This window comes from Pholcus phalangioides, unplaced genomic scaffold (assembly GCF_987345545.1).
Source record: "Pholcus phalangioides strain wild (caught in Gottingen) unplaced genomic scaffold, Ppha-v1.0 ptg000039l_1, whole genome shotgun sequence".
NCBI lineage: Eukaryota > Metazoa > Arthropoda > Arachnida > Araneae > Pholcidae > Pholcus > Pholcus phalangioides.
The window spans coordinates 1,327,623-1,399,711 of record NW_028301625.1 but is presented as its reverse complement, the minus strand read 5'-3'; positions in this window follow the sequence as shown (position 1 = coordinate 1,399,711).

Here is a 72,089-nt window from a genome sequence, read left to right as displayed (position 1 = left end):
TGACCCATATTTTCCCGTAATTAGTAGACTTTTTTTAAAAATAAAAATGTCCCGCTTTTTTCGAAGAAATTACTTTAATTCACAATCTTATCTAAACTCAGGGATAGAGATAATTTTCATAATTTATAAATTATATTGAATGGAATATCACCAGAAATGTTTTGGTAAGTTTGATTAATTTTCCTAAATTGGTCACTTTTATCGGTGATTATGCATAGTAACCAAACGTCGTTGGTAAATTTGATAAATTTCCCTAAATTAATTACTTTTTACCGGTGATTATGCACAATGAACAAGCTTCGCGTCGTTGGTTAACATGATACACTGAAGAGCCAAAAAAACTGGTACACCTGCCTAATATCGTGTAGGGCCCCCCGCGAGTACGCAGAAGTGCCGCAACACGACGTGGTATGGACTCGACTAATGTCTGAAGTAGTGCTGGAGGTAATTGACATCATGAATCCTGCAGGGCTGTCCATAAATCCGTAGGAGTAAGAGGGGGTGGAGATCTCTTCTGAACAGCACGTTGCAAGGCATCCCAGATATGTTCAATAATGTTCATGTCTGGGGATTTTGGTGGCCAGCGGAAGTGTCTAAAGTCAGAAGAGTGTTTCTGGAGCCACTTTGTAGCAATTCTGGACGTGTGGGGTGTCGCATTGTCCTGCTGAAATTGTCCAAGTCCGTCGGAATGCACAATGGACATGAATGGGTACAGGTGATCAGACAGGATGCTTACGCGCCTGTCACCTGTCAGAGTCGTATCTAGACGTATCAGGGGTCCCATATCACGCCAACTGTACACGCCCCGTACCATCACAGAGCCTCCACCAGCTTGAACAGTCCCCTGTTGACATGTAGGGTCCATGGATTCATGAGGTTGTCTCCATACCCGTACACGTCCATCAGCTCGAAGCAATTGGAACCGAGACTCGTCAGACCATGCAACGTGTTTCCAGTCCTCAACAGTACTATGTCGGTGTTGTCGGGCCCAGGCGAAGCGTAAAGCTTTGTGTCGTGCAGTCATCAAGGGTACACGAGTGTACCTTCGGCTCCGAAAGCCCATATCGATGATGTTTCGTTGAATGGTTCGCACGATGACACTTGTTGATGGCCCAGCATTGAAATCTGCAGCAATTTGCGGAAGGGTTGCACGTCTGTCACGTTTAATGATTCTCGTCAGTCCCGTTCTTGCATGATCTTTTTCCGGCCGCAGCGATGTCGTAGATTTAATTTTTTACCGGATTCCCGATATTCGCGGTACACTCGTGAAATGGTCGTACGTGAAAATCCAAATTTCATCGCTACCTCGGAGATTCTATGTCCCATCTCTCGTGCGCCGACTATAACACCACGTTCTAACTCACTTAAATCTCGATAACCTGCCATTGTAGCAGCAGTAACCGATCTAACAACTATGCCAGACACTTGTTGTGTTATATAGGCGTTGCCGACCGCAGCGCCGTACTCTGATTGGTTCCATATCTCTTTATTTCCATACGCATACCTGTACCAGTTTTTTGGCTCTTCAGTTTAAATCCTACTATATAATATACTATTCGTAATAATTCATACATTCATCGTACCGTTATATCGGGGGTTGCGATCGTAAAATTTGTTATCATTATATCGGGGTTCGACTATATTCATCACACATTCTAGACTCATTTGGAATTTTGATCATGTATATAAAATTCACCAATTACACTTGGATATTATGCATAATTACAGATAAAGGCGATAAATTCCAAGTACTTATCAAATGTACCAACGACACTTGGTTATTATGCATATTCGCCGGTGAAAGTGATAAATTTACCAAACTTACCAAAACGACAGATAAGTATGCATAATAACCGATTTATCACATTTTTAGCGTAATGCGGTACATATATTTAGTCATGTCCTGGTACAATAAATTCCATGCAATTCAATCGAGATGATTGCAAGTGTTGGGTTCAGGAATCTGGGTATTATCTGTGATTCATTTCTTCTCCCGATCGCTCAGACTGTTCCGGGATGACCTTAAATCATTTCTTGACGTAATCAATCTTTTTGACGGATATTTCTTGAGCTTCCCGGATTCGATGGATTCTTCGAAACGATACCAACTAATGCGCTCGAGATACAAAGAATTAGACGTGAGGAAAAGTCCGAAGCATAGACTTTTTTTTTCCAACAGTAGTGCAGATGCGGATTTATAGTTTTGTCACCCTTTTCCCACATCTTATATATAGTCTAATTTTCTTGATCACTAATTCCTCGAATTTGCCACCCTGTGCTATAACTCGCTAGGTCCTCCTCCCCAGTAAGTACGCCTCTGTCTCTAAATCACTATTTTGGTCACTCGCTGAGCTGGTCTCTCATTTTCTACGTCACTATTTTGGTCCCTGACTGATCTGGTCCCTTGCTCTATAGGTCATTCATATGCTTACACACGTTTAGGTCACTCTTTTAGTCGCTCATTGACCTGGTTTCTAGTTTTCTAGGTCACGCTTTTGGTAATTCACATGCTTGAGAGTCTTCTGTCGCTGTGGGTCACTCACTGACCTAGTCTCTTACTCGCATTGATCTTGTCCCTCGATCTTTAGGACATCCACATTCGTGCACGCGTTTAGGTCGTTCTTTTGTTCGCTCTCTGCCCTGGTTCCTCGTTCTCTAGGTCACTCCTTTAGTAATTCCCATGCTTGCACTCTGTTTTGGTCATTCACATACTTGCGAACGATTTATCTCACTCTTTGGGTCGCTCACTAACCTAGTCTCTTAGGCTACGGTCATAGTGGAGCGAAGAGGTACTAGGTACAAGAATTGCGACTAGGAAGAAAAAATGCATAGGATTGGAGGAAGATATGTCCGCAGATAGTAAAAGAGTAGGAGGGTAAAAAAATGACCGGAGGGGTTCTGAAATGTAAGGGTGTGATGATGATGATGAACCCTCCGCAGAAGAGGGAAAGAAAAAAAGGGAAGAACGGACCAATCAACAGTTCGAGATGAAAACAAACAGGCTTGTTAAAGTCACTCAACTCGTTGAGTGACCTCTTTCTCTCCTCCGCCTCGATTCGCGAATATATGCGGTGTAAAACAAAACAATGCAATTGTTTTCATCGCTAGTCTCTGTTATACACTCTCGTACCTCTTAGTCGCAAAACTATGTACGCGGCCTAACTCTCTAGGTCACTCTTTTGGCCATTCACTGATCTAGTCCTTCGCTCTCTACGTCATTCACATGCTTGCACACGTTCAGTCACTCTTTTGCTCATTCGCTGACCTAATCCCTCGCTCTTTGGGGAAAGGGGGATTCATGGTTTTATAACTTGTGGGGCTATACAAATTTTGTCGCCCCTTTTCTGGATTACTCATTCCTCTAATTTGCCACCCTAGGAAGGCCCTTGAAAGCCCCCCCCCCCTGCAAAAATACGCCTCTGCAGTAGTGACAATTATTTATTTCTGGAATATAAATTTTACCCCTTGTCAGTATTTCAGTATAAATGCTCATATCAACTTCATGGAAACTTATTGAAATAATTATTTTAAGGCGTGCAATGTTAAGACACATTTTCTTATTGTAGATCTGAATATAAATCAAGATTTGGAAATAAGTTACTTTTAGGAGTGCTTATAAACGTTTTTGTTCGTAAAAGAATGTATTGATCACTCACACGTGTTACCTATGCGGTAATTTGAACAATAGAGACAAGGAAGAAAAAACCGTCTACTTAACTTTTGGAGGAATTTTCGTTCAGGGGGAAAAAAAACTTGCATGTCCCGAAAAGTGAGACTTTTTCCCGTTAAGAGCAGAGATGTTGACAATGCTAATGCGATCTTAATGATCCTAATGGTTCTAATTAGCAAAAATATTTGCCGAGTTTCTCGAATGCTTACTCAAAAAAAAAGAGAAAATGACCTCCTCAGTATTATTTTTATAACATTGTTCCCAGAAAAAGTTTTTGAATTGTATAAAAGTTGTTTTATTATCTAGAAAAACGGTGGTTGATACTAATGTTAAATTTAAGTGCCTCAATGTAATGTTAATTTCAAAAAAAAATTACGACACCCGAGAAATTTACGAGATCAGTTCATGAAATGCTCAAGCTGGAAATTCCAAATTAAGAATACGTTTGTAAATTGCGTTTTCATCTTCCGAGAGGTTCTTTTTGCGCATATCGGCGGCAAAAAATTTGCATAAAATAGATAGAAGTAGTGCTGTAATGCCAAATTACTTTTTTATTTTTGTTTCAAAAAACCAGAACATCACGAAAGTTGTTTCAAAAGATTAGAACGTCCGACCAAATACGTATTATTAGATGAATGTCTTCTTGCAAGTTCAAATCAACTTGATCGTGTTGCACTTGATAAGTGTTACTATACATGCTGTTTATAGGTATTTAAACCTAGAGTAGTTCAATCTTCACATTACGTGTAGAAAAACGGGACATTTTGGCTGTAAATGCAAAATTACGCGTGTATTTTCTTGGGCAGTATGAGAAAACATATGCTGATATCACGAATATATTGCAATATGACCATCTTTGACTTCGACTATGGATTTTATGCCTCAAGATATTGAATTGATAAGTCTCCAGCACAGATCTGGATTGCACCTAAACCATGAATCCCATCGTCAGTATTGTATAGCAGCTTCTTTACAATTGATCAGCTTTTTTTTTTCAGCATGACCCTACAATCTCTCAATTGGATCAGCATCAGATACAATCATCAGATATCACGAAACCACTGAAGTATCAAGGACATTTTATGGACATCTACGAATTCTTGATCCAATTTGCGTTTTCCATCTTCAAACAAATTCTTCAACTGCTGAAACCAATGGATAAGCAGAAACCAATTTACTAGAATACTTCTTTAGATGGAGGTGTACATTAGACTCTCTACCTTTTGATTCCAGAAGTACGAAGATGGAAATTTCATTTGTCATGAAGATTTTGTCCATGTCCAAGAAGTTATATATCGATGCTGTAGCAACTTGACATAAAATATATGAATATATGATAACAAATGAAATTTACACCTATATACAAGTCTTAAAATTCTAGAATCAAAAGGCAGAGAGTCTGATATACTGCACATGAAAAGAAATACGAATATGAATATTTGAAGTCACAAATATAGTAAAATTCCTCTTAACGAAAACCCCTCAAATGTGAACACTCTTCTTTTATGGGCAAATAATAATTCTCCTGCGTAAAAGTATGCTTTTCAAACCCCTGATTAACGGTCACCCGTCTTTTACGGACGCGTATTTTTGTCCCACTGGTGTCCGAAAAAAGAGAGGTTTTACTGTATTTTAAAATAATGCATAAAATTCGAACCTATGGTTATGATTATGTATATCATACATGCTCGATCCATGGCCCGCTAGCCAAATGTGGCCCTCGAAGTTTCTGATGTATCCCGCGAAGTATAACCAAATCTCTCAAGTCGCCGACGAAAGGTTATCGAATCACTTGTGTGGCTCGCGGCGCATTTCCAAATCATACTGCCAACGACGCATATTCAGATCACTTAAACGACCACAAGCATATTTCCAAATCACTTCAGCGACCCGCGGCACACCTCTAGTTCCCTTAGGTAGCAAGTGGTACATTTGAAGATTACTTAAATGGCTGGCCGGCACATTTCAAGACTGGAGTGGCCAGCGGCACGCTTCAAAAAACATTGAGTGACTCTCATCACATTTACAGTTCACTTAAGCGGCCTGCTGAATTTTTAGAATCAGTGAAGTGGTTCTGGACGTATTTCCAGATCATTCAAGCTGCCCGCGGGACACTTAAAAATACTTGAGTGTCTCACGGTACTTTTCCAGATGACTCGAGTTTGCCGCGACACACTTGTAAATGTCCTGAGAGACTCGTGGCACATTTCCAGACGACTCAAGTGACACATTTCCAAAGCAGTGAAGTCACCCGCACTCCCTGGAAGGTTGAGCACCCTTTTTGTATTATAATGCTTCATCGGAGGACTACAGAGAGATGTTTCAGCCTAAAGGCTTTCCTGCAGAATGTCGGGGAAATGAGTTTCGTATGTAAATACTGTTTTGTCGAAATATTCTAACCTTTTCCTATATTTTCTAGAGTGAATCTTCAACATTGCCGAATATCATTTCATGAGTAATGTCGATCTTTGCAGGAAATTTTAATGCTTATAACTTTAACAACAATTGATCACGATCATTAACGTATAATCCATTTTTTTCCCCACGAAAAACGTTCACTTTTATTCTCCTCCATGATTCCCATAAGCCTTTCATCAGAATATTCTTCATGGGTATTTGTTCGATTTAATTCATCGTATGATGTTCGTCTTCGGGGCTTCGCCAGCTTCTGGATCCTTCTAAAAGTGGCATTTAGATTCCCATTATGTCGAAATCTGTTAGCAACTATCAAGCGTAACCCGTTTCAGAAAGCTTTTGTCTGATAGCATCTTGTAGCGCAAAACGAAGATTGATTCTAAGTGATTTTCATAACGGCTTCTGAAGTAATTATTTTCATACGATTTTTAACTATACAAAGTACTTTAAGCTTGATTTTTTTCTATGAGATCTTCCTTCATTGAAATTCAACTGCTAAAACTCATTATTTCAAAATATAATTAGACAACGAGAATAGTGATATACAGCATTAATTCACAAACTTTTGTCACTCGCGGCTCCCTTGCCCTATGCATGGTTCATCTGCTTCGGCTCCCCAGAATAGTTTAGATATTCTGTGCATTTATAAAAGAACCACTTCAAAGCATAAATAAGCACACACACACACATCAATATTTTCTTTTCGTCACGACGCCCCTAGGAGAAGCGATGCATACTTTGAGAAACATTGATATACAGGGTAATTATAATTAGAATTGCGATTTCAAAACGCTGTAAAGTAAGAACTGGTCAGAGTGACTTGAAAATTTGCATGAATATGTACTCCTACCATGGAATTTTGTTTGACGTATGGAAAAAACTTAAAAATTCACAGATAGGTGGCGCTGTACTCGTAAAACGCGCGAAGTTCTCTCGCAGAATGGAAACAATGGCTAGCCAGGGCAAAACGACAATTTAATTAACATCGAAAAATTTCAGATAAATTAAAAAAAACAAACAGCATAAAAATGAAGTCATTAAACAAACACCTACGATTTAGGTAAATGTTCAATATATTTCCCACCGTGTTCTGTTACAAATTTGAGGCTGAAAACTGCATGTTCTGGAACAGATCGGGTGGTAATGCTGCGGAGATACCTCAAGAATGTTGTGGTATCACTGGTCAGATTGCGCTCTTAAGCCGGATTTTCCTAGGAGTAAAATTTCTTCGCCGTGTGCAGCGTGAAAATGCCGATTGGTCAAAAACCTGAAATTCAGGTTTCTTTGACCAATCATCGTTTTCACGCTGCAAATGTTGTAGAAACCTGCTCCTAGGAAAACTCGGCTTTAGTTGATTTGAAGGCCCGCGTTACACACCACACACCGGCGCACTCCGCTCTGTTTTCGAACATGCAGTTTTATAGTTCCAGCTTGTGTAGCAGAACACGGTGGACAACATACCCAACATTTCTTGCTCAAGTCAAGATGTTTGTTTTGTGACTTCATTTTCGTGCTGTTCCTAAGACCTATGAAATTTTGCGATGTTAATTGAATTGCCATTTCTCTCTGGCAAACGATTGTTTTCCTTCTATGAGCAAATTTCCCTGCAATTCACGAGTACAGCCCCACCGTTAAATTTTTTAGTTTTTTCTTTCGCCAAATAAAATTCCATTGCATCAGGAGTATTCATGAAAATTTTCAAGTTATTTTTGACCAGTGGACTTACTTTACAGTGTTTTAAAATCGCAACTGTAATCCACGTAACGTGCGAACGGAAATAATTTTTCATGCGGTTATCATCAGTTAATAAAATATCATAATTTGCCGATAAATTCTGATAAATTTACTTATCCACCGTCAATTGATGAATGGCGACCAAAACATGTTTTATGTATTTGGAACATTCACATACTGTATATTTCCAACCGCATAATATTCCCGTACGACTATTCATTTCGGTTTGTCGGATAAAGCTTGTCATGTCAATTTACCCTGAGTGACATCGTTCATGATGAATAAATGACATGAGCCTCTCGTGACAATATAGTCGCTCCGATAAGAAATGATTCATGAAAATATGACAAAAACAGGATGCTGATATCCGTTTCTTCTCATAAATATATTTCAAGTTTAATCTTGAACCTTTCCAAGGACTGTCAAATGATGAATCAAACGACGAAAACAACATTTTCAGGTTTTTTGGTAATATTTTCAGTATCTTTTAAATTGCACTTCCAAAAAGAAAAAAATATCCTGAAGAAAAAAAAAAGAAGTTTCTCTCTCTCCACGTTAATACTTCATATTAGAATATAATATAGCCAATTTTCACCAAAAAAGTTGCCAAACAATGAAAAATTGCCAATTATAGTTGAAATTGCTGAAGGTATCGCCAATGGGAGGGAAATGAAGTGCTACTGCCGTGATTTAAAATGTATTTCACGAAAAAAAAAAAAACGTTGAAAACATGACAAATATATGTGAGACGAGCATATGTATTTAATAGTTATAATTATCGTACTGTAGTTTATATTTGATGAAAATTATGTCTATCTGCGATTTCAGTTAGATTACAAATTCAAGTTAGCTTCTGTGAAAATAAGGTGATAAAACGAGGCATTTTTTATAAAAAAAAGTCGAGGAGGTCCAAATTTCGGGAAAATACAGAAATTTCCCATAAATGTAAGGCAAATGGTCACTCCATTAAAAGACAGCTTTGGTCTCGTCTTTCTGTTTGTATCGTGCACAATTTTAGTCCATCCCCATAGCGATTAACGGCTGCTTTGCCCCAGAAAGCAATAGTTGGGCCACAAACATTTTTTCTTACAAATTTTTCTGACGTGAATACATCTTTTAAATCACCTGACGATACTGGGAGCATTCGCTAAAAGATACGTAAAGAAATGTTTTAAACGCTCATATCTCAGGAAGTACTCAACGCAAACCAAAAGTAATGACATAGTCAGATGCACATTGCAAAGACAAAAATCTAATCATATCATTACGGTTGTAATATTTCTTTCCGCCCGCTGTCCCGATTCGTAACAAACTGTTTTCTCGCTATATTTCGATCAGTTCACAACGACATTGGTAGCATTTGTTAGCTATTTCAAAGACAAAGCTCTGACGGTAATTGACATAATTTCATTATGTCAGTACCTAACAAGCGATTCAAGGCACAAAAAATGTAGTCACGTTGAAACTTGCGGCCGTGTCTATGACACAGTCTACTCCAATTTTATTTTACAACATGAGCTCTTTCTTTGTAAGAGTTGAAACAACTGTATGAACTTTTCATGAGAGGTAACTTAGTAAATGGGTTACAATTGTGAACGAGGAACAATTCATAGGAGAACGGTGAGTTTACATTTACTACGAACGCACATGACAAATATGTTAACCTGCATTTATATTAGTGTTGCACTATTTATTGCAACGAAAAAAAAATCAGCATCACTATTCCGGTGAAAGAATTAAGTTTGCCAGAGCTGGTTTGAATCCTCAAAACTGCTATCCAGTATATTTTGCATTTTTCATACACACGATGTGAGTAACACGCGTTGAATTTTTATATACAGTGCGATGCCTTAATTTCCCTTGCCGTATTACTGACGTTTATCCTAGAGAAATACTCCCAATTAGAAAAAGTATCCAAATAACGTGTAGAAAAACTCATTAATGAAACTAAAGTACGTACTGCAAAATAAATTCAACAAAAAAACTAGCGTCCGTAAAATTCACCGACATGAGAGAATGAACGAGTGGGCAAGTGAACAATTGAGTGAATGAATGAGCGTGTAAGAAAGATGGCACTCATTGTGGATGGTGTATATTCTGACTCTGTAATTGAAGAAACGATAGGTAATTTAAGATCGTTTAATTTTAGAAAACTATTTTCTATGGTTAACAAGATTAGTTTCACATAATGAAAAAGGAGAAACTATATCACTTGCGCGAGAGCAACACATTGAGCAAGAAGTAGGTCACGCAAGGGAAACAGTTCGACTTGTGCCCATTTTTCGCCTCTGCCACCCACGCGTCAGGAAGTGCGCGTAAGGGGGCGGGAGATGACGCCACAAGCGAAACCGGCCCTATCACTAGCTTACTCTAACTCACTCACTCACCAAGTCACTCAGTCAATCATTAGGTAGCTCATTTTATCACTCACTGGGTAGCTCCCTCTGTCACTCACTCACTAGGTTGTCCATTATATTACTCACTCATTAAGTTGCTCATTAATCATTCACTCACTAGGTCACTCACTTACTCCTTGGGTCACTCACTTACTCCTTGGGTCACTCACTTACTCCTTGGGTCACTCACTTTCTCACCAGGTCACTCACAGTGTCGCTCACCATGCCATTCAATCACTTTCGCAGTAGGCAGGTCACTCACTTGATCTCTAGTCCATTCATTTACTCCCTAGGTCGCTCACTTTGTCGTGCCCTCGCTAGGTTACTCATTCTATCATCGACTCACTAGGTTGCTTATTCTGTTATACACTCAATCACCTGGTCGCTTACTGTGTCACTCGCTCATTCTAACACCAACTCACCAGGTCGCTGTCTGTTACACACTCAATCACCACGTCCTGTTCTTACTCACTAGATCACTCAGTCTACCATTGGCTCACTCACTCACTCGGTCATCCACACCATCTCCAGGTCACTCACTCTGTCACTTGGCCACTCACTAGTTTGCTCACTCATTAACCATCATTAACCACTAACCACTCTTTCACTTACTTGCTAACTAGTGTATCATTGACTCACTCACTCACTCTGTCATTCCTCGCTCACTTACAGGTTCACTAACTCGTGTCGAACTGTTGAATTTTCCGTCGATAAATTGTCGGTGAATTTCATGGCTGTGAATTGTTGTCAGTAAATTTTCTGGCGGTGAGTTGTTACCAGTGAATTTTCTGTATACCCAAAAAAAAAAAAAAGCCGCAGCAATTCAAACTCAAACTTCAGACAGGCGGCAGTCTTTTCCCTGCCGACGAAAGATTTGCGCGAAAAAGAGCGAATATCCACAGCATCTCTTCACCTCAAAAACGCAAACGACATCATAGATATGTATTATTATCAAGTTTAATCTATAAAATAGAACGCTTTTTATGCAAAAATCCGAATGAGAAAAGGGAACAACACTTCAAACAAGATTGATGATCCAAAACTTCTTTTTGCAAAAAAAAAAGTTTTCCGAGGTTATGTATATTCATGGATTTTTTTCTTCCCTGTATACATATGATTGCCCTCGCATTTCAAACGCACCATCATTCTATCTATCTATCTATATATACATATAACTTGTAAACACGATTTCATTTTCAATATTTCATACTGCCCCAAACAAAGCAGAGAAGTATCGGAATAATTCATAGGTAAGACGTATTGAAATTATTCAGAGAAAACTCTCTCCATCCGACGAAAGGTATCAGGTAATTTCTTCAGACAAGGAATTATTATTATTTTTTTTCACTCGATGGTGATTCAGGTGGAAGAGAATATGTAAATGAATGTATTTCTTTCGATCGCACCGAGAGAAAACATTTTTTTATTTAACTTTTCTTTGGTTTTACTTAATTTTCTTTTGGTTTGTTTCCAACTGAAGTGTCATTTCGAGACGTTCCCTTTCCTATTCCTTTTTTACCGAAAGAGGAATAGGAAAAAAGATCTTGTTTTGAGTAGTCTTAAGGAGCAAGGAAGCTTGTGTTATATATACAGGGTGCATTGGTAACAGGGCGTATGACATTTTACTGGTGAACCGTTGATCCTATGGAGGCATATTTCCAATTAGAATAAAGTTTCTAAATAATGTTTAGTACTCGGATATGTCAGTAATGTTGGAAATGGTTTTATAGTTATCAAAATAAAGAAAAAATAAATTTTTATACAATCCCCGTATGATCAAAAACGCAATTGGAATGTTGTTGCCCTGTCTTTCCTGATGCCAATCAAAAGAAAAAAGAGAAATATTTACCGAGCTATTCGAATTCAAAAAACTGGCGAAAGTTGTGAAGAAACAGCTATTAAATATGGGTGAACCGTTTTACCCGCAGTTAATGTTGTTCTTTCCCAAATTTCCTCAGTGTTTCGAATTAAAATATCTCAGTGAATATTGCACTTAGAAACATAATTTTTTTTTGTTGGCATCAAGGACGAAAGGGCAACAACTTTGTAACTGGGTTCTTGAGCATAGGGTGTCCGTATAAAAGGTTAACATTTTTATTTTATTAACTATACAACCGCTTGCAACATGAGTAAAGTATCTGAGTACTACACGTTATTTGAATACCTTTTATAACTGGAAGTATGCCTCTAGGATCAACGGTTCCCCAGTAAAATGCCATTCACCCTGTTACTTATGCACCCTATATATATGTTACGGTAAATGTGATAAATCGGCTATTATGCATACTTACCAATCGTCTTGATAAGTTTGATAAAATTATCACTTTTACTGGCGAATATGTATTTAAAACTCACCAACGACCCAAGCTTTGTTGGTGAATTTGATAAATACTAAAAAAATTATCACTTTCACCGGAGATTATGCATAATACCCAACTGTCGTTGGTAAATTTGACATTTATTGTTTTCAATTCAAAGCAATTTATTTCTCATTGAATACAAGTCACCCCATGAATAAATCAAAAAGATATCAGGGAGACTTATTTAGCGAAGTTATATACTCACACGTTATTTTCATACGTTTCGAGAAAGTATCCATTAACTTTCTTTGGACGAAAATATCTCAGATGCATTGATGTGAGTTGATGAAAAAAATTTCTTACTATACCATTTGGGCTTTTCTATCCACAAGAATGTGGATGAAATAATAAAACGCAGGAATTTATGTAATGCAGAGTTGTTGGAACTGAGGATAAAAACGTATAAAGGACTGGGGATGTATTTTATCTCCAGAAGTATCAATGGAGAGAGTAGTTGGTGTATGTTATAGGATTCATATACTATTTCTCACGGATCTTTATGAAAGTAGAGTCTTTATGGTGTCGTTCCACAACAACATCATCCATAAACCTCTTACGATCAAGAGAACAATTTACTTGCTCCTGTAAGATATGGATTCGTTCGGGACTTTTGTGTGAAGTCAAGTAAAAGTCCGCGGACATACGTTTCATACGTAGGTATGAATGGATAAGGATTTTCTGTGCATGAATAATCCCAAAAAGTGACTAAAACTAAAGTAAAATTCTCTCTGAAACAAATAATACTACAAGGTGTCCCATAAACTTGTAAATACAGGTAGTTTAAAAATTGATCGAAATTGAAGGAATTTGTATATTTTAATGGGTTTGAGAAAAAAAAATTCGAATGATTTTTTTTTCGGTGCAGCAAAAAAAAATCAGTCAAAATTTTTGTCGACAGAGGGCGCTGCACGAAAGTCTAACATGACTGATTGGACCCGAACCTTTCTTCAATCTCCTCTATGTCCGAAACGTTCGTAAGGCCTCGGCCTGACAAATTCAGAAATGATCAACAATGATAAGTTCAGAACTAGAAGTGTTTTTAATATTGAGTATCAAAAAGATAATAATGCAATTGACATAAAATACATATAGCGCATAAAAGATGAATATGGTTAGGGAGGGCGATGAGTCACTGAAAGAAATAGTTCATATTATACTGTTCATGGAATCTGAAAGTTTACTGAGGAGGAGGAGGAGCGACGGAGGAAGGTGATAGGGCAATCGATGTCACTCATGTGACAAATTTGAATAATGGCGCAAGGACTCTGGTCTGTCTGAGGAAGGTGATGCCAAGTGATGATGAGATCTCGTAGGATTCGACGATGGACTTATTGGAGGTCAGAGATTAAGCATCCTAGCAGAGAGAACCGTGTACATTGACATAGTTACTCATGAACCGACGGTGACACAGGCTATCCAGATATTCGAAGAACTGTGATTCAATCCATCGTTCTACGTGAAGCGTCGATGTGTAGTCAATCTGTAGCCATCGTGAAGGATTAACGTCGTGTTTTTCCAGCCTCTTTTGGGATTGCATCTTGGAGAGGAACAGCCGAGTTTGCGGTGATTGTTTCAGATTGTGGACTTATTAATTGGAGAACAGGTTTCCACTTACGTGTGGTCGCCTAAAGGCTGTTTTGGCGCGAGTTTGTTGGCAGGAATGGCGACTTCTTCATAACAAAACTTCACCAATGGTACTGTATCCAGCAATACTAACATCGTAACGAAAACCTTATGTAAGCGCCAGTACTAGAAAAATTCAGAAATGAGCTGTTGCTTGTACATCCTGCATTTTATAGGACTCTGATTGGCATATTTCCAGTAATTTTATTTCGGTCAGTGCCCTCTATTGACATGAAAGGAATTTATTTTTTTATACTAAAAAATCCTCCTTCGTGAGAATAATGTTTTTGTAGACCGCATTCAAATATACCGATTCCTTCAATTCTTATAAATTTTTAAACTATCAACGAATTTATGGGACACCTTGTATATTCAACTCTCTTTGTAAATGTGGATATAACATACGTAAGTATAAATTTTGAATTTTTGAATTCAGTTTTTTAAATCAGATTGGCACATATTTAATAATAAAAGAACGAGCCAAGTGATTTAGGATTAGTATTCATAGCTTCGTAAAAACTTTTCCTTCAAATATGAAATATTTGAAAATTGAAGCAGATTTTACTGACGGACATGAATGCAGTTTCGAAATTTTCTATTATTCGTTGGCCTGTGGGTATAGCTAGTAAAAGATTCATTGAATATTGTGAATATAGTATTTATTTAAACGAACTAAAACTAAATTTCGGGAGAACAAAAATAAATTCCTTTTACAAATCTAGAATGTACTTTTTACCGCTATATATAGTATGATTTAAATTTTTCCTTTAGTGAAATAAAGTTATCACGATCTCAATGGCTGTCTGCAAAAGCCACCTTCAATTTGGATGCTACACTTAGTATTTCTTTTTTTATAGAATTTATATAGCTATCGGAAACTCATTTTAAGTCTTTCATTCCTTTTCAAAAATTTAAAATAGATCGTTTCGTAGCGAATTCTTAGATTGCTGAAGTTCTGGTCGATTCTCGAAGGATCTATTACTCCATACGTTACCTTATATGACAGTGTAGAAGGAAAGTAGTCTAGTCGTCAATATCAATAGCAGTAAAGCTTTTTCTTTACTTCGACGGTGAATGAAACGGTTATTTCATTCAATTTTTACTGGTTTTGTAATTTTTTCATCGCAGGAATAACGCCACGTTGTTATTTGAGCTCCGTGGTTAACATTTTCATGTCGAGATTTTGGAAAAATACGGCAATTCAACCCTTGAATGTATCGCGTAGCTGATAAACTACAATTAATTAACCTAATTGATTAACATATTAAGAAATTCAATAACTTTCTTTGTATGTACAAATACAAATACAAAATACAAAGGCCACAACAGGCAGATTTCCCCACGAGGTGGCCGAAAAGAGATATGGATGTCAAATACAACTGAACTACAGCAACCCAAATTAAAAGCATATATCAATATATATATTCCAATATGTTTATTGATGTCCATAGAAACTGATGGTAAATTTCAGATAAAGTGTGGTGCAAAAAGATTGTGAACATTACGCTAAGAAAATTAAACACGATAAATTTTAAATTATTAAAAATTTTTTCATATGCCAAAGAAATAGGAGTAGACAATGTAAACGAAAACTTGGCATCTGAAGTTACTATTTAGCAATGTTGGCGAGTCATTTTGCCACCTCAAACTCGCAGAGATTAGATATTTAACATTGGTCTTATGCAAGGGTTCTCAAACTTCTGCCACTGTTGACCCCCTTGCCAAGACAACGTTTATCTGCAGCACCTCAGGATAGATAAAAAAAAAACCACTTCAAAACATTGAATAGGCAATCATCAATGTCGTCAGCTCACCTCGACGCCCCTTGGAGACACACTATGAGAAACGCTGGCCTCATGGAATGTTGCATTGCAGTGAATGAAACTTTACAGGATTGCACCTACCGTTGGTTTTATGCGAAAACAAAGCCCTGCCATATTATAGTACTTGAACTTTCTAAGTGAAATAAAAGTGAAAACTCACGATGTGCTGAAATGGATGAGATGATTAACACTGTTACTCCCTCTTCACTGCATCAACACTGATTGTGAGGGAAAAACAACACTAAAGATTGAATCATTGCGAGAGTATGTAACCTTATATACAGGGTAGTAAGGGAAGTCCCCCCCCCTCCCTTGGCAGCATTTTACTGGTTAACCGTTGATCCTAGAGGCATACTTCTAATAAGAAAAAGTATCCAAATAACGTGTGAAATTCAGATACTTCATTTATGTTGCAAGAGGTTGTATAGTCATTAAAAAATAAAAAAATAACTTTCTATACGGACATCCTGCGCCCAAAACCAAGTTAAAAAGTTGTTGCCCTGTCTTTCATGCGTCCAAAAAAAATTCCATGCTTCTAAGTGCAATATTCTCTGAGATATATTTGAATTCAAAAATATATACGAGAAAAGTTGGGAAAGAAAACAGCATAAAACTAACAGAAAAAAATGGTTTCCCTTATTTTTGCTGTCTTTTCTCAACTTTTTTCTGAATTTTGAACTGAAATATCTTAGCGAATACTGCACTTAGATACGTGGAAATTTTTTTGATGGCCTCACGAGAGACATGACAACAACTTTTCAATTAGGTTTTTGAGGACAGGGTGTCCGTGTGTGAAAGGTTTTTATTTTTATTTTTATAACTATTCAAATCCTTGCAATATGAATAACGTATCTAAGATCTACACGTTAATTGGATATTTTTTTCTTATAGGAAGTATGCCTCTAGGACCAATGGTTCATCATGTCAAAAATTTTGTGATTCCACAATCTAAGTGGAGAATTATTAAAGCTGGGAATTGATTTTTTTTTTGCAACAGTTTAGCACTTCTAGATTGCATTTCTGCCCTTGTTTGTTTATTGTTGAAAACGTGACTTACATTACATTTTACAGGACTAAACACGACTGTAACTTTAACCCGTCCATATAGTATCTTATTTCACACGTACTATTATCCAAGAAATATTCATAATTTCAGAATAAGACTTTTTATCTAATCGATCTAATTACCCCTCGTCTGAATTAAATGTTCAACAAAAATGATCGAAATTCAGTCGTTTTTAATCAATAAAAGTATCCAATTCTTATATCAAAAACTCAAGTAAAAAACCCACCATATGAGGCTCGATAAAACAAAACTCTTTCCAGGAAAAGGAAACTTATGTTTATTATCTATCAACTTTTAAAAGATGGTAACAAATAAATATAAGACACATTTATTTTAGCCAAGAAACAAGAATTTCGTATTTGCTCCACCACTTTGGCCTTTATTTTTAACCTATGCCGCTTTTTAAATAATATCTTTAGTACCAGTGACTTATTTCTTGGGATTTCTTTCTTTATTCGCCATAATTCTGGTCTTTTCTTACGAGAAAAAGACACGGAAACGGGAAGGAAAAAGACCGCAAAGAAATAAGACGTAACGAAGTGAAAAATATTTCGAACCAATTTTTTTGCTCTGGTACATGGTTCTATACATGTTTGGTGGATCTCGAGTGGAATATATTCCCGACTATTGTCTGTCTTCAGCAGCTGAAAACGCTAACAATGCATGAAGTTTCTCTATTTTTTTTGTTATTCCTCTTGTTTTTTTTTCTTACAAGTCACTAGATATTGTTGAGTGAAACATTTTCGCGGGGAAGTTTTTCTTTTGGTGAAAAAAATAAGCTTTTCTAAACGAAGTGTTCTGAATTGAAACTATATATGTCCAATGAGAGACACGTTCTTCACGTCTTCAAAGGAAAATTGAAATGACATTCCCATGGGATCTTCCAAGTATGAATGCTTGGCTACGCATTTAAAACCTGATCCGAATTTTCACAACAAGTTTTCTAGGAGTTAAAAAAAAAGAGAAGAAAAAATCGTATGTGTGTTTCATGATTTTTTTTTCCGTACACTGAAATATGCATTGTGAAAGCTTTTGAAAGTCGTGAACTCGTACAAGACGATCGAAAATAAGTACATACATAATGAGTGCTATAGATGTCGTCTTGGTTCACTTGAAGAGTTGTTACTACAGCAAAACAGATAATATTATTGTCGTTATACAGGTTATAACGACATTAAAGAGGCCCATGAAACTTAGTTGTTTTAATCGATGTTGACGTTTTCGAAACCTCTTGAGTGTGAACATTTTTATCACAGATGCAATTAAATACAGTATATGAAGTTGTTATTTCAGTTATATTAAGGTGACCATTTAGTAATATACGACATCCATATTTGTTATGGGCATGTTTTTTTCATCCACCTCGTTGGGCATTTTGCCTGTTATGGCATTGTATTTGTGGAGGAAATTAGGATCACACATAAAAACGAGACATTGACAGTTCTCACCAAAAATATAGCCAATCGTCACCAAAATGTAGCCAGTTGTCAGCAAACTGCTGTGAACTAAAATGTGTTTCACCAAAAAAATGTTCAACATGACGAATATGTGAGAGATATTTTTAGCAATATATTCATTGTAATATAAATTATACACATCATCTCCATCCTCGATTCTAGCAGAAAAAAGATTGCGCATTAAAGTAAATTTTATTAAACGAGAAATTAAAAAAACCCTTTTTTTGGGCAAACTGCGGAAAAATACGGGTCATACCAATAAGCAAATCATAACGTCAAGCATGTAATAAATATTCTTGTTTTATTATCTTTAAGTATCAGTACAAGAACTGACGTGCGTTCCCTTAAAGTGATGAGCTTTAGGAATTCCTTGAGAAAACCCAATAAAAATTGAAGCCAATGTATTGAAAAAATATCATTATATCAGAATTATTTGCGTTTGATCAACGTTATAAACAAAGCTCATTAACATTATTCTTTAAAGAAATAAGTTGGAACCAGCAATTTCTGATATTGTAACAGAGTTTGACTGCATTATACTGATAAAGATTTAACTTCCGCTTGACTTACGATTTTCGAGTATGACACCATTTTCAGTTTTACTCATTCCACTGGTTTTGAGAAGCGCAAAATTTTGCATAAAGCAACGTGATCTATCGAGCTCTTCTGCTCCAGAACTGGCATTAACAATCCAATAACCTCCGGAAATGAGGTTGAATTTGAATTCCAAACCACACACAACGATTCTATATGAAATCTTTAACGTTCTCCAAGTCACGCACTTACGGCTTTGTTCCGAAATGCGCATGAATGCATATTACGCACCCTTTGGTTTGAGATCACGTTTTCTACCCGAATTCTCTCATATACGTGGTGACGATGTTCGGAAAGAACTTGTCCCGTATGCTGATAAACGATCGAAGGCCTGGTATTCAAATTGCTCGAACTAATCTGAATGTTAATAACAATATGGAGTCTTATTACTAGAGTCAAGGTTGATAATCGATTAAATTTCACCGATATCTAACCACGTTGCATCTAAATCTATAAACAGGTCGATGATGGACTATACTGTCTTAATCGAAAACGCGACATATTACCCTCTGGCCTTAAAGTCACGAATGAGAAATTCAGACTCTCACTCTAATGGATTACATACACCTTGTAGTGATACTTATAGTCAATTCAACGTTAAAATACAGGGCTATTCATAAAAAAAGTATTCATTTTCCAGGTGCTGTGAAACCGTGCCAGTAGAAAACATAGACTGCGATCCGTTTGGTAGAAGTGCGCATAAAGTTTGTGTCCCGATACTGATGGAAGTGGGGTTAGGCAGCAGAGCGTGTGTTACGTGAGTAGTCAGTAAAAATGACTGAGTCTGTATTAAAAAAAGCGTTTTGCGTTGCGGAATTGAGAAAAATTAAATTTGTGACTGATATGCAATGCAATTTTTTTCAACCTAATTGGAGAATTAAGTTACAACTGTTATTCTGCAACTATGGTATCGTCCAAAGACTTGACGTATTCAGAAAAGTCCTGTTATAGTTTTCTCGAGAAACTCGATAGACTTGCTCTGGTGACTCACTAGTTCCATGACACGCGTATTATCGCCTATGCCACTTCTTTGAGTAACGGGCCAAAAAATTTACGAGTACATCTATCGAACGTATCCCAGTTGTGATCCGTGTCTTCAACTCATAGTTGTGGTTCTTTTCTTCAACTGTGATGCAATTGTGGTTTTTGTCTTCAACTGTGATGCAGTTGTGGTCCGTGTCTTCAACTGCACACTAGTTTTGGTTTTGGTCCTTGTCTTTAACTTATCACAGTTGAGGTCCTTGTCCTTGTCTTCAACCGTATCACAGTTGTGATCTGTGTCTTCAGTTGCATTATACTTGTGGTCCGTGTCTTCAACTGTATATACCAGTTTTGGTCAATGTTTTCAGCTGTTTCTGTTTTAAAACATTTAGAAATTATACCTTTTGTGAATTGGTTATGGTCCTTGTCTTAACCTTGATCACAGTTAAGGTCATTGTCCTTGTCTTCAACCGTATCGCAGTTGTGGTCCGTGTCTTCAACTGCATCCCCATTGTGTTTCGTGCTTTCCGTGTCTTCAATTGTTACTGTCTTACAGCATCTGGAAATTACATTTCTATATGAATCGTCCTGTTATATGATGCAATTCAGTGATAGAATGTATATTATGCTCATTTTACCAAGCGATAGCCATTTTTTTTACCATCTAAGGTCAGATTATAAGGATAAAACTTGATTTTCCACAATTCAGCCGCACCTAATATAGCTGTAAAGTTATTTTTTAGCTCTTGCGGCAAATTCAACGCCGCAACCTACCGAATGTCTTTTTTTCTGAAATTCTGACTTCGGGAGATTTTATTGAATTTGTTTTACAGTTTTATTTATTTATTTTTAAACTAAAAACATTATATTAATTTTTTACTTTAAGACAATGCCTAATGATATGACAAAATTCAGTGATGTTATGAAATTCTGAAAGAAAACTAAAGAGGGAAATTAAATATACAAAATTTAGTTTTATTCGAATTGGAGTTTTTAAGTTCTCGAATGAAAATTACGTGTGGCTTATACAAAGCCGCGGCGCTTCTATAAAACTTTTCTTTAGACTTTTAGAAGAGACGCACGACTCTAAAATTACGACACCTCTTCCATTTAAAACAATATACTGTTTAACTGAATTTTAACTATAAGAAATTGATTTTTAACATATCTACATTTTGATATGGCCGATAGCGCAACACAAGCACGAATGATATGAGAAAAATATATCAAGTAACAGATTCTCTCTTTGAAATGGAGCTCGGCTCTTCTCGGAATCTGCAGTTGGTGACGATATCACTGTTCATATTTACGAGCAAAGGAGGCTAAAATGAAAAAAAGAAATGAGAGAGAAACAAAAGAGTGTGCATGGGAGAAAGAGTAGACCCCCAACAGACTGGTATTTTTATAAAAGTTACTTACGTATCGGAAATTACGCAAATATACGTAAAATCTAGGTAAACTGAAAATAGAGTTAGACGTGCTTTAATAATTCCAAAGTTTGGAGTGCGTTTGACTTTATTTTCTCCCATTCACGTAAAACTCGATTCTTACACGAGGGAAAAACTCAATTTCATTCCGATGCGATAAGATTCTCCCGTTTGATGCATAATAAAACACACGTGGAATAATAACTTCGAAACCATCGTAATACATAAAAAAGTAAAATTGTAACTTAGCATACTCTTGGGAAATATTCTCGAAGGTGAAACTTCATACTTCACGTATACCCCCTCAGTATACCCTGTATATTCACATTGAAAGCATGTTTTTATAGTTGTGCAGTACCAAATCTTGCACTTACTGGCGTATATTTTATTCGGTATCATACAAAGTCGAATCGCGTTGTGGTGACCACCTGCTATTTTTGACATTAACTGCGCGTAACTAAAGAAATAAAGCAAAGGTCGCGAGATGCCTTTTCACAAACATGGAATGAGACCGTTACCAGCACGGGTTAAACAAGCATCAGATTTTAAAGAAAGAGACGTCTGTTGGCGTTTCAGCAAAACATCACATTATGCTTGAAACTATCAGTTTGATAAATTTTTGCGTTCAAGTGTACCGTAGCTACACAAATAACACCACTGCTATTACATGAAGTACAGAGAGCTGAACATTCAGTGCCGTTGATGTGAGGGGCGAATGTTGGCTGAGAAGACGCGTGTGGTAGCCGATTGACATCCTACAGTTGAGCAATCCGCTATTTAGATGAACCTGGGAGCTACCAGATTTCAGTTTTAAATATCAGCATATCGAATCCTGTTGAGCATGGCACTCTAAAGATCATGAAATTCACTGTTTTCATTTTAACGATACAAATGACTTCAAGCGTTATCAAAAATCGGACATCTTCTTATTGCCAAAGAGTTGCCTCTTTGGATGAGTCACATTCTCTTCTTCATGAAATGTAAGGCTGCTACCGTAACCGGGTAAAATCTCGACAGAGAAGACCGCATAACAATTGCTGTCAGTGTATGAACTGGCGATGGCATTATTATTGTCTGAGAAATATTATCGTGGCATTGTCTAGGTTCAACCGATATTTCTAGAAGGCACTTCAACCGTTATTATTTTGAATTCATCGTTACAGATTATGTTAATGTTTCCCAGGGTGCACGAGGTTTTAAAGAGCCGTAATATGGCACACCATGAAGGGGTGCTAGTGGCGCAGTGGTAAGATGCTTGACTACCACCATGAAGGCGACCGTATAGCCCGCAAGTTACAGTAAGGAAAATATCTTTTTTTATCGGACCTGAGGCAACCACCGATGGATGGTGCCTCAGTATGTCCTTTCCGAAAGTCCCTTCCATATAAAACGAGACGAGGACAGATATACAACATGACTGTCTAGAGAAAGACAGATTTCCAACGCGAGATTTCCGACCTATTTCAATCAGTAATAAATTGTCGTATGATGGTATGACCGAGCTGGTTAGCGGTGGAAAGAAAGCATACCATGTAATCCTGAAATATCTGGAAATTTTATGAAGAGTCCGACTGATGCTTCCAAGTCTGTGGTACCCCGATTCTCCAGACTTGAACCCAGTAGAGCAAAACATTTAGAGATTCCAACTCGATCATCATCGTTTTTTTCTATACTTCTTCAACCATACACTTTCCAGCAGCCATTGAATAAACTACAGCGTGCTAGAATATAAATGTAGCAACCTTCCAGAATCTTATTATGTCAATTCCAGACTATCTTGCTGTAGCTCGGACTGCTCAAAACCGTTCTTGTGGATGTAAACTGATAATCACATTAATGTGGCGCAGTTGTGTATATTTCCTAGAATGATGCTAGGTCAGTCACACACATCACTAAGTTTCAAAATAATTTAATTTTCACTCACTTCCTCACACAAAAAAGTTTTACCTCGCAGTCAGTGGTAAATTAACAATTTTGCTATCGGGCTCTCAGAAATAAACCAACCACCATAGCCGAGATGTTTTATTGATTTGATATGACATCAATCGGTCTACTGCACAATTAGATGGACAAAATGTTTGCCAGTTAAATTCTTCCAGATAACCACAGGTGATCCTTCATTCTTCTATCGAATGCACAGCTTGTTGCATTAATTCGTAACGTTTCATTCCCTAGAAAATCCGGGAGTAACTAAAAGTGAAGATATTCGCTTGCATTACTATAATTCACAAAGTTATTTCCCACAAAATAAAACCCACATATCGCTAAAAAGTTATTTATAGTTTTATTCATAAGCATGAGATGAAACAATTCGTAAGAAATAAAGCGCTACGAAATGAATCGAAAGAGATACGTATGCATGTTAAGCATAAACACTGAGTACAGTCATGAGGGAATTCGTAGCGAGATTACTTCAATTCGATATCATGCCACTATTTAAGAACTTGGAATGTTCAAAAAAAAGCTCCATGCATATATTAACGTGTAAAATATTCTTTTTTATGGATCTCAAGAGATATTTCTATCTCTAAATGCAGAACTTTATGGAAGAATATTTTTGAAAAAATACATTTCTTAATGTAAATAAAGCAAAAAAATTATATGCTGGTAACATACAATAAACGTGTATCAGAAACGAATTTACTATAATTAAAGATTCTGAAAATTTAATCTAAAACGCATAAGAAACATGTAAATATATCTTTCGATAACACTCTATGAAAATATTAATATTCATTGTAGTGAAAAAATATATGTTCGTAAGTACACAGGCTGTTCTGAAATGAATTGTTGGTTTTTAAAAAGATTTATAAGGAAACTTCTGAGCGTTAGAAAAGTAATTTCTGGTAGCATATTAACCCTTTAATTGGCAAGCATAAAAATACCCAGGGGAGAAAAATGTTGAATTTGAGGGGGTTATATTAAGCAAATGAGGTACCTGAATGTCATTTCAGGACAAAAAAATGTTAGTGTCAATATTTAAAAAAATATGGAGTGCTGCATTTTTTCAGCAACAAACTATTTATATGATTTACATACAAAAATGCCATTTATTGCTTGCCACCTTACTTTTCTATCATTGTTGAAGAATTCAGAGCATGGCATTCCACTCCAAAATGCAAAGATCAAAAATCGTTGTTTCTTGGCTTGTCAAGAAATAGAAGACACATGTGCACTTTTGACTCATTCTGCTGGTGATTATAGGAATTCCATAAACAACTCACAAGTTAAAATCGAATAGTTGAGAGTTGCTTAGAAGCATCAATACCGACACGAGGTCAAAATAAAAAATGCCTTTACTTGAAAAACATAAGAAACTAATGTTGTGCTCGAGAGCAATATTGTAAAATAGAGTCACAGGCACAGATAGAGAGAGAGATAAAGGTCACAAATCATTCAAAGCTATCCTACAAAATCTTACCTAAAGATGGTACGGATGGCCATCCGTGATGCCTCGGACGTATCACCCGAAGACCCCTGATTAATGAAAATCCTGATCATTTGGTATAAGGTCACATCTATGCTCTATAGAAAATGTTGGTTAACTTCGTTTTAAAACCTGATTGCGGATGACGTTAGAATTTCGAGAATATTATGATAGAATTTTCATTAATTTTTTAATGATAGTTGGTAGTGCCACAGTGCCGCCCTTTCGGTAAAATTCTTTATTAACAGCACACTTTTCCAAAGAAATGCTTTGATCTGTCGTACAAATATGTTACAAGAATCAGTTTCCCTGATATTGCTTTCTGAAAAATTCCATGTTAGGACATCTTGGATCTAGATTATAATCACTCTGGTACAGTGTGTTCACAGCCCATCGTTCAGTTAAATTGTAGAATAGACGCCTATTTTTTAACGAGAATTCAACCTTTTATTTACACACGCTCCAAAATAAACATTTCATAGGCGTAATCATAGGCGGAGATAGACTTGAAAGTTGGGGGCGAGGCACGATGATGTTGATGATGTCAATTCATATATACACATATACATTAGATCAGTCGACTCTGTTTTTGACGCTGGGGGGGGGGGGGCATTGCCCCCATGTCCCCCGTATCTCCGCCCATGGGCGTAATAACGATCTGCAGCAGGAACAGTGGTTCCAGTAGTCTTTTATCAACGCCACACCGAATGCTACTCGTGGTATTGTGAACAGCCTTCGTGGACTTGACTTGATGAACTGCCTTGTTTCCGGACTTGGCACATATTGATCACATTTGGGACATCATTGGCCAGCTACTGCAAGCTGCGTAGCTTCGAGATTTACGTACCCAAGAGCTTGCAGAAATTAATTAGACTGATATATACGCTGTCGAGAAGGACTCTGATTATTGTTCTCATGTACATAAAATGATAAAATTATGGAATACGGCAAAAAATACGCGTGGGGATACAGAAATTCATGGCTTTACACATCGTATGCGGAAGACACTGATAACTCAGTCCAATCTCGTCAGACTGGAATTCAACCCCTAGGCTGAGAGAATAGCCGAAAAAAAAACTGCACTCTGTGCTGCCGAGTAAGACCCTCTTTTTTTCAGTTGACTTTTGCAAAAGATAGATGGAAATCAAATTCTGACAACGAAAGGGTCCCAAGGTATCTTTCCCAAAAAATTGAAAAAAAAAATTCAAATTAATTCATTTCACTCAGAAACACATAAAAACCGAAAAAATTAGCAGCGGAATGCAATTATTAAACCAGTAAAAATTAATAAAAATGACAACAGTTGGGTACTCATCGCCTCTCGTGCTGCTTGACGATATCTATAAAAAGTTATTTTCATACTTATCACACATTCTAGCTCTCCCTTTTTTTTTGCTCTTTTCTTCTTCTCCATTTCATTTTACTCCTTCAGCTTTTTTTCTTCTAGAAACTAGTTATTTTAATTTTTTCCTCTCTTTCTTTGTACTGTACCTAATCGCATGTTGTTTGAATGACGTCACTCCAATCACCAGGGTTGTGGGATTTTCAAATTCCTTCCTGGCCTGATTTTCAAAATATTAATAATTAAAACAAATTTCAGTAACCTATAATAACTCCGCCGGATTTAAAAAAAAAAAATTTATGCATATTTAAAACGAGTAGAATCAGTGGCAACTTTTTTAAAACTTTTAGAAGACGTCACTTTGGGACCCTTCCTTGCAATCTGAATATAAATCCGAAAAAAAAGATATGGTTCAAACAGAGAATCTGGATTCGAACCCACAATCACCGACAAAACAGTGACTGGGGTGGGCAAGGACTCTACCGCTAATCAATAAGTTCGATAGAGCATAAGCAAATCTATCAGAAATAGAGAAATAATAATAATAATAAACTATTATGTATATGCGCCGCACCATCTATACTTCATTTGAAGAATTTTATCTTAAAAGAAAAAGTTGTAATCATCCCTAGAATGATGGATACTACGCTGATTATCCCTGCATGATGGGAGCACGCTCAGGGTTAAAAGTCGTAAAGTCGTTCTTCTGCTGCAGAAAGTTGCCGGGTGTGGAATCCTTTGTTTGACACATTTATAATACGGTGTGTGCAAGAAATAGTTTTCAAATTAGTTCTTTTTTCTTCCATCTCTTTCTCTCAAAGCACTTTCACCATTACAGCTAGAAATCGCCAGCACGACAAGTGTTAATTATTCAGAAAATTATAGTTGTATTTTCTGGTTCCACTATGAAACAATGTAAAATAACAATGGAAAAATGTATTTCCTACCAATTCATTTTTTTGACTGACATGAATGGAATTTTAATAGTCATGCTTTCATCATCGGAAATACTTAAGCGGTACATACACTGATGATTGGTGCTGTAAATATCACTTCTGAAAAGCAATTTATACAATGAAGTTTCCGTAAAGTGTAGTTACAATGAATAACATAGCAGCGTGTCTATCAAAAGCAGCAGCAAAAAAACAAAACAAAAAACATTAAAGAAGACAGTTTCGTGAATGAATGAACCTCATCAATCGAAGTCACGAATCAGCTTTTTTTCTGGGAAAAAAAACAAAAAAACACGGGAAAATGATTTTTGGATGACTTGAAAACAATCGGCGAATGGACAAAAAGAGTAACTACGTTATGAATAAAAGAAAAGGTTTGCGTGATGAATCATTTCTCCATCGCAGCAATGAATAAAGTAGAATTCTTTGAAAATTCTTTCAGAACATCACAGCAATATCGCACAAATTGTGATATTATACAAACTTTTTCTATGGTTTTAAGCTAAATATAGAAAAATATATTAAATTCTAAATATAATATTTTAGTTTTTTTTTTAATAATGTGATCATCACATATTCCCAAGAGATCTTTACGATCTGTCTAGGGAATTTGTTAGGGTTAGTAGACATCCATGCCCGAACTGGGATTCGAACCCAGACCTGACTGTGAGAAGCTAGTTCCCTAATCACTCGACTGTCAGGCGGTGATCATTGCTATTTATGTATAAGAATCCAGATTGGTATCCCAGAGTGAATAGCAAAGAAGCACTGATTACAATATATCATACCATCACCAAAACGAAACCCGATTTTCAAAAAATCATTGTATTTTCTTACTCCGAGAATATGTAGAGAATTTGATGTTATTATTAAGCAGCAGCAATCATTTTATACGTTTAAGAAGGCTATAAAAGATCGCATACTAGAAGTAACAGATGTTGAGCAGTTCCGTTTTTCATTCGATGGTCAATAATCTTGCATATTTTAAGGAGGAAAAATATGTATAAAATATGTATAAATTTGGTGTAGGAAAATATATTTGTAATGTATCATATGTAACACATCAGCGTCTAGCACAACACATGAAAGCAATATATTTCGTGTGAGTTGCCTGCAGCTTTGGCTGTAGAATATACCATTGTATGTTGCCAACAGATTCTATTCTTTCTTTTTTAATTTAATTTACTCAAATACAAAATATGTACATATACACATCTATATACAATATACAGACATAAACAAACATATGATACATACACTTTTGACATCAAAAGACATGAAAGTCCTTCCAGCAGATCTATAAGGGTTACTCTATGATATTATTTCAGCAATAGCCTATTTGAGGTTTGTGCAGGTTGATAATTGTTTCATACAAACAAAAATACAAATACAGATAAAACGCCACAATAGGCAAAATGCCCAACGAGGTGACTGAGAAAAGATGTCCATAACAAATATGGATATATTTCAAAAATACACAGCAACCCAATTAAAAATGCAAGTACAAAAACTAGAAACAATATACACGGCGTCCATAAGTAAAAGACCCTATTTTAGTGATGGACTTGCATCGCGAGGATCCGGGTTCAAACCCCAACGTCGCCGAAGTGGTGGTCGACTGAAGTTGGTTTTCTGCTGATCCCAACTTCGAGGCGTGAATGCGAGCTGATCTCCTCGTTAAAAAGTCTTGCCGCAGAGAGCAACAGGTCTACAACGTTACAATTATTCATTCATTACACTATGAGTTGAGAAAAACTCATAGTGAGTTTATGTTAAAATATTTTAAAAACATTTTTAGTACAGGTAGAACAAAAACTTTAACGCAGTCGGACGCAAGAAAATGCATAATATTTGAGAATTAAAAAAAAATTCGAAAATGTGTTTTTTGGAAAATTTGCATGCACCAACCCCCTCAATTGGTACAATTTCAACAAAATATTCCAGTATCGAAATGGAATTCAAAGCTCATCGAGGTGTGGGCATAAACGGGTTAATTCACAAATACCTGGGGTTTTCTCAGTGTCTGTGAAGCCGTTCGCGAATTTGTGGTATGAATCCCGATTCAAGTACGTCAAGGAAAAATACAGAATATAATATGCGTGAAACTATCGAGTTTATTTCTGTTTGAATATAAATTCTTCAAAATATTTTACGGCACGTTTAGCTGAATCTCGTAGAACCCGAATTACCACAACGCACCATTTGAGAATGGCTGTGCTAGACGCACTGGTGATTTATGGCTGAATGTCTCTGTTTTCGTCTCAATGAGATATGTTACATGTGATCACATTCCCGACTAACGGATCAGTTCTCATAAGTCGGGGACTCGCAGTGTTTACTATCTTTCAAGGGCGTTGTTAGTTCATTTTCTAAAACACCAAAATTTTGGCTTTCACTGGTGATAGTCATTCGTTTAAAACGTGAAACACAGGAACAAAACTATTACTCTCAGTTGAGCAATACAATGTCTTGTGACAAATGATATCATGTTTCGGTTTACTGAAGTGCCAAGAGACTATAAATTAATTCTTGGATATGCCCCAATTTTTCAAAAGGACTTGTGACAAGTGATTAATTTTTTAACCTAAAATCCCATTCGCTTTGTCTTAGTTTTCTTGTAAGGAAAATGGTCCAAAAGTGACACAAAACATCCATAAAAAAGTATTATTTTCTTTATTTTAGATAAAATTCTCTCTTGGTTTTTTTCCCCTAAGATTTTCCTTATATTCAATTTTGTATTGTTTATTCCTTATTTTGAAAGTGTAGGTACACGAACCATACACGAATCATTAATCATTACACAGGAAACACACAAAATGGATAGATACCGTAAAAAAGGATTCAAGTAACAAAACATTCAGAATGATGTAGATAAATGTGATGAGATTTATATTATGATCATGCATACTATAAACAAGAGGCAAAAACCTCACAGTTTTTAGATTTTTGTGGAATGGAACATTTGTTATTCAAAGAAGTATGAGTATTTTACGACTCTCGTATAACTAAACACGCGCATTTGAAAAATATCTATCATAAATTGCAAATTTATTGCATAATATTTATTTTAATAGTCTTCGTTGTAAGAAAACGTGTAAATTCGTCTTTAAGAACCATCCATGTGCCACTTTGTCTGCGTTCAAATGATAAATAGCCGTTCCACCATTTTATTACTTACACATTTGCAGTTTACACGTGAATAGGCATTTGTTTCTTAGATTCTATAAACATAAAATTTGTAGATGCATTTTATTAGGGTGAATCGTATATTCAGGGTGAAAACTTGAGTCCGTTTCAGTTGAAATAGCTTGCGAACTGTTGGTTACAGAAACAGATTCAATTAGACAAAGTATTTAAATAACTTGTCCATTTTAGACATGCTATTTATTTTACTAAGAGCCGTATATGTGTCAAGATACAAAATTGAGTTTTTTGTACGGTTACGGTACTCAGAATTTAGAAAAGTTTTGATGAACAGCAACTGCAACACAAAATGTTTCGGATTTTTTCTCGAGTTATTCCCTTAGTATATTCTGTTCTTTCCCTCATTTTCAGGGATTTTGAACTCGAGAGAATATCTTGACTAATATTGCATCAATTGAATACATGGAATATTTTTCGTTGGGCTCAGAGGAGACGCAGCAACAACTTTCTAATTGTAAGTTAGACGACAAAAGACCGCTTAAATAATTAAATTTTTATCTCAGTACATATACGGCCTAAATGACACCTAAAATTGATGATTCTAATTGAAACTATATGTTTCTCTATAACCAACGATTCAAGTTTTCCCCCTGTAAAGTGGCTTCAAGAGTAGAACAAATCAGTATTTACTCGTAGTATACGAAGTATACAATCAAAACAGAATTTATCAAACAGAAGGTTTTTCCCGCTCAGATTAGAAACCGTATGATTAAAATGTTCAAGGTGAAAGATTATCATAATAATAACGAATGTTATTTCAAGTTCTAAAAACCTGTCATATCACTAAAAATAATTTTTAATAGTAAAAAAATAAAAAATATCTTAAATACGGGTAATTTTGAACATGTTTTATTAACTTCAAAAGTTATGATAGACCATATACTGAAACCGTGAAAAAACTAATGGGTGCAGCAAGTGACGTGTTCAGACGATCTATTTAGAAGCATTTATGTTATTTAATTAGGTGACAACAACACAAGAACTGCAACGAATTTTTTATTTGAAACATTTCTTAATGTTTCTTATTCGTTTATGATGCATCTCTTTTCACTACTGCATGCTTCGGCATGTAAGGCCCGATTTCTGCATGGTCGAATGGGTCATTTGCCCAGGGCCCTAAAATTTAAATAACATGTATCCACTGTCCGATCAACTCGATATATATCCACAGATATTCGCTGACTAATCAAACATCTATTTTATCATTCATAGGAAATGCCATTTGCTCTAAGCCTTCTTAAGTCGATGTCGGGCCCATTGCGTATGCTTATTTTGCCCACTGGTGAAATATTCATCATAAGTCACTAGGTATGATGTTGATGATGTACAAACTACAGAATCATTTGTGGCTGTAGTTTTGCACGGGGATGGACGTATTTACGAATGTTAAAAACTCGACATGTCATTTTTAAGCACGCCAAGCCAAATAATGCCGTCTATCAGTGAAAAAACATATAAATAAGAAATTATGAAAATGAGGAACTTTAAAAAATGAAACATCAGCATAGATATGACTTGTTGGTCTTCGGACTTCATGGAAATATTTTTTGCCCTGCAACATCTGAAAGGCTCACTATTTCTGCATTAGACTGAATATGCAGGAAGAAACTAAACGTGCTAATTGCAATCATGTATTCTTTCACAAAAAATTGTGTTATATCCCTCCTTAGTTTGTACTATCAGCCCAGTACTGACCTGTATATTAAATAAACCAGATTTTGCTCACACTGACGATAACAAGAGACAATAAGATAAGCTTTTGAAACTTAATACAGATCAATAAATGCATAATAATATGTTCATGATATACATCCCTTAAATACTATCGAGCAGCCAATCACGATAAACTGCACGTCCGTGAACCTAATACCAAAGTCGTTGCGCATTCGAGAAGTAGGTTCAAGTTTAATATTGGACAACAGCTCAATGCCGGTATTGTTCAAGGTTATAGATTAGACCACTTGACCAAAATCGATAAATCCCACAAATATTAGATATAACGGACTATTGCTTCCCATCGGAATGTGAAAGAATTTATTTCTGATAAAACAATCTCTATTCGTCATTTTTCTAGCTTTTCGTGAAAGAGAGGCGTGGAAAAAAAATAATTTCGTATTTTTTTTATTGAATTATTTTTGCTTTTCTTCCGGTCGAATTCCCCATTTACCGTTTAATCTTTTATCCTGGCTGTTACATGGGATTTTCACGATCAACTTACGAGTATTAGATGAGCTTTCCTTTGGTCAAAAATGATCGATTTCACGGGGACTTTTTTGTCCTCATTTATCTCATCGATCACCATAGCCATTTTGTGTGATGACCCTATCAAATACGATACAGCGGTCACGATACCTCCTTATCTCCATTGCTAAAGCATCTTCAATGAACAATAAACTCGTTAATCTCTTCAACACACCGCAAAGTGTTTTAAAACTTGAACTGGGGTTCAATTAATGAAACTTGTAAACACCTTTTTTTTATAATTACCTGCTACGAAAAATTTCAGTAAAAATCTATTACTTTAATTAACTCTATTCTAGAGCTTTCAGCATTTGATTTATTAGCCTACAAATTTTCTGCGGCATATTTATTACAGTGATTAGCTAACGGTTCTAAGTTTGTTCGATCCAAGGGAAAAATGGCACGATTAAAAAAACAGGATAAATATGATATTACATAGTTTTCATCACATCATTCCTATATTTTGGAGGCGAATCTCAACCAGACGAGATCAACTTGAATTTTGTTAATTCATTTATACCGAGTTCAACATATGAGGTTCGATTATAGAGTTTGAAAATCGACCCGAGCCTAAACCTAATAATAAAACCTGATACATAAACAATCGAAAATAAACCTGATAGATGAATACAATGAAGAATTAAATCTAATACACACACAAATACAATCGGAAACAAAAACGATTCATACAACAATAAACCCTAAATACACTGAAAAGGCATTCAGGCAGTGATGAAAACAATTGAAATTGAAACGTGAACATAAACAATCAAAAACAAAACCTGATATAATGGGTGTGAAGTTAAGTCCTTAGACACTCTTTATCTTTGAAACCGTTGGTTATAGAAGCATACTTTCAATTAGAAAAGTATCTAAATAACATGTCCACCTCACCTATGTCATTTATTTCCCCGTCTTCTAATTTCCAATTGGAAAGTCCCTGTCTCTTCTGATCCCAAAAAAAAAGTTCCACGTTTGTAAGTGCAATATTTACCGAGATTAATATATTTACTGATTTATAAGTATAATCGAAAATAAACCTAATAGGCAAGTGCCATAAAAAATATTGAAACAATTGAAGCAAGAAATAAAACCCGATTTAGATAAGTACAAATCAAAATAAAGACCGCAAGATGAATAAAAATCCAAATAAAACCTTATATATAAATACAATCACAACTAAGAAACAATTCAAGCAAGAGTAAAACATGATATATAAAAAATCGAAAAAAAACCTGATAGATAAAAACATCATTGAAAATAAAAATAAAATCTAATATATACAATCAAAACTGCAAAACCTGGTAGATAAATAAAATTGAATATATAAATGCAATATCAAACAAGAATAAAACCTGATTAAGGGCCCTTTCCACATGGAGCGGATGCGGACGCGGGTCCGGAAGAAGTTTTAACTATTGGTACATACGGAGCCTTTCAAACGATGCGGAATGCGCCCGCAACTTGGAAGTGTTCGTGCGGGTCCGGATGTGTCAAAACGTAAGTGCGGACTTCGCATCCGCACATACAGGTTTTGTACATTAGGTTATATGGAGCAGCTATTCACACGACGCGGGTCCGGGTGGAACTCGCCCACATCTTTGGCTACTTTTAAAGATGATTTTGCATGGAATTTGTTTATTTGCTTGTAAATACCCTTAAAAACACCATATGAAGGTCCCTGTTCATCATAAGGACGTACCCACATACGTCTATCCCTCGGTTTCCTTTTGAGATAAAGGAGATATAGCAACTTTAACTGTGCCTACGTGTTACATACTTTACCACGAGGATTTTTTTTATTAAAATTATACTTAAAAATATTTTGCCACAAAGTATGGGTAAATTTTGGTGATTTTTGAAAATGTTGCATGTTGTATTAAAGTTACAATTCAATAAAAAAACAACCATCAATTAAAATCCTAAAAGCTTGTATGTTGGAAATGAATAAATTTGATTTGATTTGTATTAAAGTAGCGTAAACAGGGGTGACTTTGTAGCACTTTTTGAGGTTTCTCCTTGCTATCTTCCCTTATGCTTTGCCTAGGTTGCTGGGGATTTTACTAAAGGTAGCCTCACATCTCAGCTTTCGATTTCTGGTTCTAAAAAAATTATGATGACAAGGAAAGGACAGCGAATGTTTTTTCGAGTGGCTCACCCAATTTTATTGAATTCCGGTTGTTAATTTTACTCAGAACGCTTTGGAAAAATTATTTCTGCCCAAATTTATGTCATTTTTGAATTTTTAAATAAAATAATCCCTGAAAGCTAAAAAAACAGTTTATTAACATTTTAAGTAAAGAAAGCATTTATTTCACTTTTTTTGTAAACTTTTAATTCGCTGAAAGATTAGCAGAAATAAAAAGGCTTAAACTCGAAAATATAAGGCTCTTCTTAAAAAATAACACACTATGAATATAACATTCATTTCTTCGAATCCACTACAAACTTTTTGTCCCTGCCAATTAGTCAAGGTTTCTTGATTTTCATTATGATTCGGCACCTCGAATAAAAAATTTCATCAGTTGGGTCAGGCCACGAGTAAAATTTGCCAACTTCCTTCATGGCCCTTACACACGCCTCCCCAATAAGATAAACAATGGTGAGCATCTGTTTGTTTCTTATCACACTAAGAGCCTCTTAAGTGTTTCATTTCAGTAATTGCGGTAGGGTCGACTACCCAGCTTCAACACATACTTGCGAACCATTGCTGGGGCAATAACAAACTAGAGAAAAAAGGGCGAAAACTCTGAAAAAACTGGTGGCACAAAAAGTCACCACCTGAATCCCCCCTTTTTTTTGTTTGTGCGTCATATTTCTGCCAAAATTAATATTTTTACAATTCAATAGGTATTTCTTATCGTAAGTAACTTCTACATAGAAATATTAAATTACCCAGTTTCCACGAAACACACACTGTCTGCATCAAGAGAGGTTTACACGCACTTGAAAAATTTCGTGTAAATCACAATATAATCTAAAAAATTCTCTAGAGAACAGCTGACAGCAAATGATGCAATAAACGCTGTCGGTGAGTCACCTACAGCTCCTGAATCGGCATGAAAAATTTTGAAACCGATTGTTCGTCCATACACTCCCAGGAAGTGCTTGCGTCATAAAATTCCTGAATGGCACAGTCGGAGCCTTGGCACAAAGTCACCATAGTTTACGGTATTTAACACCATTGTGTTGAGAGACACACACAGTTCCAAGACATTTGAATAAGTGATGTTTGAAAAAATGTTCCTTATCTAACAAAAAACTTATTTTTGAGAAAAGAGCATTTAGTGGAAAACATTAGCATATGTAATGCCTGCCAACAATTTATATTAAAATATTTTAAGAATATTTTTAGTACAGGAAGAATCATCCTTTTGTCCATGCTTCACAATTTTATTCTTAAATAATAAAATAAAACTTAAAAAAATTAAATACTATGTAAAAACAACGTGCTGGCCACGTGCAGCGTTCACTGGGTGAAAACAAAATGAGTTTAAAGATGCGGGCAAAGTGCCCACAAATATATGGACCGGATTCGTATCCGCATCCGCTCCGTGTGTAAGGGGCCTTAAATAAGTACAAATCAAAATAAAATCTGCAACATGAATGTGTGTGAAAATAAAAATAGAATATAAATGAAAAATCGTGACAACAACAACGATTTTTAAACACGATTGAAACATGAATACATCAACAATCGAAAAATAAAATCTGATACATATAATGCCAATCATATTACCATTACCAGGTGGCCAATCCATTTACCAGGTGGTAGCCGAATTAATTAAGCCCTGTGAAGTTATTCCAGCGTGCAACCGTTCTAACAGTTGTAACGTACGGGATAATGCGCACTTTAGTAATACTGGGTCTGCGCCTTTTATTCACTGTGACGCAGATTTGCATACGGTTTCTTCTTCTTCCCCAGGTTACATTTGTGTGCATGGTGTTCTTTTTCTCCCGATACATTTCAACGGGAATGCCGTTTTAACGTTTTCGGAGCGGCTGTTTAGAAACGCGCTAGTGCGTTTTGCTTCATGTTCAACCATGCATTCATTTTTTGCTGACAATTGTTTGTAGTGGTGTGCACTACCACCTCTTAAAGTTTTTCCCATCTTTTCTGAATCACCCTGTTTAAGGAAAACCCATCAAATAGCATTGGCATTCGATCAAAAATAAGAGATTTTCTGCTGTTTAAATGCATGGCAAAAATATATGTATCAAAATAGCTTTATTCGAGGACGATGTCACGCTCCGCTATCCATACGAAGGTGTCCAACAGCTGATTGAAGCAAAGATATATTTAGGAAATAGAGAAAAAAAATTCAACTGCCCTGTCGGGGAATGGAACCTACGTCCGAGACCACTAGACTACAAAGACAACGAATATCGCAATCTTTCCTTAGCGCTCGTGTGCACTGAACGGGACGGTACATGGGCGGTTGGACCTAACTCAGGATAGAGCTCACAATTGCTGATACTGCCACTAGATGGTGACTTATTCGAGAATGATATCACTCTACGCTATCCACACGAAAACTTTTAACAGCTGGCTGATGCGAAGATATATTTAGGAGAGAAAATCCAACTGCCCTTGCGAGGAATCGGCGATCCTCTCAAGTCGGTCGACCATGTACGGTCCCGTTCAGTGCACACGAGCTCTAAGGAAAGATTGAAATATTCGTTGCCTTTGTAGTCTATTAGTCTAGCCCACTCACCCGGAAAGTGAGAGGACGTGGGTTCAATTCGCCGCAAGGCAGTTGAATTTTCTCTCTTTTCTGAATATATCTTCGCATCAGCCAGCTGTTAAAAACATGCGTAAAATAGCCTTATCCAAAACATTTTGCCCATTTGTAAAAAAGAGATAACGCGTTATTTAATAGCAATCTTTAGAAAGTAAAAGCCTTACTATACAAAAATAATAAATAAAATAGAGAAGCATATTTTAGAATTCACGGTGAAATCTACCTCAATCAAAAGAGCTATTGTGACATATCGAGAAGGACTCGAAAGATATAAATGCACTATTGCGGCACTGTCCAGAGATCTCCGATGTTAGCGACGGAATTGTCAGAAAATTGCTTTTGACAGAAACGGTCGAGGATAAGAAGAAAAATAAAAACTGGGAGATAGTGAAGTCTTTTTTTCAAAAGATATTCCTCGAAATAGAGAGAGAGAAATAAATAAGACATTTCTTCGTATAATACAAGGTAGAAGCTCAAGTCCGTTTCAGCTGAAATAACGGTAGTTGTAAAACACAGTTTCAATTAGAAAAGATATTCAAATAACGTGACGGGCGTGGTTGCCTATGTCGATAAGATACTTGCCTAAAGTACCAAAGGATGCTTAGAGATGTCGAGAGTTCGATGTTCGATACCTGTTTCGTCCTTGTCAGAATCTTTCCTGACACAGGGGTACAATAGAAACGGCGACGTGACCACAGAAAAAGATCGCATACGCAGGGAGTCCCACACAGATGGGTTAGCGCACCAACCTTTAGGTGAGTACAAAAAAAAAACAGCCGTTCTGAATCGACAATAAATTGTAGGTCACGGTCTAATTAGCCCTCGTGTGCAGCAAATGGCTGTGGTGCGACAAAATGATCGAATAACTTTTCATTTTAGATATACTATGTCACTTATTTAACTAGGTTGCCAAAGTCCATACGTGTACTGAGATACAGAACTAAATTTTATATATCGTTGGCGATCAGGCAGAAGTCACTAAGTCCAAAATTGTAGTTTTGAGATATGGGCAATTTAAACTTTTGGGTCATTATGAAAAATAGTAAAAATTATTTCACAGATTTTCAACGTCTACAGTAGGTTTACTGCTGGTTAAATAACTGGATTATGTGATGAAATAATTAACTGGAAGTTCTAATCGAGTGCAATAGTCCGTTAACAAGTTTTTTATGCGAACTTTTGCTTGCCAAAATGTGAACTGATTTTATGAATTGTTTTGAATCAGTAATAACACAACATCCACACCGATTTTATTGCAGAAGATATTTTAGGGTGACTTTGGGGTGCTGAATCCGAATCCGACATTGGTTTTGTCAGATTGGCTCTAGTGTTTGAAATAAAGCCAAAAACTTCTCAATAGTAATTCACAAGTACCATAAGAATCACATAGAAACTGTTTTTGCTCAAAGTTTTTGCTCAAAGCTTTAGCCATATGATCATAGAAGGAAAAGAGATTGCTTACATATATGACTTTTCCTTCCCGAACCCATAGCGGTTTTTCGACAATACAATATTACCGTCCATCCACTTCACCAATTAACTTTATGATAATTTCAAACTGTTCGAGAGGGAGCATGTCAAAATCACCGATAATTGGACATGGTTTCTCCACTAACTTTTTTAATATTGGAACACGCTCACGCACGCGCACACTAGCAATCTTTCAATTTCCTAAGACGATACCCTCAGCACCACTACTCCTCTAAATCAGTGTAACTGATTATCCGGATACTGATCAACCGAAACATCGGTTAACCAAAAGCGTTCCAGTCAGCAAATTTAAATTTACGTGCTTTATAGAAGTTCCGCTAGCGGCCGCTAGTGCTTTTAGTTAAGCAAAAGAAAATTTTGGACTTCTTTTATTAAACTGTAGGCCTACTTTAATGGACTTTTTGAACTTGTCAAACTAGGCTAATCAGTTATCGGTGTTATTTGTAAGACATGTAATAGGAAATATATACAGTTTTGTGTTTAATATCACTAGTTCTTTGTTTCGTATTACTTCTATGACATTAGTACAATTTTTTTCCGTGATTGATCGGTTATCCGAAAAATCAGTTATCTGAACACCCCCAGTCCTCATTTATTTCGAATAATCGATGCTGTGCTGTAGTCTTGACAGTTCATTAGCACTATATGGCAAAATTAGCATAATACAGTCCTCAGTGAAACAAATAGCATATCAAAAATAGACACGTTGTTTGAATACCTTTTTCAATTGAAAGCATGTTTCTGTAACCATAGGTTCATGACATATTTGAATTGAAACGGACTCAAGTTTTAACTCTGTATACAGGGTGCCCTGTAAGTCCTGATTGGGCTTTATCTCATAAACCGTTCGTCGTGGAGGTATTGTTCTAATTTAAAAAAATATTCAAAATATGTTCAGGAATCACTCTGTACCAGTTTTGAGAGTGAAAATACAGTGTCATAGAATAAAAAATTTAAATTTTTATACGGTCCCCCCGTCCTCAAACTTTCAATTAGAAAGTTGATGCCCTATATCTCAACAAAAATATTCTACGTTTCCAAGTGCAATATTCACCGAGATATCTGAATTCAAAAACGGAGAAAAGTTGGGAAAGAACATTATAAATGAAAGATGCTGTTCTTTCCCAATATTTTTCTCCATTTTTTTTTAAATTAAAATATTTCAGCAGATATTGCACTTAGAAACATGTGGTTTTTTTTCTGTTGGCCTCAAGAGAGACAGGGCAACAACTTACTCATTTGATTTTTGAGAACACAGGGACTGTATAAAAATTTAGATTTTTTTCCTTTTTGACACATTGTATTTTCACTTTCAAAACTGGTACAGAGTGATTTCTGAACACATACTGAGCATTTTTTTAAATTAAAACCATGCCTCTACGACGAACTAATCTACTCATTAGGACTTATAGGAAACCCTGTGTAAAAAAAGAAGAGCTCCATCCCTGGCCGCCATTATTGTCACTCGATCGGCATATCCAGAATAGCTTTTCCAAATTTTAGTTTTATGTCAGAGAAAGATTCCTCACCATTTGTAACTAAGGAATTAAAGTGACATCTGTACGATAATGAGAAATTCCATTGGCAGTAGCTAAGTTCTGGAACGGAGTGACTTATGCGAAGTCTGTAAAATTCTTTGCTTAAGATATCTTCATTATATCGACCACGAAGGTAGACTTTTGTTTTAATGGAATGTGTATTGTCGAACGATGAATAATGTCAACAAATAACTAATCACAAAGATTCGGACTGATTATTTAGTATTAAAGAATGCGGATTTCTCCGGGCAATTTACTGAATTTTTCTGGTTTTTGGGGTTTCGAAACCTCGGTCTAGACATCCATTAAAACACAGTGTTTATTAAACATATACTTATGAATAATTATTTAAATATTCATAAAAATTTAGAATCAAATATTTTTCATACTCGTGCACCTACTCGTTTTTATGTCAGAAGAAACTATGAATAAATATACCACTAAGTTTAGCAGCATTAGAAGTGAAAATAATACCTCACGAAGTCTTTTAAGGGGTCTGATACCTTTTAACATGATCAAAAAGCCTCAAAACAATGCTCTAGTAGAAATATTTCATTAAATATAAATAATATATATATATACACATACATAGATATTATTTATATAATATATTCATTAAATATATATTGTAAACACATGCTAGACTCATTTGAAAATGTTTTCATATTTATCAAATTCACCAGTGACGCATAATCTCCGGTAAAAGTGATAATTTTTTTGGTATTTATCAAATTTACCAACGATGTTTGGGTATTATGTATATTCGCTTGTAAAAGTGGTAAATTTATCAAACTTACCAACACGATTGGTAAGTATGTATAATAACCGGTTATTAGGTATAAAAACTGATTTATCACATTTAACGTAATATATATATACTATACTCTATCAATACAACTATTTGCATATCTTAAATACTTATTTTTCTGAAACATTTCAAAAATTGAAAAAAATATATTATTCAATATTACATTAACACCTTGCGTGCATGATAAAATAGCATGGCATCAATATAATCAAATTAAAGTCGATAATTTTGAAATTATTAGTTTTTGATTTTTTGCCAAATAAAAATTCAAAAAAATCGAAATAAAGAAAATGTTGAAATCGGATGAAGCATAAATACATCACCAAATCTTATTTAATATCAAATTTAAAATTCAAATTTTGAAAAAATTATAAAAAATTATAAAAAATTTTCGTAAATCAAATACTTATGAATGGATCTCAAATCTTTTATTTTAATTTGATGAACTGATTTTAATTTATATTTCGAATCAAGTTTTTTATTCAATTATATTGATATTATGCTATTTAATCATGCGCGCAATGACGGAAATTGAACAATAAATTTTTTCCTCAATGTTTGAAAATTTGCAAAAAAAAATAAGTATTGCGTGAAGATATGTTAACTAGTTATAGAAATAAAAGCATAGCATATACAATCGAAAATAAGTTTACCAAATTTTAAATAAATCAGTGATCATATTTTTCATGATATTTCCACTGAAGCATAATTTTCAGAGTTTCTGTTAATTTTAAAAGGTATAAAACTGCTTAAAATTGAGAATGCCCGTCAAGGAAAATCTGTTTTAAATATACAATCTATTATATAATTCGTCATTTATATTTGTTCATTAGTTCTTTGTCATTTTCATGTGAACATGAACGCACCAACCATTTACCATTCAGAGAGAGACACCACTCCCAAAAATCTATCCATTTTGGAGAGTTTAGACATTTTCTCGAATTTCTTGAAAAAATACCGGGCGAATCGTTCTTAAATTTCAGTCATATATATCACATTATTGGTACTCACCATTTCCAGTGAAAATTTAGTCGTGAATGCATTCACGCGACCGACAAAAAATTAAATGAGAAAAAAACTTGTTTTTGATCAACCCCCCCCCCCCCCCGTATCAGAAAAAACTGCAACTTGAAAAACTACTATGCATTTTCGTGAGAATAGCAAGCCTATTCACGAAAATATAAATGTTTTCTTTAAAAATTTCAAGTTTGATCGCGTGATTTTTGATTATAACATGCGGAGTTCTCAACCAATTTTTGAAAAATTTACCGAAGACATGATGATATACATGAGACATACTGTGCAGAAATTTAAAATGAGACTAATCATTATTCACGGCGCAGCTTGACGTAGATGGTCCTTGCGCCAAAAAAATCAAAATCCAATCCAATTATTATTCAATGAGATATAATAATTTTTAGTGAATGAATATCAATTGCGCATGCGCGAAAGAAGTATATTTTGTTTTAATAATTTGATTGCCAGATATACGGTGCAACTTATATAAAAATTCCAGATGAATGTCGTGAAAATTCAGAATCATATACGCAATATTGTGAGCTGTACTGTCGAAACTTGTTGAAAGTAACTAAAATAATAAGGAATTTTCCACAAATTGGTATACGATTAATTTCTGTTATTTGACTATTTCGAAAACAAGCCCACAGCATTATGCGAATGAGCGAAGACGCGTGTTTGATGCTACGTAAGAGAAGTGTTTTAGCATAACGCGTGTATGATGTGAGAATAATTAAGACATTCAGCTTGAATTTTTATGTAAGTTGCACCATATTCGGCAATAAAATTATGAAAAAAATATTTTCTGGGCATATTTCGCGATTAATGATCATTTATTAAAAATACTCATTTCTCATTGAATAATAATTTGTCACATTTTAAATTTCTACGTAACGCAGTCTGTCTCATGTATAGCGTCATGTTTTCTGTAAATTTTATAAAAATTAGTTGAAAACTCTGCATGTTATATGCAAAAACTTTGCGATGAAAATTCAAATTATTATAAAATTTTTTTATATTTTTGTGAATGTGCTTGATATTCTCACGAAAATGCACAGAAGTATTACACACAGTTAGTACAATATTTTTTCAAGTTGCAAGTGATTTGCAGCTTTTTCTGAAACAGGGTTGATCAAAAACAATTTTTTACTTAATTTTTGGGGATCTCCTAAATGCACTCGTGACTAAATTTTCACTGGAAATGGCGAGTATCAATATAAGATATATAAGACCGAAATTTCACAACGTTCCACTCGGTATTTTTCTAGAAATTCGAGAAAATGTCCGAATTCCAAAACCGACACAGACTTTTGGAAAAATGGTGCATAAATAGAGCCGGAAACATTGAAAAGCTTCATTTATTCCAATTTTTTTTTTCATTTCTCTTTATGATGTTAATTAGGAAACGTTGTCTCTCTATTATGTTAAAAATTGAAACAATGTATCCAACATGAAGAATCTGAATTTTACCGATCGTCACAAGAGGATATTTCCATTCAGTCGAGTGCATGGGCCTCAGTGAGGATATGTCATTCATATTTATAAATTCTGATTATCCCCGGAAAATGTTCGTCTCGAATATAAGTTCAATGTTAAAAACATGCCACCGGGACGTCGATCTGACAACTTCAGCGAAAGAATTCCTTAACATGAACCCTCTCTTTTCTAATATACATGTCTGAATGTGTCTTCGTTGGAAGACAGCTTTTGCAATTTTCTCTTTATGCATACACTGGATGACGTATTTATTCCTGCGAGAAATTTCGGTCTGGGCGAAAAATATCTTAAGACTCCGCCGTTTTTACCATTCCAAATACCTTTATTACTTCTGTCAATGTGACAGAGATTCCAATCTTTTTATTAATTTTGTTTCCAAGCTATTTTCTTCGTGCATGTGTGTTTTTTTATTTCATTCCTGGAGCAAAGTTGCATTAATAATTGACTCGTGTATACAAAATTAAACGGTCAGTTGAAAATAAAATTTTTTTTTGCTTCAATAAAAACTGAAATGTTCAATGAAATTCAATTCTCATGAAATAGTAATAATATACTGTCTCGCGTGTGCATTTCTTGAGTTTTCCCTGAACGTATTCCGATTGAAATAATTTAGTTTTTATATTGGCTTTCTTGAATTTAATTTTCCCACCAGTTTTATTTTTGTTATAAGTCTAACGCAAATTACTTAGCATATAAATAATTATCAAATCATCTCTTATAATTTTGGGGTAGGTCTGAGTGTACGGCTAACCCCTTTACGATCGCGGACGTGATATTACGTCCAAACGCCAGTGAATTAAATTCAAACAAGTTTTCTCTGCGCTTTCTTTCCTATCTCTCCACCATCGCGAAGCGTTATGGTAACCCTATCAGCGGAAGCTGCTTTTTCTTTTCTTCCTTTTTTTCTATACTCTTGTTAATGTTTTTTCTACACATGCAATGCATTTTTCTACGCATGCAATGTATTTTTCTACTACGCATATGCATGTAAGAGCGAAAGAGAACATGTAGGGTGAGGGTGAAAAGAGGACTCTAAAAAACTCTCTTATCTACCTAATCTATTATACCTTTTTCCCTTTTATATTCTTTCCCATTTCCCCCTTCCTTTTTGTAACATGCGGTTAAGTTGGGGCGAGGTTACCAGATTTATCACCGATTCGTCAAATAGAAATAATCCAAATTTGTTGCCAAAAGCTTGTACGTGAAGTGGTTAAGATGCGTTGTTATTCGCGAAAACACACAAAATTTTTTGAACGGGTGGAATCGCAAGCATTGTGATATAGAATAGAGACGTGAGAATAGATTTGCCTTGCCGATATAGTTGATGTATTTTGCATAACTCTAAGAGTATATTTAATTGGGGCAGGAAAAAGACATTACCAATTGTCACCAAAATTACGAATTGTCACCAGAAGGATTTCGCATTGCCACAAAAATGATTGTTATTTGCCACAAAAATGATAGCCAATTGTTTCTTAAACTGACAAAGTATTCGAATTGTAAAAAAATTCGCTTATCAGTAGAAAATAAAGCGCTCAATTCTAATGTCAACCCTACTACAGCGAAATCACCGTGGTACTGCAGTATACTAGAATGCATTTCTTAAAAAAAAATTTATAAAATAATTATTATTTATTTGAAGTCATACATAATGTTATAAAAATTACCTATATCCGTTATTAAAGCTAAAGGAATGAATTCAAGTAAGCTTCGTTGAAAAAACGAAGCATTTCAGTCCTCTGTGTGTGTGTGTGTGTGTGTGGGGTTCCGTGTATATTTGAATATACAGGGTGACTATAATTAAAGTTCCCGTACTCCGAATACAGTGAAATTTTCAGGATATCTTAATGAAACCATGAGACAGAGATTTATGCATCAAAAATAATTCCGTTTTTGACCACCAGGCGAATAAATGACGCTTTTTATTCAATATTCGTTTCTTAAATGGTTCATATATATATATATATATACATACCAAGTTTCAATGGAATACGTCCACCAGAGCAGTCAGTATATTGACACTATTCAGACCTATGAAGCGCCCATTGTGATGGAGGTATTCCATTGAAACTTGGTGTATACGCTATATGGACCATGAAAAAGAGGAAAATTCAATAAAAAAAACTTATTCACCTGAAACTGTTTTTGCAAAAATCGTTGTCACATGGTCTTATTAAGATATCCTGAAAATTTGGCTGCATTCGGACGAGTAGTTTTGAGAATAAACTACTGAGAATATGGGAAATTTAATTATAATCACCCTGTGCATGGTAAAAAAAACCATTACACCAATTTATTTTCTCACTTTTTTCGGTAGTATTTTAGACAGTATGTACATACAAGAAAATGTACATCTTTAAGTGGGATTTCAACAAAAAAAATACGGCTATATATTAAGTGCAAATTTTTTTTAATAGAAAAAGTTGATTTCCTGTTAGAGTTATTTTTTGAGAGCTGCTGAAATTTTACGTGTTCAGAGATTTTATAAAATCGCACTAAATTGAGGGAACCGGAAATTAAATTCAAGGGGAAATAACTATTCAATTTTGCTGGGTAAGATTTTATCTCTTTACAGATAACTGTGAAATAAAGCAAACAGTATATTTCACCCTTAATTAAAAATTTTATAAAGTTAAAATCCACTCTAATTAATTAGATTGCTGTGTTGATGTATTGTTTCAATCTATATATATATATATATATATAAAATAACATGTCTTAACTAACTGATTCATCATCGCCGAGAAGAGACCGCTGAGAGTATAATTATGAAATTTGGTCAAAAGTTTCGTTTAATGACGTTTGGCTCACTAATAAGGGGTTTCTCTAAATGCGACCGCTAAGGGGGTCAAAAGGGAGGTCGAAGGTAACATAGATAAACCACGCCAAGCCGAAACCGCTGAATCTATAATCATGAAATTTGGTTAGAAGTTTTGTTTCATGACGTAGTGAACTGATCTTTTCGAAATTCAACCCCTAAGGGTAGGTAATAATACAATTACGAATACAACGCCGCAACAGGCGAAATGCCCAACGAGGTGGCTGAGAAAAAGATGCCCATAAAAATATGATTGTCATATATTTCAAAAATACAGCAACTCAATTAAAAATGCAATTAATAAAAGCTATAAACAATATATACACGTGATAAAATATTATACAATGCCCATAAGAATACTTATGGTTGTCTAATTCTAAGTATGGATAGCTTCTCGATTTACCCCAACATGTTGATCGTATTTCTTTTTAAACGTGTCAATTGTGTTACAATTTACTATCTCCGGGGGTAAGCTATTCCATTTGTTAACAACCCTATTACAGAAACATTCCCTGCGATACCATAACCTCGCATTATCCCTTACCAATCGATACTGGTGTCCCCTTGTAAAAGCAGTCGATTGGTGGTGCACTAAAAGTTCATGATCCATCCTATCCATTCCGTTGAAAATTTTGAACACTTCGATCATATCTCCTCTACACCTTCGTTCATCCAATGTATATATGAATTCGAACTTGAACGCTCGAAATTGATGATGGAACGTGTCCCACTGCGATTTGTGCAAAGAAAAACCTCAAATACCACTATTCTTACCTTATAACAAATAAACGATTTGGATTTCTTGTAAAAAATAATCGACTCTCGTTTCTATCAACACCAACCTTGTTCACGGACGTTTCGAATCAGTTTGGGTCAAACTAATTCTTTCTCTATCGAGTGTCTTTAGATATTATTAATAACTCATTTTTCAAAGAATCAGACGCTTTCGTTCACTCAAACAGAATAGCAATCAATTAGATCTCTTACATTAAAATAATTGTGCAATGTTATTACGTGGTGATTATTATCTCACGGGGTTTTGTTAATGAACGCGACATCTTCAACACGTGAATACTGTGAATACACATATTAGTACAGTATTGAACAAACTCTCCCAAGGCAAAACCGAATCAGAGACACGAAAAAATAGTTCTATAGTAAATATAGCTTGGATTTCTCAGCATAATGGTATCGTACCTGAAGAAAACGATCTAAAAGTACACGGGTTTTTCTGGATAATTCCTCACAAGCTCCTTTTTGTATTTTTTTTTTGGTTAGATAAGTATCAAGGGACGTATGTGTACATCAATAGGTTTCTACGGTATAGGTATATAGCTCTGTGATTTTTTGTTAGATGCACCCAACGGGACTATCTTTATTCCATAAGTTAGAAAAAAATTACAGAAGTTCAGTCTCAGACCAGCTATTTTCCCGTAGGTAGTCGTTCTGAATTGCCGTTGAAAATAACAAAATGGTTTTTTCAGAGTTTGAATTTATTCGAAACCAAACTTTATTATAGGTGTGAATTTTAACATAAGCAAAATTTCTAAAACATTCATTCATAGTTTCAAGAACTCTATCAAGCCTTTTCGATTCTTTCAGAAACTACTTTCTATAAGAATAGCGTTCAATCCGATTTCTGTTATTTCTATTATAACATCAATCTATTGACCTGTCAAGCTGTTGCTGATCTTGAGATTGCTGATTTACCATCAAGTTCCCTTGAAAGATTGCATTCAATGCCTGAAGAAAAGCCAAAGCATGTAGTGGAATGATAAGATTTTAAGATAGAATGTATACAATTGAGTTAATGGATCTAGAGGCGGAAGACATTAGAATAAAAAACAACGAAGATACTCCTTTTTTGGTATTCCAATTTTATAAGAAAATACATTTTTTGGGGAAAATATATATTATATATATCTCCATATAGTCATTTTACAGAATATATTGGTAAAGTAATCAGATACACAGTAACCGATGAACTTTCTCTTCCCTTTCAAAATTGCATTATACTTCAAAAAAATTCTTGATATAAGAATCTGGAAATATTTTTTTGGAACCAAGCCAGAAAAAACACAAAAATGATTACTTTTTAACACCATACCGAGAACAAAAATATCTTATAAAATTCAAGGGCGTACAATAAAATCCGGTGAGACATTTCTAAATATTTTTGCTACTTGTTACTAACATTTATGTCGCGAACTGATTTGAATCGGAAGAGAAAACCGAAAAAAAAAACTTTTATATATATTACTGTCTGAATTTTCTTTAGCAATTTTAAATTTAATAGAAAAGTGTTTGTTCCGCAAAAAATTTTCAATTCTAAAGAATATTGTTGCAGTATTTCAACTATTTGTGGATGAGATTCCGGCTGAATATATTTCTTATATGACAACTTATGATACAAATGCGTCAAAAAAGCTTGCTGATTTGCGCCAGTTCAAACATGCCGACAAAGTGAAATTTATTTATCAATGTGTATTTCAAATACAAATAAATACAACGCCACAACAGGCAAAATGCCCAACGATTGATTTTTTGATTTGTTTTCAAAATATAGTTGAGAAAACAGTTTTCTCTGGAAATATAATACGCTGATTAATATTGTATGATAGTATTCTTAGATGTGTGGGAGAACATTAAAAAAAGCTCACTAAGTAATAACGTTTCGGTAAGTCCATCTTTTTCAGGACATTAGTAATTTCCTTCATCTCTTAGCTAGCTTACCAGGACGTTTCATCATTCTGGGATTTTGTTTTCTGCATGAAAGCTTCGGATCTGATTATTTGGAGCAACTGTTTTCATGTGGTCTATGTCCGGTTTCTTTCTCTTTCTCTCTCTCTTAGGGTATTTCTGTGCTATTTTTACATCGACGTAATCACTATCCTGACAAAAACATCGTTGAAAATCGCAAAAGAAGCGTAAATATTCCACTCATTCTCCACTGAAATCCGTTTTGAGATGTTGGTGAAGAGACAGGCGTGTATTTCTCTAACAACGGATAAAATATCTTCATCGCCCACTACATCCCTGATTTAACTCCTTTCAAGTATATATTATAATTATAGTCGATGATATTGAGTAAATAAAATATTTTGCTATTTAAAATGGCTTTCCAATTACAATTGCATTTCATTTTTCCAAAAAACTGCCATACAGGCTGTCTAAAACTATTCTCACAGTGGATATTTCTGCAACCGTCGACATTAGAAATATACTTTCAATTTCAAAATTTTTTCAATTGACGTGCAAATGTCTTAAAATGTCTTAAATTTTCTAAGTGGCGTATAGGCCTACATAGAAGAGTAGAAAAATTAGGTTTTTATGTAGACCCTGTGTGTGCTAAAACTTCCAATTAGTGAGAGGTATACGAAGCTCTGAGAAGTCATTTACAAAAAAATTGCATGTTTTTAATTGAAATGTTTACGGAAGTATTTGACTTTGAAGTTTTCAGCATTTATCGCCAATGATTGAGGGTGTGGTTCACAAATGGCGAAACGTTAAATAAATTCAAAATTTTTAAAATTCTGTAATTGTGAAAATAATTGTCAAAAAACTTAATTGCTATTTATTGTGAACAAGAAAATAAAATTGTTGTGTTCATTCTATTTGCGCGCAGTCCCTAAAAATGGTAAATTTTGAGCCCCAATGAAAACTTTTCAACACAGCAATAAGTTGTCATTTATTATTTCGATAAATATTGCATTTAAAAATATGATTTTTTTTGCTAATGACTCTTCACAGCGTGATCTACATTTCATTAATTGGAAGTTTCAGCACACGGAGACCATATAAAAATGTAATTTTTTTTATTTTTTATGTATACGATCTCTCAAAAAACTTTTGGGATTTTTAGTAACTGCACGTTGCTTGAAAAACTTTTGTAATTAAAAATATGTTTCTAAAATCAATGGTTGCGGAGATATCAGCTGTGAAAACAATTTAAGACAGCCTGTATAAGATGAAAGTAAAGAAAATTTTTTGATGAATTGTATCTGTTATAGCTATCGTCTGTATACTGTCAAACGGGTCATCTTATGTAACGTCACATATCACTGAAAATATCGTGATAAGAATTCCTCAGGGAAATAGGAAGTGCTGTAAATATCATCAAGCGATATCGTATCACAACAAAGAAAGTAGAGGATGAGAGAAAACGAATGTATATGTAATTGTTAAAGTTCGCGGAAGAAGCAATCTCTTGGGTGGCTGCCACACGAGAAACACTCTTTACCGTATCCAATTTCAAGTTCTCACACTCAATTTATTTCGAGAGGTATTTTTCGGGTATTTTTTCAGGCAGTTTAAAAGTCAGTGTCTGAGTCAGTTATAAAATAGTGAAAATATCTAAATAAAAACCGGCCACGTATTTAAATCATAGAATTATGCGATTTGCTCAAAGAATTGATTCAAAAAGAATTCAAACACATAAAATACAGTATAACTTGTGAAAGTAAAGTTTCAATTCTCGTTCTTGGAGCTCGAAATTTCTATGGATATAATTTAGAATCGGCACAAGAGAAAAATGTGACAACGTATTATTTAGTAAATATACAGACCTTCCCAAATTGTTTACACAGCAGATATCTATGAAACCGTTGACTTTAGAAACGTAATTTCTATTAACAAAAGTTTTCAAATGACGTGCAGTTACTTAAAATCTCAAGGTGTTTTGCATACATAAAATATAAAGCTATTAAATAGTATATTAAATCATTGTTTTGGCAACTTATCACTGTATTGACAAGTTTGCATTGACCCAAAAGTTGCCATTTTCAGGGACTGTATACTCATAGAATGAACCGAATAGCTTTATTTTCTTATTCACAATAAGAATGCAAAATAGGAATTACATTTTTGACAATTATAGAATTTTTACAACTTTGAATTTGATTTACGTTTCGCAATTTGTGAATCACACTCTAACTTCCAATTATAAAGTTGTTTCCCTGTATCTCTTGAGGCCAACAGCAAAAATGCCATGTGTCGAAGTGCAATATTCGCTGAGATATTTGAATTCAAAAATTGGAGAAAAGTTATGAAAGAACAGGAAAAACTAACAGACACACACGCGCGATATCCCTTTCCTAACTTTTCTCCGATTTTTAAATTCGAATACCTCGGTGATTATTTCAGTGAAAAACATAAAATCTCTCTTTTTTTTGACAGGGCAACAACTTTCTAATTGGGAACTAGATGACGGGGGGGGGGGGGGGCGTATAGAAATTTAATTTTTTTGTTGAATTAGACGCTATATTATTACTCTCAAAATTGGCACAGGTTAATTGATTTACTTTTGAGCATTTTTTAAATTGAAACCATATCGCTACGACGGACGGGTGATGAGATAAAGGTCGCACTATAACTTACAGGACACCCTGTATAGTAAAAAATGTTGTAGATACAATATTTGTATCTGAAAGTTATTTTCAAAACTTGGATATTTCTCCTTATAAAAATTATCCTTATTATTAATTTAATTTTTCTTATAAAAATTATTTTAAATACTTAAAGAGGAGCTATGTTTTCCCTTATAAAATACTGATATACTCCATTCTAGCGTATTTCGTCAGATCACAATAACTATGCATTCGAACGAGCTTCATACTTAGACATGATTTATAGTTTTAGTAAGATATGTATGGCCAGACACTCTCAAGTAAATGTGCAAACCACTTAAAGTGGCAGAAATTTTTTCCGACAAAAGATAAATTATAGATACCATTGTTGTAAAACAAAAAAAGTTAATGAATTACTCGCATATGCAAAAAAGTTTATGACGTAACAACAAAATTATATTCTTTTCAGCAGTTCCAGACTGGTCGACAGACAGTTTTTTTTGGATTTGATATTATATTTACTTTGCTTGTCAGTAACAAAAGGAGATTTGTAGATCTATCCTTCGGATACGATTTAGTCATCACATGTTGCAATAACGATCGGTCGTTAATATTGTTTCTTTATGGCACACCGTGAGATAAGAATTCTTCATATTATGAATGAAGTCCGATCGCGGTGAAGTCTCAGCAAATTTCGTCATCTTGATGACGGGATAACAATGCAAAAAAGGAGTTTCTGTTTCTTTTGAGCCTATAAAAAAGTTAAATAAATGTAATTAAGAGATGATTTATTTAATTTTAAAAGAGAAAGGTAATTTTATTGTAAAATTTGATAGAATCTTAGACAGCCATTAGTTCTTCCTACTACGATAGTCACGTAACATGTGATAATGAAATTTAGACTGATAAAACCTTACGGCAGTTGATTTCAGTAACGTAAAATACTCTTTAATTACAGCCATAAGATACGAAAAAATTCAGTTTTCTGCCTTTATAAATTTATATTGAATCTGCATTAATGCAGAATGAATGAATCTTAATAATGAATGAATGAATCTTAATAATGAATGAATGAATCTTAATAATGAATGAATGAATCTTAATAATGAATGAATGAATCTTAATAATGAATGAATGAATCTTAATAATGAATGAATGAATCTTAATAATGAATGAATGAATCTTAATAATGAATGAATGAATCTTAATAATGAATGAATGAATCTTAATAATGAATGAATGAATCTTAATAATGAATGAATGAATCTTAATAATGAATGAATGAATCTTAATAATGAATGAATTAATTATTGAATCTTAATTAATGCGTCTCATACCTTTTAACATAATCAAACAATCTCAAACTATGGTCTAGTACAAATATCATTAAAATAATTATTCGAAGTATTTAGTTATTTCGAATTTGATATGCACAATTACCATTGCATGCGCTATGCTAGACCATCTTAATTATGTTTAGTACTCTGGATGGATCAAGCGATCCCTTGAGTAGAATATAGTATGAATATATATTGTATTTTTCTCTCTTTTCTCTTTTTTTCAATAAACCATATATATATATATATATATATACAATATATACATATATATACATATATACATATATATACATATATACATATATATATATACAATATATATATATATATATAATAGCAAATATATTGCAAATTTTTTCAAACATTAAAAAATATATTGTTCAATATTACACCAACATTTTGCGCGCATGACAAAATATCATGAAATTAATACGAGTGAATAACAATCGATTCTGAACGCAGAAAACTATTCAATTTATCGAACGAAGCAAAAGATTTGAGATTCATTGATGAATATTTGATTTATGAAAAATAATACTTGAAATATTTGAATTTTAACTAAGATTGTGTCAATGAAATTTTAATATTTTGCTTCATCTGACGACCTGAATAGTTTTAGTTATTTTTAATCAATTTTTATTCCATTATATAGATGTCGTGCTATTTGATCATGCGCGCAGTGTTTATTTATTCACTCACACCAGGCACCAGCCCAATTACAGTGAAGGAAAAAACATGCAAACACACAGAGCATATTATAAAAAGACAAAAAGAAGGAAAAACTAATATTTACACTTACATACAAATATATGCTTACTAAAAATTTACACTATTGTACATTAAAAACGAAAAAATGGGGAATCTCTTAATATATTTGTGTCATATGAAGGAAGATGGAATAAGCAACGGTTTCGAGGTTAATGCGTGGACAATGTAATAAAATGTAATTATTGGCAGTATTGTATGGTGAATCAAAATCATTTTGAGCATTTTGATGAAAACTCAGCAAAACTTTTTGACGTGGAGTCGCAAGTGTATCATGTTGAAATCCTGATCGAAAGATTTCGGTTAACAAGCGAAAATTATAAATACGAATTTTTTTGAAATAAGCAAATGTAAAAATCGGTTTTTGATGTGCTCTATTGTTCATACATTGAATGAACACAATAAGCATTCCGAAAAACACTGCGCAATATTTCAAAGTTGGTCTGACAAAACAGTTATAAAGGAGCAGGATAGTTTCAGAATTGCGGAAGAAATGACTATTATGAATAATAAAACCAACATTTCTAGGTGCTTTGGCAGTAATATTTTCAATATGTTTATAGAAGTCAAAGAGGACTATTGAATGTGATTCCCAAATCCTTCATATATTCCACACGTTCCAAAGTCTGATTGTCAATATTATAGCGATGTAAAAAAGGAGTAAGTTTTCTGCTATAAGACATGATTTTACATTTGGTAATGTTCAAATTCAGCAAATTATGGATGGTAAATTTTTGCTCGGCTAAGATACATGAAATCCATAGGCTTCCTGGATATTATTCCGAAGTGAACAAGAAAGAAAAAAAAAAGTGAAATTTCTCTCCACCGGGAACCGAACCTCTTACATACGGAACAAGCGCACTGACCATTATACTATAGACTATCCTTTTCTACCCTTAAATCACGCACAGTAGCGTTACTTGCTGAGTAGAGATTGCAGCCTCTACGGTCATTAGGGGCCATTCAAGTATTACGTAAGCAGATTTTCAGCCGTTTTTGACCCCCTCCCCCCCTTGTCAGCAAAAGTCAGCAAAACACTTACGCCCCCCCGTCAGAAAAATTTCGTCAGTAGCTTAGAATATTTCATATCTTCAAAAAGGGGTGGTTGATGACGTAAGCAACCTTCAAACCCCCCTCCCCCCCCTTGTCACCAAAAGTAAGCAAATTCGAAACCCCCTCCCCCCTCGATGCTGACGTAATACTTGAATGACCCCTTAGCTGAAGTTAAAAAGAAGCTGCAATGTCTCTACTCAGCAAGTAACGCTACTGTGCGTGTTTTAAGGAAAAAAAAGGATCGACTCTCTGTGGTACAATGTTCAGTGCGCTTGCCCGGTATGCAAGAGGTCGTGGGTTTGACTCCCGGTGGCAAGAAATGACACTTTTTCCCTTGTTCACCTCGGCATAATATCCAGAAAACCTATTGATTTCAGCAAATTATGTGTTTACATCATACTGTATATCTTTTTTTTAATGTGAAACCCAACAATATAAATTGCATCACAGAAGTGAGAGTGTAGAAAATTTCGTCTCATTTCATTAGGTTTAATAAAGGTTAGTGAAGTTAGTGCCACGAAATTACATACTCAAGTATTAGATAAGTAATATGTAAATAGATCACCATCATTCACTAAGCTCACAGTATTTTAATTTCCAACCTTTGTTAAGATTTTTGCCAATTTTTTTGTTGTTCATCCCTTAAGATAAAAGCAAACATTACTATAGCTTGCTATTTTAACATTAGATGATATAAAGACAATTTCCAAGGATTATAAAAAGAGATGACAAAATGTGGAAAATTTAGCCATGTGCACGGTACTAAAGCTATTACAACCAGGATGAAGACACGTGAAAGAGTAAAACAATTATAAACCATGTATTCTAGGGGTTTTTTTGTAGTATTAGGATCTCTTTTCTCTGTTGCTCAAATTGATAATCGCAACAATCAAAATTTAAATTCGCCACATAAGAACTGTTCAAAAAACTTCGAATATGTTTACGAACTAAAGGACAACTGAGAATGAACAGCGGTTACTTTTGGCATGCGTAGCATTTTTTTCATTATTGTTATCAAGTGAAATGAGCTTGTTAAAAACCCCGCTTAAACAGTTTTGCTTGAAATACACACCACTTACAAAGCTCCCGTGATTGATACTATTAATATTATTGATTGACTTCAATAATATTAATAGAAATATGATAAAAAATAAATTGTGGGAAACTTTATCCATCAAAATTGTAGTGCTAATGATTGATAATTACACAACATGCATAATGTATGATTGTTTTAGTTTTTGCAGTTTCTTCCATTTTTACCAATTGCCAGGTTTTTTTCCCCCACTTTTTGCCGCTGTCCCGGCAAAAATCCAACCATTAAGGATATTTCTATTGAAGTTTTAGAGGGTTTTTTTGCCATTAAAAGATATGAAAACCATTAAACACACCGTACTTATAATCCTAGACACTGGCATAGAGTGTACTGTCTTATTCTATACTTGCCCACAATAGTTTCTTATTTTCTAAACTATTGGCGAGAGAGTTGCAACTCTCTCGAGTTCTCATCCGCAGGAAGTCCTATTATACCTTTCTGTTTCCGTTTCCTATTAGTGTGTTCGTTGGTATTGCCACAACCGCTTGATAGCCGTGCTTTTCACTTTAACGAAGAATGAAGTCTGTGGTCAATATACTCTTTACCCAAGAGGACTCGCTGCCTTTCAGCTGCTGCGTGCCATCTTCTTTTGTTAGAACGCAACTTATCTTTATTGCCATGCATCCCCACAAAATAGAACCGATATACTGGTAGGCAAAGTATTGTACAGTAAATACCCCAAAGTTACGTGATAGGTGGGACCGACATTAAGCGAGGAACTCGGAGTGCAATTTTGCAAACTGAGTTATAAGGACATCGAAGATTCCACGAAATATACTTTGTCGTCATAACTGTGATGTTGCAATCTGTAAATATGCCGCGAATCACATAAGTGATCTGGAAATGTGTTACGGGCCACTAATTCCGCTGAAACTATACCACGGGTCACTTAAGTGATTTGGAACTTTGTCGTGGCTTACTCAAAATCTGTGAATGTGTGGCGGGCCACTTGAGTGATCTGAACTTTGTCGCAGGTTACTCAAGTAATTCGTATATATAAATATGTTACTGGTGAGCAACTTCGTTGATACGAAACTGCACCGGTAGTCAACTAGGCTATCTGTACATGTTCTGCGGGCTTGCGCCGCGGGTCACTTAAGTGGTATGTAAATATACCACGGCTCCCTTAAACAATGTGTAAATGTGCTGCACAGTTCATTTTTACAAAATTAGGTTTAAGGTCGCGGGCCACATCAGATGAATCCGAAGGCCACATTTGGCCCGTGAGGCAATGGGTTAAGCATGTATGGTCTATGCAGTGAAACTTGGTTATAACGACATCGAAGATTCCGGGAAATGACGTTATAACCAAGGTGTCGTTACAACTAAAATTGGCGTTTTTAAGAATTTTTGATAAAAATTATGTATAATCAGAGGCAATCAAATACTTTGCATGAAGATTTATTTCTTTATGATTAGCGTAACCAATTTGATCGAGAAAAATCCGTGAAATTGGGATAATTAATACGATCATCACCAATTATCACGAAACATGCTACCAAATATCGACGAAGTTAGGGGTCATTCAAGTATTACGTCAGCATCGGTGGGGGAGGGGTTTTCAATTTGCTGACTTTTGATGACAAGGGGGGGAGGGGGGTTGGATGATGCTTACGTCATCAACCACCCTTTATGAAAATATGAAACATCCTTAATGGCATCTTATTCGGAGCGATAAAAACGGAAAAAACCTGTCGATAGTTATTGGGCACCTGAACTAACATTCTACCTATTGATACATCCTCTACAGAGCCACTTTAATGCTCTCTAAATGTTTCACGGATCCTTCAAGTGCTCTGAAAATGTTTCCGGGCCGCTTAAGTGCTCTGGAATTGTGCCACGAGTCATTTAAGCGATTTGTAAATGTACCGCCCGCTAAGTTCATTTTTCCAAAATTAGGTTTGAGGGGGGCAAGCCACATCAGATAACCTTCAGGACCACATTTGGTCTGCGGGTCAAGGGTTTACCATATATGGCTTAAAGGGTGGGTCGTAATGAATTTTTAAAAGAGAAATTTTGAGTTCTTACCCTTCAAATAGCATTGAAATATCATTTAAATAGCATTGAAATAACATAAATCGATTATAATAACATATTTTTATTAACATAAAGAGAACGAGCCCCCTATGCCCCCTCCCGCGTACGTTTCTGATCCCACCATTATGCGTTAGGAGGTAGTGGGCAGTGATGACGAAATTTTTCTGACAAGGGAGAGGTATCAAAAATGGCTAAAAATTTGCTTACGTAATATTTGAACGGTCCCTTACTAAATATTGTTTCTTTTTTGACGTGAAAAACAACACTATAGCTAGTCTTAAAATTTATTTCACAAAAAAAATGATCTTGGCAAATATATGTGTGATGAATATTTATGTATAGTCGTTTTTTACACAATTATAATATTCAATAGTAAATATGCAAATTACCTTTATTCTTGATTCTAGTAAAGACTGGAAATCAAAGCAAGCTTCGCTAAAAAAAAATGGGACATTTTTACAAGAAATAGTCGAGAAAGGCAAAATATATGGAAATGTTTCGTATAGTGTTCATGTGAACGAGCAAGTCGGAGCGTCAAACATGCAATAAATGTTTCTTTCAACGTTAGGGTGTATACAAAAAGACAGGCGAACATTTCCTGGATGTAATCAGCTGTAATCTTAGGAATTTCTTGAGAAAAATGTCACTGAAATGGAAACAAAAGTGACGAAAACTTTGTTGTTATATCCGAGGTGGTCACTTTTCATCGTTGTTATATATGCAAGGTTCCTTAACTTTATTCTCTATGGGAATCAGTCCGGACCACCGATTGCTGACGTTTTCTGATGAAGTGTCGTTACCTCTGAGTTTGACAGCATATATTAAGTATTGGCTATTTGGAATCAATATTTCAGAAAAACACCAGTCTTTTTGAAGAAACTGCTATAAAAAATGCAGGTTTTTAAAAAAATGCTAAAAAATAATCATTAACTATTTTTAAATTATTGACAAACAAACGTCATATGTAGTGGGATTTTTGATAAACACCTCGAGTCATGGAAAGAAGTGAGCTACTTGTGTTTACGGGGAGGGTAATTTTGTTATTAGTTTTTGTTTCTTTGCATTAAATTCAAGGAAATAAACGTCTAAAAGGGCTGAGATCAATTGGAGTGACAGGTTAGTGACCAGGTGCATTGTCAATAAATGTTAATTGGTATCATTTAGAACGAACTTTATCGAGACTGGCAATAACATTTGACTCATTCTATGAAATGGTGACTAAACCATTCTTTAAGAATGGAAGCCATCGCCCAAGTTTTGATTCCGAATGAGTTCAAAGTCGAAATTGATTTCTAAAATCTCTGGAGAAGTTTACGCTTTCAGTTGTTTCTCCAGTTTCTACTTTTATCACCTTGAAAATCAGCTCTGTTCTTGGTGCTGTACCTACATGTGGTCTTCCGATTGAATAGACGATGTGTGTATTCTTACCTGAATATAATCGTCTAAATAATCTCACAAAAAATCGTGTTTATTTGAAATCACCGAAACAGGGGTACGGCTGTATAAGATTGTGGGAAATGAACACAATTCTATAAATTTTATGCATCCGAGTTAGCGCTGATGGACCAAATGATAATCACCGACAGTATGAAGTGAATTTCGAATGACAGAATTGGAATTTAAAACCCAATTTGTTGGTTTTAAGGTGATTAAGGTTTTCTTGATAATTGTTTATTGTAAAGCTCATATCTGCCTGATAGTAGACATTGACGAGATATTTCAAGTAACAACAATCGAGAAAGTTTACATAATACAAGAAAAATTAATTTAAAGAAAATATATATAAAAAAAAATTAAATATTTTTTTTCTATGACCAGTAATTCAAAAATTTGATTTTTTTAAAATATTTTTTGAGGAAAAAGAAGGTAAGGGGGTGTATGCAAAGATTCGAAATCGCACGTCAGAACAGATTTGTTTTGCCTATAACAAAACAATCGCGTTAGTGTTATGGTTTGGAATTATTTTTATGGTTTGAGATGATATATTTTCTCAGATACTCTCACCGGTTTTTATATCCGTAAGAAACTATATTTTTAGTTCTTCCCACCATCGCCATAAATATTCTTTGAGACTTTTCGATGCTTTATAGGTACTTCATGACCATTACGGATATTTCTCCCCATAGTGAACATCATACTAAAAACATTTCATTTTCAAACGTTATTCAGCACCATATATCGAATGGATGTAAATAAGAGTAAACGCTTATACACACAGACTTTTGGTTAACTTAATAACACATACCAAAACTTTGTTGATGAAAATTATTCGATGTTTATTCACATACTTATACATATTACTATAAGCTTTCCAACGAAGTCATTACTTGTGTAGAGCTCTTGTTAGAACTCGTAACTTGCAAACAATGCAACATAATGCAAGAATGAATGTAATCTTCAGTGGTGTAGTTACTTTTAAAGTGAAGGGTAGTTTAATCTGTTTAATGGCTATAAGCGAACGCATTTCCTAAGCGTAGACACAAATATATTGACACTCTCCGTTTATAATTGCAGTTTTCTCGGGGGTTAATGGTTTGTACAACAGTACTTTGTGGCTTTCATGAACTTAACAGAAATACACTGATATTTTCCGAGAATTACTGAATATAAAGTGCGAAACAACGCACTTGAAGGAATTCATTACAGAATATTGCCGAAAGTTGCTCTCTTGTGGCTCCTACTCTCACTTTTCTCGTTACTAAAGATTTTTAGAATGACTTTTTGAACAATATCCTATATTAAGATTATTGATTTCCAGATAGAGTTGAAATCTCATAACAGTTATAATAAGTTATTGCTCTCAAAATTGAACTGGTTACGTCTCCATGGGCGATTGCAGTGAATGTCTTGGAACACATACAGAATTTTATTTGATTTCCGACACAATATCGTAACGATATAAACTATATTTTATTGAGAGTTATTAAATCTTGGTGTTTCGAGTGTAGAGGCGAGGCTAAATGGATTTTATTGAATAGATATGAAACTGTAAACAATACTTACATGTCAAACGGTATTTCTAACAATGGCAACACGATGTTATGGAAGTAGAGCTTAATATTAGAGTTTCATATTGATTAAACAGAACCGATTGATTAACCGATTGCATTTGATTAATATTTATCAAGCACAAGTAACGGTCTTAGCTATACCCATGAATATTTTGGAACCGTATCGCGTTTACTGAAATACACTCAACACTTGCCTAATCTATTCTAGCGATGCACCATCGAGCTAGTTTTCGCAATCATACTGACTTAATAGAGTAGGCAGTTTAGTAATACCAAGAGCTAATTTGTTGTTTCCCCTTCCAAACTCGACTGTAAGTTTGAGAGATGAATATTTATGCATAAAAACTTCAAAGTACTGTAATCTTCTAATCACTGACTTATTATTTCCGTTGAATACCAAATATATGGAAAAAATATACTTTTCTAAATTTACCTTGGACTTGATTTCCATCGGGTTTAATTTGCACCAGAGGTGTTATTAGTCAATCCTCCCGGTAAGATCAAACCTATAATTTTACTTGGAATTTCTGCAGTATTAGATGGAAGAGGGGTTTTCGCGCTCAATGGAAAATGGCTGCAAAGAGAGATTCATTAGGATAATAAATAATGCAAATGGGAAACTAATTACGATGGAAGACTAAAATAGAATTTTTACGTGTTGAGAGAAATACCGAGAGGAATTCCTTTGAGAACAGTGTATTACGCATCGAATTGAGTTTCTAGAAATTTCACTTTCGAGTGCTCAAATATATTCTATATATTTACACATTGGAACTGTGATGTATAATGTTGGAAATGAAACGGCCGTATAACATCCGTAACATAACCACGCACGCTCTTTAGAAATGATATTTGTGGAAAATATTAAATCTGTCTAGGCATAGATGTCTTAGTGTGATTATAAATCATAAGTCTAGGTATGTAGCTCGTTTGAATGCGTAGAGTTATCGTGATCTGATGAAATAAACCACAATGAAGTAAAAATATTTTTATAATAAAAATTATCTAAGTTTTTAAAAAAAAATTTGATACAAATATCTACAACATTTCTTACTACATACAGGCTGTTCCAAATTGTTAGCACAGTAGAAATTAATCTATGCAACCGTTGGCTTTAGAGAGAGAAACATATTCGCATTAAAAAAGTTTTCAAATGACATGCAGTTACTTAAAATCTCAAAATTTGTTTGAGGTATTGTATGTATACATAAAAAGTAAAGGAATTAACTTTTTTTGTACAGTCCCTGTGCGCTAAAAAGTTCCAATTATTAAAATGTAGAGATCCCTCTCTGAAAAGTCATTTGCAAAAAAATGCATTATTTATGGAAATAATAAAAAATCACTATGTTTTGGCAACTTATCACTGTGTTGGCAAGTTTGCATTGACTCAAAAGTTGCCATTTTCAGGGACTGTACGCAAATATAATGAACTCTATAAACCGTTTTATTTTCTTATTCACAAAAAATAGCGATTGCACGTCACTATTTGGACAATTACAGAATTTTTACAACTTTGAATTTAATTGACGTTTCAAAATTTGTAAATCACTTCCTCAATCATTGACGACACATGCTGAATACTTCGAAGTCAATTATCTCTGTTAATATTGCATTTAAAAGTATGCGATTTTTCGCAAAAGATTTCTCAAATACATTACAAGACTTCCACATTTACATTTCCCTAATTGGTAGTTTTAGCACACAAGGTCTACATAAAAACTTACTTTTTTCTATTGTTTTATGTATACGACCCCTTGAAAAATTTAATACATTTCGAGTAACCCCACGTCATTTGAGGACATTTTGTAACTGAAAGCATGTTTTTAAAGTCAACGGTTGCAGAGATATCCACTGTGTAAACAATTTGGAACAGGCTGTATAAGTAGTAATGTCCATGTAAAGTTTAGTATGTCGGCTTTGAATCGACTTTTGAATGTCCGTTCGTGGCCGTATCCTCTCCGTCTGAAATTCATGGAGTTCTAAGCGACATCGGATACCGTTATAACAGATACGATTTAGACAACCATGTACAGATTAACCAAGCCATGCGAATTTAATCCCCTTAATGATTACACGTGAAGATTACACCGTCGACGCGAATTGAGTCAATTGCAACAGTTATCCGATGACACACCAGCAACGAATTATCTAGCTGAGCTGCTCATTTGTTCTGTAAATAGCGTCCGATATCAACAGACTTCAGTAACAGAGCATCGTATCGATCGTCGAGATAATTGTTGCAAAACATACCCAACGGAACTCGTTTATCTTTAGTGTATCAACAGCATGTAAGTTACATACCACGCTCCGAGCTTCTCTTACACTTGCTCATTTAATAGAAAGCGATTTTATAATGATTCGCAATTGACAATAACAACCTTTCGCCACTTGCTAGATTAAAACCGTTTAGTGAATACTCAATGAAGCAATGGATTTACAGTTTGAAAATTCTGATTTCTCAAGATCAACAATAGACATAGAAATTGAAAATCTATTCGGACGTACTTTCAGTGTTGTTTGCATTTTCCGGAGAAGTAATTTGATCATCGGCAATTAATTATTGAGTATTCGTGTCGAATCTGATGATATCCCTTCGGTATGAATATGTTAAGGAGAATGTGATAAATCTGGTTATTATTCATAATAACCGACCATTATGCATGACCGCCGACAATTTCGGTAAATTTAATAAGTTTCCCCAAATTAACTACTTTCAGCAACGATTATGCATAGTACTCAAGCGTCGTTGGTAAATTTGATAAGTATTAAAATTACTTTTACCGGTGATTATGCATAATACCCAAGTGTCGCATCGTTGGTAAACAAGATATAAATCGTACTATAGGGTATACTATATTTAGATAATTCATACGTGTATTGTATAATTATATCGGGGTACGATGGTAAATTTTTTTTCATTATATCGGGGTCCGACTATATTCATCACACATACTAGACTTATTTGGAAATTTCTCATATTTATCCAATCCACCAATAACATGTATAATTACAGATAAAGGCCATAAATTTCAAGTATGTATCAAATTTACCAAGCACGCTTGGCTTGGGTATTATGCATAGTCACCGTAAAAGTGATAAATTTACCAAATTTTTCCAAGACGATTGGTGAGTACGCATAATATATATATTATAACCGATTTATTACATTTACCGTAACAAATATACTACATTACTGATGACTGCACAATACTCTCGTATACTAAACCACAATCGTAAATTCGTTCGAGAATTTAACTAATTAAATTATGGCTATATAAATCAGATTTCTTATTCCTAAAAAAATCTACATATTTTTATAAATTTTACAAATACAAAGGCCACAACAGGCAAAATGCCCAACGAGGTGACCGAAAAAAAGACGCCCATAACACAAATATGGATGTCATATATTTCTACAATACAGCAACACAATTAAAAAAATTTTACATGAACTAAAAAACTACATAAAAATTCAATTTTTTTTCAAATTTGAAATTTCAAATTCAAATTCAAATTTCTAATTTCTAATTTCTAATTTCTAATTTCTAATTTCAAATTCAAATTTTTAATTTCTAATTTCTAATTTCAAATTCAAATTCAAATTTCTAATTCAAATTTCTAATTCAAATTTCTAATTCAAATTTCTAATTCAAATTTCTAATTCAAATTTCTAATTCAAATTTCTAATTTCAAATTCAAATTTTTAATTTCAAATTCAAATTTCTAATTTCAAATTCAAATTTTTAATTTCAAATTCAAATTTCTAATTTCTAATTTCTAATTTCTAATTTCTAATTTCTAATTCAAATTTCTAATTTCTAATTTCAAATTCAAATTTTTAATTTCTAATTTCAAATTCAAATTTTTAATTTCAAATTCAAATTTCTAATTTCAAATTCAAATTTCTAATTTCAAATTCAAATTTCTAATTTCAAATTCAAATTTCTAATTTCAAATTCAAATTTCTAATTTCAAATTCAAATTTCTAATTTCAAATTCAAATTCAAATTTCTAATTTCAAATTCAAATTTCTAATTTCAAATTCAAATTTCTAATTTCAAATTCAAATTTCTAATTTCAATTTCATTTCCGTACATGAAAAATTAACAAACCATCACAAAACTGATATCACTACACATACAAGCACAAGAGCATTAAACAATATAATAATATACAGGTAAATTTATTCATGTTCAGTCGTACCACGGGCATATGAATGACCTGACTAGCTCCGCGGACGATAAAGAGGGTTGGCAAAATACTACTGGGAAAGATATAGTAAATCACTTATGGCTGTTGAGATAAGTAGATTTTAAGATAGGTCTTGAGGATTAATGTTCTTGAGTAGCATATTAGCGCGAGCTCCAACACGTAGAGTACCATACGTGTACGGGTATTATATTCGTGGCTAATAGAAATCAGTTGTAAAATATCTGAGAACGTGTAAGTTTATTACCGTAAATATATATACACGGTGTCCTGTAAAGTGCTAGCACGGCCTTTATCTCATTAACCGTCCGTCGTAGAGGTATGAATCCAACTGAAAAAAAAAATGATCAACAGGCGTTCAAAAATTACCCTGTATCAGTTTTTAGAGCGAAAATACAGTGTGTAACAAAATGAAGAATCTAAATTTTTACACAGCTACCCTGTGCGGAAGAGCAGATGACTTTGCCTAATAATACTCAAAAAATCGTCAACGAATAAGGCACAAATACCAGTATTTTTCCTAGTATTTGCCTTACTCGTTGACAATTTTTTGAGAGTTACCCTGTGCTCCAACTTCCAATCAAAAAGTTGTTGTCCTGTCTCTCCTGATGCCGAAAAAAATCCATGTTTTGAAGTGGAATATTCACAGAGATATTCGAATTTGAAAAAAAAAAAAAACCGGAGGAAATTTGGGAAAGAACAACATTAAATGCGGGTAAAACGGTTTTTCCGCATTTAACGCTGGTTTCCCCCCCCCCCCCAAATTTCCTTCGTTTTTCGAATTCGTATATATCTTTGAATATTGCACTTAGAAACATGGAATTTTTGTTGTTGGCGTCAGGAGAGATAGGGTAACAACGTTTTAATTGGAAGTTGGAGCACAAGGGAACCGCATAAAAATTTAGATTTTTTTTTATTTAGTTATACATACTATATTTTCACTCTTGAAACTAGTACACTGGTACAGTGTAATTTTTGGACGCCTGTTGAGTATTTTTTAAACTCAAATCACACACACACACACCCCACACATACACACACACACGCACACCACACACACACACACACACACACACACCTCTACGACGGACGGTTGATGAGATAAAGGCCGTGTCGTGTAACACTTTACAGGAGACCCTGTATATCGTATTTCTTATTATAAATGGGTGAATTCTAACACAATTGTAGCGTTTAAAAAGAAATACGGTAAACATATTGTGATATAAATCGAGAAACTATCCATATTTAGATGAGACAACCACATTTTTTAGGGGCAGTAAATTTGTATTTTATCCTAATTATATGTTTCAGATTACTCTTATTGGGTTGTTGTATTTTTGATAGAATTTATATGTAAATTTTTTTGATCATCTTTCTTCAGCTACTTCGTCTGTTGTGGCCTTCGTATTTGTATTTGTATAAACATAAAAATTGAAACGAACTAATCGTGAAGTATATGAACAGGAACAATCATGTCCCCCACATCTTGGAGCAGGGCCCCTAGGCTAGGACCTTCGACGGGCCCCTTGCACAGACTTTTCCTTGACCCGTCTATGTTAAATTTATAGCGTGGGAAAACAAAAAAAAAATGACTAGAATCGTCCCGGGCCCCAGGACCACAGCCCTGTCAGCCCCCACCCTTGGGGGGGGGGCATGAGAACGGTCTTGGTAGTGTGAGAAGATATGTGGTGGGGTGGAAATGTTGAGCCATTGTTCTCAGGAAGCGTCTCTGGATGATGGCTAGGTAATTTAGGTTTCCGGACGATATACGAACTGAAATCAAGTGACAGTGAATGTAGGAAGTATATGTAAAAGAATTGTAAAATAAGAGTTCAATTTTTAATGGAATGGCATTAGATAATTTAGCAATGGCGCCCGTTGCCTGTCTCAGTTTAATACGGGTGGTATTTATATGGTCATCCCATTTTGAGCGAGAATTGAAAATCCCACCCAGAAATTTTACTGAAGAATTGTATTGAATTGCATAGTTATTTATAGAGACAGATAACAAGAGGAATCAGCTTATTAATTTGTCTAAATAAAATGCTTTTGGTTTTCACGTGGTTCATTGTTGAAGAATTACAGTCGAATCCCGGTTTATCGAACACCGTTATAGCAAAAAAAATCTCGTTTTAACGAACACTTTTCTAATCCCTCAGATAAGTTTACATAGAAACAATGCAAAAATCTGAAATTCCTTTGTAACGAAATGAGATTTCTCCGGTCTCTTGGAGTTCGTTTAAGTTCTGTAAGTTTTGTTGCGTAGTGATTAGTGAGAAAAACCAACTCTTCAACTGTGGAAGAGGATACAAGAAGACTTGTGTCAACCGCGTACAAAATCAAATCAAGGTCCCCCGATTAAATTCAATATCACTCAGGGAGACTACAAGAGCATTTACATATATGTTGAAGAGTAGGGGAAGGGCCCAGAAAATGTAATTCCTTTATACCTCAACACATAAATACTGGAGAAACAACGCAAAATAAAATGCAATAAAAGATCAATACCGAAAGACATTAAAGAAAAAAAATCGATAACTAAAAACAAAATCTCAAAGCCGTAAACATGAATTATAATTTCATATTTATTTCGATATTTTTAGAATAAGCGTGAAAATGAGCAACGAATTTTAATGCCGTCGAACATTTTTAATATTCCTTTATCCTTTTTTATTCTGTTAAAATAATAAACTCGAACAGCTGAAAGTAATTAGTTCCGTTACAATGATTTATCTCTTCCAGTCAAAGAGGAAAAATACGATTTATTAATTATAAAATAGAATTTGAATTAAGTTAAAATACGGGTATTAGTTTCCGATGTTATCACGCGTAATGTTTCGCATAAAAAATGTTTTCGTTGGTTTTAATCTCGGCTATTGTTTCCATCCTAAATAACTAGTGTTTTGAATTATGATATAGATATTTAAAGTATTTGAATAATAAAGAATTGGTATCTATAAGCCACAAACTTAAATTTTAATAACCATGAAATATGAATATTTTATTTGATGTGATCTGTTAAGAATTCAGTAAGGAAACTTTTTTGACATTTATAGATTATAAACTTAATCTATAATTAAAATACAACCTTATTACCGTCGGCAGTTTTAGGCAGTTAAGGATTATTCATATTCTAGGCTGTTTGCCATAGTGCAATTTGGTGAAGTTTCACTATATAAAAGGTGAGTTGTATAGGATATAAAAATGAGTGCGTATTGAGATATTTGTCTTTTGGAAGATGCTCTCCTACCTATCATTTCAATTACTAGTGTGAATTTAATATTGAAATACATGCCATTTTTTTTTGAAATACGGGATGGGCTAAAGTGCAAGACGCATTTTTAAAATTAATAAAAAATTAACCATAAAAAGGTGTGGTTTGCTGAGGGGGACCATATGTCCCTGTGTTTACAGGGACTTTTTCCCTTCATTTTGACCGTCCCAACTTTTTTGGAAAAATGTCCCGGGTTTTCACGTATTTTCAACGAAGCTCAATTCAATTTTTATCGTACATTGAAATAAAGAATTGAATTATTTTTCAACTCATAAATTATATTATGATAATTATTATTATTTAATTATTAGCTAATTATATCATTTTAAATTAGAATATTCATTGCGCATATTTGTCACAGTAAATGTTTTATTTCGTGGTATTCGTTTTAATCCACTGTATTTTGCAGTAATGCTTAATTTCGCGCCATTGGGGATTTTCCAGTAATTTATGCAATATTTGAGAACTTTGATTATCTTCGGCTAAAAGTGGTCACGTCCGTATTTTCATCGAGGAAATATGGTCAGCTCAGGTTTAGTCTAAGATACTTATCATGGCGAAGAGTTTCTGAATAAATTTAAAAAAGTTCAAATTTCATGGAAAAGATCAGAAATACATGGTGAAAACCCCATTATACAAATTTCTTTCCTCAGTTTTTTGGTACTTTGGAAAATACATCTTTTAGTGGCATTTAATGTTAGTGTCATTTTAGTGTCATACGGTCAGTTAAATCAAATACATTCTTTTTATCTAGAAAGAATTAATTTCTTGTAGTTGTCATTTTTGAGAGCTGCTGAAATGAAATTTCTCTTGTTTAGCGATTTACAAAATCACACCAAATTGAAGAAATTGGCAAAAAAATTCAAGGTAACAACTATTCAGTTTTACTGAATAAGATTTTATCCGTTTATAGACAGCATTAAAATCAAGGCAAACTGTACATTCTAGCCTTAATTAATACTTAGAAAAATCCGCTCTAATTAATTAAATTGCTGCGCTGAGATGCATTGTTTCAATTAAAATATCCTAACAACACGCATTTACATCTGTATAATGTTCAATACGTTTTCATGGAAGTGAATTATAGAGGGTTAAGGACCGTCAGTGTAACCAAACTCTGTCATTTTACCTATCTGCACACATAACCATTAACGATACCTACGTAAACCTTATTACTTTTTGTTACTTTTCTTATCTACTTTAACTTTTACTGGGCTTGTCATGGTGGGCCGTATTTGAATGAAAAAAGGAATATTCACTAACTTTTGTAAGATATTTGAAGTAATTGGCACGGCTATGCACGTTATACATTCCCAGAAGAAATTTCTCGATATATTCATGAATCAATGTTGCTGAGAAAGCTTTGTGCGGCTTCCTTTACATGGCGAAACAAGTGTAGATCTGTGATGGCAACAATAGCTCGACTTCGAAATCCCAGGGCCGACATTGGTCCCAGAACGAACCAAGAAAATTTTTTTTTTTAAAGTAGCCCCTCCAGCGAGAAAAAGTCATCGTCTCTTCGAGCAAGAATCCAATATTATTTTTCTAAGGACATCTCTTTTTCTTTTTACGTGCCAAAATCTTGTTTTTCTTAGATGTAATAACAAGCATATGTCTCCTGGCAATACCGAGATAGGATAAAACATACGTATATGCGACGAAAATGTTCTTTAACTCTTATTTACTACAAAAGAAATCCTAATAAAAACATTTTTTTTCAAAAAAAAAATTCTCAAGTATCTAAAAAATAAAGTGAAGAGTGCATGAAAGAAAGTCACCTTATGTACAGAAATGAATTAAAAAGAAGCAATTATAGACGACGTTATAAGAATACTTTATTCACTCATTATTAGATTTGTTCTCCAAGTCTTGTAAATAGACTTCTATTTTCTCTATAACTTTATTTGTAGCCGTTACAAATTTGAAAAAAAAAGTATATTTTAAATTAAATATAAGAAGTACTACAACGGTTTTAATTAAATTTTAATTTAGTTTGTAGTTGTTATATTACAGAATCAAATGTTTTTGTTTGCTGAGTGTCTCCGTGTTTGTTGTGAGCACTTATATGAATTCCGTCTGTTAATCAAAAAAATCTTTGAATTTGACATTTTGTTTAATTTTTAAAATTTAATTTTCAGAGATAAGCATTTCTGCTTGGTTCATTGGTGTCTCAAGCAGATTCAATTATATGTGTGTCTATTCCTAAATCGGACAGAGTTAATCAAACATTATTGATTGATTTGAACAAATTCATGATTTTCCATTCATAGTATGGTTAAGATGGACTTCATTTTCGATGACACTGATGTTTAGTTTCTCAAATTGACCATGTACGTATCCAAAATAAGAAAGACATACCGTATTCCCCAGAATTATCCGGCATAAATTGAGGGAAATCAGTTTTTTTGAATGGTGAAGTCTGGTCCATTCCCGGCATGTTGGGGAAAACGAGGTTCAATAAGGGTAACAGAGATTCAAAAGAGACATTCAGAAACCGATTTCAATTTATAGGAAGTGCTGAATAAATAAGTGAATCAGAATAAAATAATGATTTTCACTGTAATAAATGTATTTTGCCCAAAAATTTGGAAACGGTAATGAAAATTCTTGATAATTAATTTACTTATTTCTCTAATTCAACTATCGTCAACCTAACACGATATGTGAATACTATATTTTGCACGTTTTTTAACATGTTCCGGAATTGAAGAAATATTAAGAAGTCATCAACGCGAATAAGGCAAATACACGTTTCGTGTATTTGCCTTATTCGTTGATGACTTTAATATTCTTGAGCAAAGTTGATCTACTCTTCCATATTGAAAAAATATACTGATACTTTTGTATTGCATGAACAATTTTTTCTATACATCTTTACTGCTTCACTCTGCTTATTCCAATTTTACAAACATAAGCATGGAATACAAATTATGTGTCTCCATTTAACTCATTTATCTATGCTTAGGAATTTATTTATTTGATTTTATTTTCAACAAAAATCAAAATTCGGAGTGACAAAAGCCAAACCATAAAGCTCTTACTATCGCAATAATTCGTAAAAAGAAAGGATTCTGAGATGTGGAGAACATACCAAGTTCAAATCAGCCAATTCAATCGATTCTTAGAGTGCGGATACTTAAGAATTTCCCTTAATCTGTCCCTCGAATTTCTCGGCAAGCTAGTCTCTGTTGCTTTTTCCGGCATGCCGGCAAATGCGGGGGAATACCATACGTCGTTTTTAGAGGTAGAAAGTTCTTCAATTATAAGTAATGGAAAAGATCTGTTCAACTAATTTAACTTTTATTTCGGGAAAGTTCGGATCGAAGTTTGATTTTCAA